The following is a 70,460-nucleotide window of genomic DNA, read 5'->3' as shown; positions in this document are numbered from 1 at the left end:
AAGTATTTTTTCACACACCACACAGTCAACCTGTGGAACTCCTTGCAGAGGATGTTGTGAAGGCCAAGACTAGAACAAGGTTCAAAAAACAACTAGACAAATTCATGAAGGATAGGTCCATCAGTGGGTATTAGCCAGGATGGGCAGGGATGGTGTCCCTAGCCTCTGTTTGCCAGAAGCTGGGAATGGGCGACAGGGGATGGATCACTTGATGATCACCTGTTGTGATGATTCCCTCTGGGGGATCTGGCATTGGCCACTGTCAGAAGAGAGGATACTGGGCTAAATGGACCCAGTATGGCCGTTCTTATGTCTCCCTGCTGGCCCCTGATAAAGGATCCTCCTCCCCCTTCCCCAGCTGCTCCCACTCCTCCTGCACCTAGCATGGGTGGCCCATTTACACCACACCCCAGGGCCATGTGGTGCCCTTGATGTCCTGTGGGGCTCCCATGCCTTGAGTGCCAGGGAAGAGGCCTGACCTCAGGGGACCTCACCCTTCTGGGGAGCAGCTGTGCCTGGACTGGGGATGCCCTGATGAGCTCCCCATATGGCTGGGGTCACCATGCCCCCCAGTACTCACCAGCTTGAGCCCTGAGTGGCAAGAGGACGGCTGCAGGGAGCAGGAGCAGCAGCAGCAGCATTGTCAGCAGTGGATCAGGGAAGGTGCATCTGATGCAGCCCCGGGGATCTTACAGCCACAGCTGGGGCTGGGGACAGGAAACCTCAGGGTCAGACTCAGCTGCTGGGTAGCTCTCTGGAGGCACTGCTGAGCAGGCAGGGGAAAGGGCCGGGCCTGGCTGAGTCACGTCCTCACCACAGCTGGGCAACATCTGGGGATGCTCAGCACCTGGAGCCCTGCAGCCTCTGGCAACAGGTACATCTGAGCACATGTGGACACATCTGGAACTGGGCTGGGGGAGGAGAGTTACCTGCTAATACTAGAGTCTCAGTCCCCTGCCCCTCCCCAGCTAGGTGCTGTGGTGGTGGAGGCTGTGGTTAACCCCGTCTCATCTCAGCTGCAGATGGGAACTCGGCCCTTTGATCTTTCTCAAGCGTCTCCCGCCGCTAGCGTCAGCTGGACCTGGCGGATGACTCAGATCAAAGACACCCCTGCATCGTGGGGTCTGTGACAGCAATGTTTCTGAGAAAGCCCTTGATGAGGCTGGGAGACTGATGTCTGTGATTCTCAACCACCCCCTGAATCAGCCAGTCCCCCGCCTGTAGCTGGATCAGAGCCAGCGCTAGAGGGGAGAGGCCCCGGGCCCCATCCCCCTCCCGCAAAGCCAGTGGGCCAGATCCCCAGCTGGAGTCAAGCGGACAGAGCTCTGCTGGAGTCAGTGGGGCCAGGGCTCCAGCTGGGGTCCATCGGACCTAGCAGTGCAATAACACGCAGTGTAACTGACAGCGCTTAGGGCTCCTGCTTCCCAGACAATGAGCAAACCTCACAGCATTTGTTCCACATTAGGAGGCAGACTCTGTTTAACAGCATTGCCCTGAAGAAAGAGAAGGAAACTCTGTGAAGGTGGAAAGGTGTTTATCTCGCTGCTGCAGAGATGTTCATGGAACCGGAGGAATAACAGCCAGACAGGACTGATCATTTCTTCTGCAGCACACTTTAGGAAAGCTGTGGATAAATTGGAGAGAGTCCAGAGGAGAGGAACAAAAATGATCAAAGGGTTAGAAAACCTGACCAGTGAGGGAAGGTTAAAAAGAACTGGGCATGTTTAGTCTTGAGAAAAGACACCAGAGCAGGACCCGATACCAGTCTGCAAATCTGGTAAGGGCTGTTCTAAAGAGGACGGGGATCCGTTGTTCTCCTTGTCCCCTAAAGGCAGAACAAGAAGCAATGGGCTTAATCTTCAGCAAGGGAGATTTAGGTTAGATATTGGGAAAGTCTTTCTAACTCTTGGGGTAGTTAAGCTCTGGACAGGCTCCCAAGGGAGATTGCAGAATCCCCATCATTGGAGGTTTTTAAGATCAAGTTGGACAAAGACTTGTCTGGGATGATGTAGGTTTGCTTTGTCCTGCCTCAGTGAAGGGGCTGGACTTCATGACTTCTCGAGGTCCCTTCCAGCCCTGTTTCTAAGCCCCACTGAACATGCTGGGGAGAAAGCCACTCCTGGGGCAAAGCACGGCCCACAGCTGGTGCTACGGTATGCACAGCTGGGGCCATGCACACCTGCCGCCAGGCCTTTCTAGACCCGAGCTCAGGAGCTCTGCAGCCCATGGGAGTCTCCCTCCCCCACGCTGGCTTGCTGCTGAATGTGGCTAAAACCTCCAGCCTGGGTTAGTCATCAGCTCCTTGGCTCACTGACAAGAGGGGAAGTGGGGGTGGGGGTGGAGATGCAGACGAGGGTTTCCAGAGAACGACTGAGCACAAGGGTGGGCACCTGGATTCCAGGCCTCAGCTGAGATGCTGCAGCATAAAAGCTTTTGTTCCCATGGTCTGATCTCTCTGAGCTGGCCAGCCCCCTGCCCTGGGGCAGATTGGAGCTGATGCTTCCTAGAGGGGAAAGCCCTGTGTCTCATCCCCAGACCCCTGAGCCAGCCGCCCAGTCTGGGGCCGGATCAGGGCCTGCACCAGCCAGAGGGGAAAGGCCCTGTGCCCCATTCCCCAGCCCCGCTGCCGGCAAAGGCAGGGGAATACAGAGCAGCTGGGTCCCTGTGACTTATTTTTCCCCCTTCCTGAGCTAGGGGCAGCTGGGACAGAAGCGTTTAACCCCTGAGCAGCTGGGGCTCCCCTGTCTGGGTGACAAGAGGAAGGGAGGGAATTAAAGACGCCTGAGGACGGTATTTCATGGAGCCGGTCTGGACCCCAGAGGACACCAGCCGGCAGGTGACAGTAACTGGGGAAGAGGGTGGCGGGCAGGGAGAGGAATGTCCGCCCCGACCTGAGATCCTCTTCAAGCCCCCAGACCACAGAGCTCAGCTGTTACACTCAGGAGCTCATGCTGGCAAGAGCAGATGGACAGATGGTCTCTGCAGTAGTGGGATCCTGCCCCGCTGCTGGACGCCCTCCTGCTGGCTGGCATTGGGGGCTAATTCTGCATTTTCAGAGGATACCTCGCCTGGCGTCCTGCATACAAGGATTATTACAATAGTTGGGTGTGTGGACACCGGGGTCCATTCTGTCACAGCGGGTCTGGGGATTGACAACGCTGGGTCATATCAGCCATGCTTTGAAGTCCCCCCAGAAGTGGCTGTTGTCTCCGCAGACCCATTCAACCAGCACTAATGCCATTGAGCTATCTTCTACCGGGTACCAGAGGAAGAGAGACATGAAGGCGATGGGGCCACAGTCAGCTGGGGTGTAGACACCATTGGGGTTAGTGCAGGGTTTTGGCCCCTGTGGTGCCTCCGTCCCCTAGGTCTGAAATGAGTCAGTCTTAGCCATGTTCACTGCCACACAGGTGAGATGCCAGGGCAGCGGAGACGCCCCATTGGACTCACAGACTGGCAAGATGCAGAGCACAGGTTTGCTCCAAGTCAGCTCCAGGCATGCCACGCTGCAGATGTGCACAACTCCAGGGGTGCACAGTTCCAGATGTGCAGAGCCACAAAGTTGAATGTTTCCAGCTGTGCATGTCTGTGCATGTCTCCAGGGGTGCAGAGTTCCAGAGGTGGATGACTCCAAATGTGCATAGCTCTACTGGTGCATGTTCCCAGAGGTGCACAGCTCCAGATGTACACCGCTCCCATGTGTACCACAACCAGCGGGCCCTGCCCCAGATTGGGAGGGCCCAGGAGCGCCCAGCACTGTGTGTGGGGAGGATATAGTCCAGAGCTGCTCCCTGAGCTCAGCTCTAGACAGGCCTGGCTGCAGGTGTCCATGGCCCCAGCTGTGCATTGCACCAGCTGGGCATCGTCCTCTAGTGGGCGGTGGCCAAAGAATGGCCACTTAACCAGGCCACTTGATTTTGTTGGCACCTGACTGAGGGGTGGATTTTCCTTTTGTCTCTGAGGAACTGGTTTGTGGCTGTTGTTCCCCAGAGTTGGAACATGTCTTAGGGCTTGGCTACGCTGGAGAGTTGCAGCGCTGGTGGTGGCTTTCCAGCGCTGCAACTCACTCACCGTCCACACTTGCAAGGCACATACAGCGCTGTATCTCCCTGGCTACAGCGCTGGCTGTACTCCACCTCGGCCTGGGGAATAACGACTGCAGCGCTGGAGTGCCAGTGTAAACAGTGATTAATCTTACTACGCTGTAACTGACCTCCAGAATTTTCCCATAATGCTTTTAAGTAAAGAACTCTCTTTGTTTTGTTATGATGCCTCTCTTTGTTTTGTTGTGAACTCTGGGCTCCCGGAGCTGCTTATCTAAAAAACAAACACAGCTCCTGTTTGCTGTGAATGAGGCAGGCAGGGGGATGAATGTCCACAGCTAGTGTTTGCTTGAGGAGAGAAACAGCACGGTGGGGGTGGGGGGAGGGGTGGAAGGGAGTCTGTCGGAGCAGCTGCTTATCTGGTCCGCAGGCTATTTGCATTTAAGAGTGAATGAGGGGTTGGGGAAGTGGTCAGAATTTGCAAGGCAGGGAGCATGAACGAGGAGGTGAGAGGAGCCGAGAGTTGCACTGATATCGCCTTGGGCAAACTTAAAAGAAAGGAAGGGATCGGAATTTGCAAGGCAGGGAGCTGTCAGCTCCAAAAATCCACTCTCTCTCTCTCTCTCCCCCACGCTCCCTGTCACACTCCACCCCATCCCCCTCTTTTGAAAAGCACGTTGCAGCCACTTGAACGCTGGGATAGCTGCCCATAATGCCCCACTCCCAACACCGCTGCAAATGTGGCCACACTGCAGCGCTGGTAGCTGTCAGTGTGGCCACACTCCAGCGCTTTCCCTACACAGCTGTACGAAGACAGTTGTAACTCCCAGCGCTGCACACCTGCAAGTGTAGACAAACCCTTAGTAACCCCATGCACAGGAATCTTATAACTTTTCATACAATGTAGTCACACATATATAACTAGGACCATAATGATCAGGAAATTATGAGTTTACAAATGATACCTCGCCAGGCATACTTTGTATGAAATGTATCATAGTCCTGTAAAAGGGGTGAACCTAGAGGTACAGATTGTCACAAGCCCTGACTGAGCCTGATTATCCACTGCTTGGGGAACCCCACAGTAACTGGGTCTGATCAGAAACTTGCACATCAAACAGCTTCCTTTTGGGAATTGTGGTTTAGTCAAAGTTGCTATTTTCACCATCCCTGCCAAGTTTTAACTCAAGACATAATATTTTCCTAATTTTTTCTAATTTTCCTCTAGTTCAATGAGGAGTGAATTCAGGGCACTCTCATGACCTGTGTTCTACAGGAGATCAGACAAGATGATCACAGGGGCCCCTTCTCACCTTCATATCTATAAAGAACATGTGAATCTCACCTTTCTTTGTTTTTTAAAGTGGAAAGTTTAGTTCTTGTGGTTGCAGAGCAGAGATGGAAACATTAACAATTACAAACCCCTGAAGTCAGGTCTAAAGTCCCCCATGTTCAGTATTTTTAACAATCTCTGGATTTTTGAGCCAGTCTGTGACTTTGGGGGGCCCGGCTCAGGACTTTTGACCATTCGATGCCAATGGACTCGTCCACTCCAGGTGTTGACCAGCAAATGATTTCAGATCACCTGCCTCTCGGACCCCGTCTGGGTCAGTTCCAGGCTGGTTCATCCCCACTTGTTCTTGGGCCAACACCGGCCTTCAGCTTCAATAGCTTTCTAGAGCTTCCCCCTACCTGGATGTGTGTAGAGCTTCCCCGATCCTCTCCCAACCTGCCTGTTAGGCCAAACAAGCCCAGCTCCCTCTATCCCCTCTTCCAGGGGCTTTACAGAGAGCAACTCAGTGAAGGGCTGGGCATCCGGACTCCAGGCCTAGCTGAGACACTGCAGCATAAACTGAGCTTCTGTTTCTGTCAAGGCTGATTCCCCACTCTGGCACGTCAAGTACAGAAGGTGGGGGCCCACAAGGATTCTAAAATTTAATACTGGCCACTCCAGGCTTCTATTAAACTCCCAAGGTTACGGCTTCTCTCTGACCTTGGATTGGTAGATGCTGCCACCACCCAAGTGCAGAACCCCTTTGAGAGCCCAGGAAGGTGCACTTGGGAATTCCTTCCTGTGGGGTACCCTCAAGCCCTTTCATTCCCCTCCCCATCCCTCCCCTTGGCAAAACCTTAATACACACAAGAATACCCAATTTGATAATTCCCCTAATTGCACCAAGGCAAGTTACAAAAGAAAATAAACATAAACCTATTTATTCCTTTCTAAAACTTACTACTTTGATAAGAGGCTGTTTTTTTTTTATTTTTTTACTCCGGCTGAAACTGAAACTGACTAAACAAAGGAAACTTTCCTCCTTCCTTTTGAAACATCTTGTTCTCCCATTGGTTCCTCTGGTCAGGTGTCAGCTAGGCTAGGTGAACTTCTTAACCCTTTACAGGTAAAAGAGTCATTAACCCTTAACTATCTGTTTATGATGCTCTCTGACACCACATTCTACAGGCCATTACCCTCTGATCCCACGGAGGGGTACCAAAAGAAACTGCAGCATCTGCTCAAGAAACTCCCTGAAGAAGCACAGGAACAAATCTACACAGACACACCGCTAGAGCCCTGACCAGGGGTATTCTATCTGATACCCAAGATCCATAAACCTGGGAATCCTGGACGCCTCATCATCTCAGGCATTGGCACCCTGATAGCAGGATTGTCTGAGTATGTGGACTCTCTCCTCAGGCCCTACGCTACCAGCACTCCCAGCTATCTTCAAGACACCACTGATTTCCAGAGGAAACTATAATCCATCGGTGATCTTCCAGAAAATACCATCCTAGCCACCATGGATGTAGAAGCCCTCTACACCAACATTCCACACAAAGATGGACTACAAGCCATCAGGAACAGTATCCCCGATAATGTCATGGCAAAACTGGTGGCTGAACTTTGTGACTTTGTCCTCACCCACAACAATTTAACATTTGGGAACTATGTATACCTTCAAGTCAGCAGCACTGCTGTGGTTACCCGTATGGCCCCACAGTATACCAACATTTTTATGGCTGACTTAGAACAATGTCTCCTCAGCTCTCGTCCCCTAGAGCCCTTACTCTACTTGCACTACATTGATGACATCTTCATCTGGACCCAGGGGAAGGAGGCTCTTCAGGAATTCCACCATGATTTCAACAATTTCCACCCCACCATCAACCTCAGCCTGGACCAGTCCACACAAGAGATCCACTTCCTGGATACTAGAGTGCAAATAAGTGATGGTCACATAAACACTGCCCTATACTGGAAACCTACTGACCGCTATACTTACCTACATGCCTCCAGCTTTCATCCAGACCACATCACATGATCCATTGTCTACAGCTAAGCCCTAAGATACAACTGCATTTGCTCCAATCCCTCAGACAGAGACAAACACCTACAGGATCTCTACCAAGCATTCTTAAAACTACAATACCCACCTGGGGAAGTGAAGAAACAGATTGACAGAGCCATAAGGGTATCCAGAAGTCACCTACTACAGGAGAGTCCCAACAAAGAAAGTAACAGAATGAAGCCCCCAACTAAAACCTCTCCAGCGCATCACCAAGGATCTACAACCTACAGGGCCACCCAGGGGGGGAGGAGGCAAGTGGGGCAATTTGCCCTGGACCCCACAGGGGCCCCCAAGAGAATTCTCCAGCCCCAGCCCCGCCTCTGCCTTTCCCCATTCCCCGGCACCTCAGTGCGCCGCGTACAGGAGTGGCCCTGGACAAAGCTAAAGCGGCGTGCCTTTGGGGGGGGGAGGGGGCTTGGCTCCACCTGGCTCAGAGCCACTTGGTAAGGGGGCGGGGCTGCGAGCTCTGGGGCCTGGGGCATGGCAGGGGCCGAGGGGTTTGGCTGAGGTGCAGGGAGTCCCAGGGCAAGTCAGGACACAGGGAGGGGGCAGAGGTTCTGGGGGACAGTCAGGGGACAGGGAACAGGAATTGGATCATGGGCATTCCAGGGGGTCTGTCAGGACTCAGCGGGGGGGATTGGGGTCGGGGCAGTCAGGGGACAGGGAATGGGGAGGTAGGTGAGGGGTGGGGGCCCAGGGTGGTGGTTAGGGAGGGGGTCTCAGGGAGGTGGTGAGCGGACAAGGAGCAGGATGGGTCGAGGATTCTGAGGGGGGCAGTCAGGGGGCAGGAAGTGGGTGGGGGTCGGATGGGGGCAGGGCCAGGCTGTTTAGGGAGGCACAGCCTTCCCTACGCTAAAGCTCATTCAGCAGTCTGAGGCTTGCAGACAGCTATTTAACACAAAGAGCCAAGCTGTTATCTTTCCTATGGGGGAGGGATCACATGAGAAGATCAATATCCTACACCACCTACCTCCTTCCCAACCCTACCAAGGGAAACCCCCCATCCCCTGCATTCCCTGAGGCTCCAGAGGGGTTAATTCAGTGGTTCTCAAATTTTTGTATTGTGACCCCTTTCACGTAGCAAATCTCTGAGTGTGATCCCCCCTTATAAATTAAAAACACTTTTTTATATATTTAACACTATTATAAATGCTGGAGGCAAAGTGGGATTTGAGGTGGAGGCTGACAGCTCACGACCCCCAGTAATAACCTTGTGACCCCCTGAGGGGTCCTGACCCCCAGTTTGAGAACTCCTGGGTTAATTTAATTTTAGCACCCCATGTCCATTCACATGCATGTGCTGTTTTGAGCGTTTCAGTTTTCACAACAAACTCAAATGCTCAGTTCATGGAGTATGTACATAAGTGTAGCGGGCCGGTGTGGCTCCCCTCCTCCCCGGAGAGGGTTGAGCCCCGGACCCAGGAAGAGGCGGGGGTTACAGAGTGGTGGGCCTGCCCCTCAAAGGGTCAGGCGGCGACCCGGAAGGATAAAAGCCAGCCCATCCAGATCAGTCAAGCCCCAGCCACCACAGGGAGCAGACCTGCCTGAGGGAGCTCCTGACGAGAAGGCCGCTGGAGCCCCGAGCCCTTGCCCGGACTGGCCGGAGATACCCCTGACTCGCTACTGGGAAGACCTGCCGGAGCTTCCCCACGCCACCTATGAAGAGGAGCCGCTAGGAACCTCCCCATCACCGTGCTGCTACCCCGAGGAACACCCGGAGCAGGATTGGCCGGACTTCCCCGAGGAGCTGCCCGATCTACCCCCCAGCCCGGGTTGTGAGGAACCCATGCAGTGGGACTTCCCGGGACCTGATGCCATGGACCAGGTAGGACCAGAGGGGGATAGTGGAAGTGGCCCGGGGGCAGCCGACCTCAGTCGGGCTGCTGACCAGACAGTGCCCATGTCAGTGTGTTGCGGTCAGGATCCCCACTGACCGTCAGCGGTGACGACCGCTGCCTAGGGCCACGGGCCGGGACACAGTGGAGTGGGTGGGCCTGTGCCCCCCCCGCCACCCCACTCACGGGTGGCAGTTGTTCCCCTCACGTTTACTGCTCAGCCTGCTGCAAGAGGCCTGAGCTTCTCCCTTAGACTGTTTATTGCTCAGCCTGCTGCAAGAGGCCTGAGCCCCCTTAGACTGTTTATTGCTCAGCCTGCTGCAAGAGGCCTGAGCTCCTTTAGACTGTTTATTGCTCAGCCTGCTGCAAGAGGCCTGAGCTTCTCCCTCACGTTTACTGCTCAGCCTGCTGCAAGAGGCCTGAGCTTCTCCCTCACGTTTACTGCTCAGCCTGCTGCAAGAGGCCTGAGCTTCTCCCTTAGACTGTTTATTGCTCAGCCCTGCTGCAAGAGGCCTGAGCCCCCTTAGACTGTTTATTGCTCAGCCTGCTGCAAGAGGCCTGAGCTTCTCCCTCACGTTTACTGCTCAGCACGGCTACAAGAAGCCTGAGCCTTCCTTAGACTGTTTATTGCTCAGCCCTGCCACCAGGGGCTTGAGCCCTCCTTCTACAGGTTACGGCCCCACCTTGTAGCCCAAGGCCGGTGTAGGGATATTAAAGAAGGTTTACATTATATGAGAAATGATTTATTGATTTATGGTTTTATTATTAACTAATACTTTATAACTTAAGGTTTATGTTAGAAGTAAGTTTGTAAGGATTTATTGTCAGAAATATCTATGTAAGGTTTATGTTAAAAGTAGATTTGTAAGGATTCATTGTTGTAAGGATTTATTGTTAGAAATAGCGATGTCTGTACAAGCCTGCTCAAGGAGATACTTTGTACAAAACTTTTTAAACGTCAATTAACTCCAAGCGCCTGTGTTCTAAAGTGAAACTTTGAAGTCGCTACTTTGCTTTGTAACTAGTTAATTGACGTCAATTGACTCTAAGTGCCTGTTTTCTAAGTGAAAGTTTGTAACTGCTACTTTGTTTTGAAAATGGTCGCTGTAAGCTGCTGACTGGGTAATTGACTCAGCACCTTGTTAACTCATTGCGCAAGCTGTCAATTGCCTCTGTAAGCTGCTAATTGGCCAATTGACTTTGTTAACTCAGCGCGCAAGCCGTCAATTACCCCTATGCCTCAGGCAAAACTATGTAACATACAAATAGAGACCCCCACCTCTGTTAAAGTCATTTTTTACCTCACTTTATGTTTTTAATTGTTAAAAGACAAGGAGTCTCACACCCCAAAAGGATAAAGAAACTGTAAAATAAATGTAGTTAAGATAAAAAGTATATGTGAATGAGTGTCTAGTTTAAATGTTGAATGAATGGTTAGGCAGGGCCGCCCAGAGTGGGGGGCAAGAGGGGCAATTTGCCCCAGGCCCCGAGCCCCACGGGGGCCCCCACCAGAGTTTTTCGGGGCCCCTGGAGCGGGGTCCCTCACTCGCTCCGGGGTGCCCGGCAAACTCTTGTGCGGCCGGGCGCAGGAGCTTCTGCCGCTCCCGGTCTTCACCGGTGGGGGATCCTTCCGCTCCGGGGCGGAAGGACCCCCCGCTGGCGAATTACCGCCAAAGACGGAGCGGGACCCGCCGCCGAAGTTCAGCTCGGTCTTCGGCGGTAATTTGGCGGTGGGGGGCCCTTCCGTTCCGGGACCTGCCGCCAAAGTGCCCCGAAGACCCGCGGCGGGGCCCCCCTCTGCCGAATTACCGCCGAAGACCGGGCTGCGCTTCGGCGGCGGGTCCCGCTTCGGCAGTAATTCGGCAGCGGGGGGCCCCCGCCGTGGGTCTTCGGGGCACTTTGGCGGCGGGTCCCGGAATGGAAGGGCCCCCCACCGCCGAAGACCCCGGGCCCCCGGAATCCTCTGGGCGGCCCTGTGGTTAGGGAGTTACCAAGCCTGAAAAAGTCAGTGTCGGCCGAAGAAGGTGTCAAGTGGAATCAACCAGATGACCCCCGGAGGGCAAACTGGAATCCACCCCGGCACCTCAAAGGAAACAAAGGACAGAATGGAACCAGCTATCTGCTGATTGATCTGGTAACAGCAGAATAAAGACCTAACATAGGGAAAAATCCCTATAAAACTGAACCCTGAGGAATAAGGACTTTGAGTCAATGGTTAGGCTGCCAGCCTCCAGGAGCATCAGGTGCACCTGACCCGGACTCGGCTCCACTCTTGTGTACAGGATACCTGGCCAGTATTCTGTCACAAGCAACTTTAAGCTGGTAACTATAATATCTACACAGAACTTGTATGAATGATTGTGTGAATGGAGATATATAAAGTAATCATAGGAATAAGTAGTCAAACAACGTTGTTTGCTGTTATCTTCTATTTTATTATAATATTTACAATAAATGTGGCATCTTTGCCTTATCCCTCTTAATAAGATCCTGCTGGTTTTTATTGTATTGGTACAACACCCGGACCCCGGGGACTCTGACTCTGTGGCCTAGCCTTAAAGGGACAGGACAGAGCCCCCGTGAGACCAGCGGGCCGGTGTGGGTCCCCTCCTCCCCTCAGAGGGTTGAGCCCCAGACCCACCTGTTACAATAAGCTATACTAAAGACAAACCCACAGTAACCGTCTCCAGTTTGTGAGGATCGCCGTGGAGCCAGTCTCTAGGAAACAGATAAATTCATGGAGGTTAAGTCCATTAATGGCTATTAGCCAGGATGGGTAAGAATGGTGTCCCTAGCCTCTGTTTGTCAGAGGGTGGAGATGGATGGCAGGAGAGAGATCACTTGATCATTACCTGTTAGGTTCACTCCCTCTGAGGCACTTGACATTGGCCACTGTCAGTAGACAGGATACTGGTCTGGATGGACTTTTGGCCTGACCCAGTATGGCTGTTCTTATGTTCTAAGCTAAATGAACCCAACGTTATAGAGACAGCTATGAGTCAAGGAAGCCAGCAGAGTATCAGAAACCTGGAAAAATCTCTGACTGAATGGGCTTAGGAGTCTGGTCACAAGCTGAGGTGGTTCAAAAGTTTTGGATTTTTTTTTAAGCAGAATTTTTTTTATTGTTTCTTTAAACAAACACAGCAAGCAGCAAATATTTGGCCACATACTTCTGAAACCTCAAACAATGTCCAGGTTTTGGCAGACTAATTTCAGCTTTTCAATTAAAAAAACCACAACACATTTTGAAAGAAAGCAGACATTGTCCGTGATTTTTTTCTGCTTTTTAAAAATGCCTAGTTTTCGATCCAAAAAAAGTTTTGATGGAAAATATTTGTCCAACCCTTTTAATGCACTTTAGTGCCTTTTAGCACTAGCTGATGCTGAGAACCAGTGATAACTTCTTTTCAAGTCACCTTTACAAGGTTTCTCAAAACTGGGTCTGTGCCAAGATGCGGAAGGTTTTAAAATGTTTATTTTCCCCAGGGCTTCCCTGGGGGAGAAGGGGAGGCAAGTGGGGCAATTTGCCCTGGGCCCCACAGGGGCCCCCATGAGAATATAGTATTCTATATTATTGCAACTTCTTTTTTTTTATGGAGGGGGCCCCTGAAATTGCTTTGCCCCAGGCCCCCTGAATCCTCTGGGCGGGCCTGTATTTAACTAGGACAATAATGAGCAGCAAATTATGCATTTTCAGATGATACCTCACAAGACGTGCTGTGTACAAAGATTACTACAATAGTTATATTCTGTTCTAGATAGATTAGATAGAGCAAGTGAGAGAGAGACAGACAAATGGGTATCTTTGGGGATGGATAGATACACACCTGCCTGTGTGTCTGTATGACAGTCAGATGGAGTATGTATGGGGATGGATCTCCAAGACATCTCACATGCTAGGGGCTGATATGTTTGTCATGGTGGCTGAGTGATACTGCCTATAGGAGTAGATGTGCCCTCTTCCCACAGCGGGTACCCCCACCTGCAGCTTCTTTGGGCAGCTCTGTGGTGATGCCAACCAGGCCCCAGCTAACCGAATGGTGGGAACCATTAATAATGGGATAGATAATGAGAGAAATATCATATAAGTCCATGGTACGCCCACATCTTGAATACTGTGTGCAGATGTGGTCGCCACATCTCAAAAAAGATATATTGGAATTGGAAAAGGGTCAGAAAAGGGCAACAAAAATGATTAGGGATATGGAATGGTTTCTGTATAAGGAGAGAAAAATAAGACTGGGACTTTTCAGATTCAAAAAGAGACAACTAAGGGGGGATACAATTGAGGTCTATAAAATCATGACTGGTGTGGAGAAAGTGAATAGGGAAGGGTTATTTACTCCTTCTCATAACACAAGAACTAGGGGCCACCAAATGAAAGGTTTAAAACAAACAAAAGGAAGTATTTCTTCACACAACACACAGTCAATCTGTGGAACTCCTTGCCAGAGGATGGTGTGAAGGCAAAGACTAGAACAGGGTTCAAAAAAGAACTAGATAAGTTCCTGGAGGATAGGTCCATCAATGGGTATTAGCAAGGATGGGCAGGGTGGTGTCCCTAGCCTCTCTTTGCCAGAAGCTGGGAATGGGTGACAGGGGATGGGTTACTTGATGATTACCTGTTCTGTTCATTCCCTCTGGGGCACCTGGCATTGGCCACTGTCAGAACACAGGATACTGGGCTAGATGGACTTTTGGTTTGACTCAGTATGGCCGTTCTTATGTCCCCCAGCTGGCCCCAGATAAAGGATCCTCCTCCCCACTTACCCAGCTGCCGCCACTCCTCCTCAGGAGACTTTACCCTTCTGGGGAATAGCTGTGCCTGGACTGGAGATGTCCTGATGAACTCCCTATGCGGCTGGGATCACCATTCCCCCCCACCTTGAGCCCTGAGTGGTAAGAGGACGGCTGCAGGGAGCAGGAGCAGCAGCAGCAGCATTGTCAGCAGTGTGGATCAGGGAAGGTGCATCTGATGCAGCCCCGGGGGTCTTACAGCCATAGCTGGGGTTGGGGACAGGAAACCTCAGGGTCAGACTCAGCTGCTGGGTGGCTCTCTGGAGGCACTGCTGAGCAGACAGGGGAAAGGGCCGGGACTGGCTCAGTCACATCCTCACCACAGCTGGGCAACATCTGGGGATGCTCAGCACCTGGAGCCCTGCAGCCTCTGGCAACAGCCACATATAGGCACATGTGAACACATCTGGAACTGGGCTGGGGGAGGAAAGTTACCTGCTAATACTAGAGTCTCAGCTGTCCCCCACCCCTCCCCCGCTAGGTGCTGTGGTGGTGGAGGCTGTGGTTAACCCCGTCTCATCTCAGCTGCAGATGGGAACTCGGCTTTTGATCTTTCTCAAGCACGTCCCACCACTAGTGTGAACAGAGCCGGGGGTGACTCAGATCAGAGACACCCCTGCATCGCAGGGTCTGTGACAGCAATGTTTCTGAGAAAGCCCTTGATGAGGCTGGGAGACTGATGTCTGTGATTCTCAACCACCCCCTGCCCTGAACCAGCCAGTCCCCTGCCTGTGGCTGGATCAGAGCAGCGCGCCCTAGAGGGGAGAGGCCCCAGGCCCCATCCCCCTCCCCGCAAGCCAGTGGGCCAGATCCCCAGCTGGAGTCAAGTGGCCGGAGCTCTGCTGGAGTCAGTGGGGCCAGGGCTCCAGCTGGGGTCCATCGGACCTAGCAGTGCAGTAACACGCAGTGTAACTGACAACGCTTAGGGCTCCTGCCTCCCAGACAGTGAGCAAACCTCACGGCATCTGTTCCACATTAGGAGGCAGACTCTGTTTAACAGCATTGCCCTGAAGAAAGAGAAGGAAATGCTGTGTTTAACGGTGAAAAGGTGTTTATCTCGCTGCTGCAGAGATGTTCGAAGAGCCAGAGAAGTAATGGCTAGATGTGACCGATGGATCATTTCATCTGCCCTCTACAGAAAGCTGTGGATAAATTGGAGAGAGTCCAGAGGAGAGCAACAAAAACGATCAAAGGGTTAGAAAACCTGACCTGTGAGGGAAGATTAAAAAGGCTGGGCAGGTTAATCTTGAGAAAAGATGACTTAGGTTGGACCTGATACCTGTCTGTAAATCTGTGAAGGGCTGTTCTGAAGTCAACAGTGACCAATTGTTGTGTCCCCTGCAGTCAGGCCAAGAAGTAATGAGCTTAATGTGCAGCAAGGGAGATTTAGGTTGGATATTAGGAAAGTCTTTCTAACTCTTGGGATAGTTAAGCTCTGGAACAGGCTCCCAAGGGAGGTTGCAGAATCCCCATCATTGGAGGTTTTTAAGAACAAGTTGGACAAACAGCTGTCAGAGATGATGTAGGTTTGCTTTGTCCTGCCTCAGTGCAGGGGCTGGACTTCATGACTTCTCGAGGGCCCTTCCGGCCCTGTTTCTAAGCCCCACTGAACATGCTGGGGATAAAGCCACTCCTGGGGCAAAGCACGGCCCACAGCTGGTGCTACGGTATGCACAGCTGGGGCCATGCACACCTGCTGCCAGGCCTTTCTAGAGCCGAGCTCAGGAGCTCTGCAGCCCATGGGAGTCTCCCTCCCCCGCGCTGGCTTGCTGCTGAATGTGGCTAAAACCTCCAGCCCACGTGAGTCATCAGCCCCTTGGCTCCCTGACAAGAGGGGAAGGGGTGGGGGCTGGAGATGCAGATGGGGGTTTACAGAGAGCGACTGAGCACAGGTTGTGGGCACACGGATTCCAGGTAGGGTGACCAGACAGCAAATCTGAAAAATCGGGACTGGGGTGGGAGGTAATAGGAACCTATATAAGAAGAAGACTTCAAAATCAGGACTGTCCCTATAAAATTGGTACATCTGGTCACCCTAATTCCAGGCCTCAGCTGAGATGCTGCCGCATAAACTGAGCTTTTGTTCCCATGGTCTGATCTCACTGAGCCAGCCAGCCCCCTGCCCTGGGGTGGATTGGAGCTGATGCTTCCTAGAGGGGAAAGCCCTATACCCCATCCCCAGACCCCTGAGCCAGCCACCCAGTCTGGGGCCGGATCAGGGCCTGCACCCACCAGAGGGGAAAGGCCCTGTGCCCCATTCCCCAGCCCCGCTGCCGGCAAAGGCAGGTGAATATGGAGCAGCTGAGTCCCTGTGACTTATTTTCCCCCCTGCCTGAGCTAGGGGCAGCTGGGATGGCAACGTTTAGCCTCTGAGCAGCTGGGGCTCCCCTGTCTGGGTGACAAGGCCCAGGAGGGAATTAAAGACGTCTGGGGATGATATTTCATGGAGTTGGTCTTGATCCCACAAGACACCAGCCGGCAGGTGACAGTAACAGGGGAAGAGAGCGGTGGGTGGGAAGAGGCACATCCACCTGGACCTGAGATCCTCTTCAAGCCCTCGGACCACAGAACTCAGCTGTTACACTGAGGAGCTTGTGCCAGTGAGAGCAGATGGATGGATGATCTCTCCAGCAGCTGGATGGCATAGGTGTGTCCCCGCTGCCCATACCGCAGGTGGGGGATCTGCCCCGCTGCTGGGTGCCCTCCTACTGGCTGCTGTTGGGGCAAATTCTGTGTTTTCAGAGGATACTGTGCCAGGCGTCCAGCGTATAAGGACACTGGGGTCCGTTCTGTCACAGCGGGTCTGGAGATGGACAATGCTGGGTCATATCAACCATGCTTTGAAGTCCCCGCAGATGTGGGTGTTGTCTCCTTGGACATATTCAACCAGCATTAAAGCCATTGAGCCAACTTCTACCAGGTACCAGAGGATGAAAGGCATGAAGGTGATGGGGCCAAAGTCAGCTGGGGTGTAAACACCATCAGGGTTAGTGCAGGGTTTTGGCCCCTGTGCTGCCTCCATCCTCTGAGATGAGTTATCCTTAGCCACATTCCCCCCTAGAAGGGTGAGATGCCAAGGCAGAGGAGATGCCCCATTGCACTCACGGACTGGCAAGATTCAGAGCATGGCTTGCTCCAAGTCAGCTCCAGGCATGCACGGCTCCAGATGTGCACAGCTCCAGGGGTGCATGGTTTGCATATAATGTAGCCATGCATATATAACTAGGACCATAATGATCAGCAAATTATGAGTTTACAAATGATACCTCGCCAGGCATACTTTGTATGAATCTTATAGTCCTGTAAAAAGGGGTGAACCCAGGGGTACAGATTGTCACAAGCCCTGACTGAGCCTGATTCTCCACTGCCTGGGGAACCCCACAGTAACTGGGTCTGATCAGAAATCTGCACATCAAACAGCTTCCTTTTGGGAACTGTGGTTTAGTCAAAGTTGCTATTTTCAATAAGCTAATGTCGATTTTGACAAGCTTTTTTATATTAAGTCAAAATGTTGCTTTGAAACCAAGCCCTCTGAGATGTCCGTGATAGCTTGTCACAAACAGTTTGAAATTTCTGACTCAGAGAAGCCCAGGCAAGTATGTTACCCCTGTGTCTGATCATCTCTTCAATATTTCAGCAAAGCGGGGGTAGGCGAGTGCTCTTTTTCTGAAAACACCAGCTCCTGAAGTCACACGATCAGGTGTAAATTTTTAGCACTGAGGGCAATTAACCACTGGGACAACTTAGCAAGGGTCCTGGTGGATTCTTCATCGACAAGTTTTAAATCAAGACTGAATATTTTCCTAATTTTTCCTAATTTTCCTCTATTTCAATGAGGAACTAGCACTCTCATGATCTATGTTATACAGAAGATCAGACAAGATGATCACAGGGGCCCCTTCACACCTTTGTATCAATAAATAATGTGTGAATTTCACCTTTTTTGTTTTTTAAAGAGGAAGGTTTAGTTCTTGTGGTTGCAGAGCAGAGGTGGAAACATTAACGATTACAAACCCCTGAAGTCAGGTCTCAAGTCCCCCATGTTCAGTATTTTTAACAATCTCTGGATTTTTGAGCCAGTCTGTGACTTTGGGGGGGCCCGGCTCAGGACTTTTGACCATTCGATGCCAATGGACTCGTCCACTCCAGGTGTCGACCAGCGAATTATTTCAGATCACCTGCCTCTCGGCTCCCGTCTGGGTCAGTTCCAGGCTGGTTCATCCCCACTTGTTCTTGGGCCAACACCGGCCTTCAGCTTCAATAGCTTTCTAGAGCTTCCCCCTACCTGGATGTGTGTAGAGCTTCCCAGATCCTCTCCCAACCTGCCTGTTAGGCCAAACAAGCCCAGCTCCCTCTGTCCCCTCTTCCAGGGGCTTTATGGAGAGCAACTCAGTGCAGGGCTGGGTATGCTGACTCCAGGCCTAGCTGAGACGCTGCAGCATAAACTGAGCTTTTGTTTCTGTCAAGGCTGATTCCCCACTCTGGCACTTCAAGTGCAGAAGGTGGGGGCCCACAAGGATTCTAAAATTTAATTCTGGCCACTCCAGGCTTGTATTAAACTCCCAAGGTTACAGCTTCTCTCTGACCTTGGATGGGTAGATGCTGCCTCCACCCAAGTTCAGAACCCCTTTGAGAGCCCAGGAAGGCGCACTTGGGAATTCCTTCCTGTGGGGTACCCTCAAGCCCTTTCACCCCCTGTCAGGGGAAGAGCTGAAGGGAAAAAAAAGAAAAAAAAAGAAAGGAACATGTGCACAAACCTCTTGAGACACAAAAATCCAATCCTGTTCTTAAAAAAGGTCAACGTTATTAATAAAAAAAACTCTACAAGTATTAAGCATCAAGAATAGCTTTCTTGAGCTCCAGCTTCAAGGTTACAAGCAAAACAAAAAGCACCTGGGGTTAGGACAGAGGAATTCACAAGCCATAAATAAATAAAAGAGATAAACCTAATCACATCTTCCTAGACATTTTCTGATCTACTTACATATCTGGGGTTTCAAATGAGTAGTTTCTAGGTATGATACTGATGGATTTTCATATCTGGCTCAAGCTTCTTACAACATAACTGCTCTGGTCCTTCTCTCCAGGAGAACAACCCCAGACAGATAAAAGGGGAGTCTTGTTTCAATTTTAAAAAGTTCTAGACTTCCCATTGGCTCTTTTGGCCAGGTGCCCACTCACTTCCTTTCACCTCTGCATTGCAGTGAGAGTTTTTAACCCTTTACAGGTAGAGCAATTAGAGAACAGCTACTAAGAGGGATTTTATAGCTACTGGCTGGCTGGGTGTCCATAAAAGGGAGCTTCTTCCTAGAGGGGAAAAGACCCGTTTCCCATTCCCAATACCTTGAGCCAGCCAGCCCCCCACCCTGAGGCAAGATCAGGACCTGTGCCCACCAGAGGGTAAAAAGCCCCATGCCCCATTCCCCAATCCCACTACAAGCAAAGGCAGGAGCATACAGAGCAGCTAGATCAGCCATTGATTTTTTAACCCTGCCTGGGACTTCAGCACTTAACTTTGGAGTGGCTGGGGCATGGCAAAGTCCCAGCTGTGCACTGCCCCATTGCTCCAGCTGTGCATCACCACAGCTGTGCATGATATCACCCTATCTGTAGACCATGTCTTGACCCTGGGAGGCCTTCTCCCCAGCATATTGAGTGGGGTATAGAATCATAGAAACATAGGGCTCGAAGGGACCTCATAGGAGGACCAAGTAACCCTAGACCAACCTTGACAGGTGTTTGTCCAACATGTTCTTAAAAACCTCCAACAATGGGGATTCCACAACCTCCTTTGGGAGCCTGTTCCAGAGCTTAACTACCCTGAGAGTTAGAAAGTTTCCCCTAATATCTCACCTAAATCTCCCTTGCTGCACATTAAGCCCATTGCTTCTTGGCCTGTCCTCAGTGGACATGGAGAACAATTGGTCACTGTTGTCTTTAGAACAGCCCTTCACAGATTTACAGTCTTGTATCACGTCCCCCTAAGTCGTCTTTTCTCAAGATTAACCTGCCCTGCTTTTTTAACCTTCCCTCACAGGTCAGGTTTTCTAACCCTTTGATCGTTTCTGTTGCTCTCCTCTGGACTCTCTCCAATTTATCCACAGCTTTCCTAAAGTGTGCTGTAGAGGAGGGCAGAAGAAATGATCCACCAGTCCCATCTGGCCATCATCTATATGAACATTTCTGCAGCAGCGCGATAAACACCTTTCCACCTTCACAGCGTTTCCTTCTCTTTCTTCAGGGCAATGCTGTTAAACAGAGTCTGCCTCCTAATGTGGAACAAATACTGTGAGGTTTGCTCACTGTCTGGGAGGCAGGAGCCCTAAGCGCTGTCAGTTACACTGCGTGTTATTGCACTGCTAGGTCGATGGGCCCCAGCTGGAGCCCTGGCCCCATTGACTCTAGCAGAGCTCTGGCCACTTGACTCCAGTTGGGGATCTGGCCCACTGGCTTGGGTGGAGGGGTGGGGAATGGGACCTGGGTCCTTTCCCTTCTAGGGGGAGCTGCCACTTAACCAGTTAATGGGCCACTTGGTTTTATTGGCACCTCTGAGGCGTCGACTAGCATTTTGTCCCTTGTTTGTGGCTGTTCCCCAGATTTGGGACATAAGAAGATAAGAACGGCCCTACTGGGTCAGACCAAAGGTCCATCTAGCCCAGTATCCTGTCTTCTGACAGTGGCCAATGCCAGGTGCCCCAGAGGGAATGAACTGATCATCAAAGGGACATGTCTTAGTAATCCCATACAGAGGAATCCTATAACTTTACATACAATGTGGCCATGCATATTTTACAAGGAGCATAATGATCAGCAAAGTATGAGTTTTCAAATGAAAGCTCACCAGGCATACTTTGTATTAATCTATCTTCGTCCTGTAAAAGGGGTGAACCCCGGGGTACAGACTGTCACAAGCCCTGACTGAGCCTGATTCTCCAATGCCTGGGGAATCCTACAGTAACCAGGTCTGATCAGAAACCTTCACATCAAACAACTTCCTTTTGGGAACTGTGGCTTATTTTCTATGAGTTAGTGTCGAATTTGACAAAGTTTTTCGATTTTAAGTCAAAATGTTGCTTTGAAACGTAGTCCTCTGAAACTTCCCCAAGAGCCTGTCACAAACAGTTTGACAAGGGTTGTGTTGAATTCTCCATCCCTGCCAAGTTTTAAATCAAGACTGGATATTTTCCTAAAAGCTCTGCTCTGGTTCAAGGCACTCTCATGACCTGTGTTATGCAGGAGATCAGACAAGATGATCACTTGCCTTGGAATCTATAAATACTATGAGAATCTCACCTTTCTTTCCTTTCCTTTTTTTTTTTTTTGAAAGAGAAAGGTTTAGGCCTTGTGGTTGCAGAGAAGAGGTTGAAAGATTAATGATTACAAACTCCTGAAGTCAGGTCAAAAGAACCCCATGTTTATAATTTTTAATAATCTCTGGATTTTTAAACCAGTCTGTGATTCTGACGTCAGGGTGGGAGGCTGGCTGGCTCAGGGAGTGGTAATGGGATACATGGGTCTTTTCCCCTAGAGGAAGTGTCAGCTCTGATCCACTCCAGGGCAGGGGGCTTGCCGGTTCAGCGAGATCACACTATGGGAAGAAAAGCTCGGTTTATGCTGCAGCATCTCAGCTGAGGCCTGGAATCCGTGCGCCCTGCCCTGTGCTCAGTCATTCTCCATAACCCCCACCCCGCCCCCTGTCTGCATCTCCAGCTGCCCCGCTCTTCTCCTCACCTCAGGGTGTCAAGGGGCTGATGTCTCACGTGGGCTGGAGGTGTTGGCCACACTCAGCAGCAAGCCAGTGTGGGGGTGGGAGAGTACCATGAGCTGCAGCGCTCGGCTCTAGACAGGCCTGGCTGACAGTGTGCATCGCCCAGCTGTGCATGCCATAGCTCCAGCTGTGCCTTGCCCCAGGCTGTGCATGGCATGGCACCAGCCAGTGTTTTCCTCAGGTATTGAAATTAAGGGGGGTGTTCGAATTTACAGGGGTGGGTGTCAGGGCCAATGAGGGGTGAGACCGTGAGGGTGAAGGTGGGCTCTGTGGCACCATAGTAAAAACAGAAAAATGTTTCATGACCATTTTATTAGATGTAACTCATGTTTTAAAATCATCACACAAATTAAAGTTGGCTACTCAAGCCTTCTATGAAGCACTACGTCTACATCCTTCTTGGTTTCTTGTTATAATTTTGCACAACTCTGTTAATGATCTTCTTGAATGCAATGCGTTCATCTTTGATGGCTTCTCCTGTGTCCGGTACTTCTGTTCCTTCAACTGATATGCTCATTAGTTCATTCACATGATCAGGTGGAAGGCGACTTCTTTCAAAACACAAAATTCTATTCACTGATGAAAAAGTCCCTCAACTGTAGCTGCTGTGACTGGGAGTAGCAAGAGATGAATTCCTACTTCTTTCACCCCAGGAAACAGAACGTAGAGATGAGGTCGAGCCACTAGTGATGATAAAAAAGAAATTGAAGTCAAATCTTCATTCATTCATCGTATGATATTCCACTCAGTGTTCAAATTCTCTATTCTGTCCTGAGCACATGACAGCCCCATTGCTGGTAGTGCCTCACTCCACTCAACTGTCGGTGTTTTATAAGACAGGGATCTGTAAAAGCAACGTAGAGGTTGAGTAGAATCTAGAAGTTGCTGTTATAGATTTTTAAGAATCAAGAGTGTGTACTTTTTCAGTTGTCTTAACAAACACTTCTTGTCCTCTTCACTTGAGGATTCAACATGAATGCCTTCATTAGTCAACTTCTGGACTGAAGTCTTTGCTTCTTCCAGTACTTTTTCAATTGAGAGCTCTCTGATTGATCCAAATGTAGCTTCTATTGCTGGACAAAGATCTACTACTGTTGTAGCAGATGCCTGGATGCATTGTTTAATGACCCAAGTGGTTTTAACAGTAGACTTACAAGAGAGAGAATGGCAATAGTCTTCTCTGAAGTAGTAGCAAAAGTAATCCACCAGCCTCACTACTTAGATTCATCCCATCTTGGTAGATACTTTCCAAAGCCAGTAATAGCCACTGGAGTAATTTTAACACAACAGCCAAGGATCACTCATGAGAAAGCCAGAGGGTTTTCCCAGGTTGGACTAATTTGAACTTCAGTCGCAGTGTATCTTCTATATTTTCCAAGATATTCAGTCTTTTTGGACTTTGCTGGAAAAAGAACATAATGAAGACATTAAATTTATAGCTTTTTAAATGTCTTTTGAAGAGTCTGCAGCTTGTACTAGCGCTAGTTGGAGTAGATGGCCTCTGCAGTGTGTATAGGAGAGACTAGGGTTGCACTTTTCTCTGGGCACAGCTTGTGCTCCACCATGTCTTCCAGAGACGTTTGCAGTTCCATCAAATGCACAAGCAGCCATCTGTTTGGGGGCCAATTGACAAGCATTTAACTCTTCTAAGATTGCAGCCGATGTGTCTTCTATAACTTGAACATCTAGAAATGCATCTTTACTGGCCTACCACTGACATCAAGATAACGTACACAGTGACATAATACTTGATGCCTATTTGCATCGGTGCATTCATCAGCCATGGATGCGATTTTTTTGAATGTGGTGAGACAGTTCTTCACTTTTTCAGCTGTTGAGTTTTTCACTGTTGCACCACATGCTTCTTGCCAGTCAGTTGAGTTTCTTGCAGAAAGATAGTGAGCATTTGCTGGTCTTGTTCGTAACCAGTGTTCAACTTCAGGATGAACAGGTGACAATGCACTTAACATTGGCCTCCAGTTTGTAGTGTGTCGTATCTCTTGCTTAAATAGAAAGTATGATGCCTCAGCCATGTTTGTTCACATGAAGTGTGTTGTGTCTCCAGCATTCTTAACAGCCTCATTAACACTCACCGGTGTTGTCCTTGGTCAGTGGAGACTCAGAGTTCATAGGTGCTTTCATATGAGTTCACCTCCAAGGTGTGGAGTAAGAAGACACCTTGCTCGTTCCTCCAGCTGCTCACTCCTCACTCTGGCCATGGCTGTTCGTTGTGCCACCGTTCACTCCATCGCTCTATTGCCAATGGCCCTGTGCCGTCACCTTCAGCTGCCACCTGCCACTGTGACCACTGCGAGATGGTCTCTTGAGGTTCCACCCAGCTCTCAGTGATTTCAGCTGAGCTCTCAGTGAGGGAACCTCGCTGCTAGTACAGGCTCGGCCGTCTCTTCCACAGAAACATTGTCCCACAGTGCTTAGACCTGCTTATCAGTGAGTTCAGCTGCAGTGGTCACTTAACAGAACAAAAGAATCTCTATGGAGCCTAATCAGCTCTGTCTTTAAACAGTGGAGAGGGGCAGGTCAAATAGTACTTGGGACTCAGGTAGACCATCAAGCAAAACACCTGTCCCCACCCTCTCTCAATGCCCTCAATCAGCACAGGCTAAGTACAGTTCTACTGCCCTTTACTCATACAATAAAAATAACAACATTTAATTCCCTGCCCCACTGCCCCCCATGCATTCAAGTGATTTGTAACCCAACCCCAGCCAAAGTGTATCACTTGGGCAGCACAGCTCTGTTTGCTGGATACCTAGGTAGATTAGGTGTGAATGTAAATACATTCTGGTCCTGAAGCCTTTCCCCCCAGCCCTCAGCTCATCACTAGCTGTCAGGGCGAGCTCATTTAGACTTTGCTTACAAATCATAATTTGAAATTATTAGGTTTATAGATTCATAGATTCATAGACTTAAGGTCAGAAGGGACCATTATGGTCATCTAGTCTGACCTGCTGCACAACGCAGGCCACAGAATCTCACCCACCCACTCCTGTAACAAACCCCTAACCTATGTCTGAGCTTTTGAAGTCCTCAGATCGTGGTTTAAAGATCTCAAGGTGCAGAGAATCCTCCAGCAAGTGACCCCTGCCCCACGCTGCAGAGGAAGGCAAAAAACCTCCAGGGCCTCTGCCAATCTGCCCTGGAGGAAAATTCCTTCCCGACCCCAAATATGGAGATCAGCTGAACCCTGGGCATGTGGGCAAGACTCACCAGCCAGCACCCAGGAAAGCATTCTCTGTTTTAACTCAGATCCCAACCCATCTAACATCCCATCACAGACCATTGGGCATATTTACCTGCTAATCAAAGATCAATTAATTGCCAAAATTAGGCTATCCCATCATACCACCCCCTCCATAACCAACATCACCAAAATGAATGCACTGACATTGTTATAAAAAACAACAACTGTATAAGGAAGCTAGTCTATGTTCATACTTTTCAAATCTATTATACATTTTCAGATACACATATTTTATCATACACTGTATATGCTTTTAAAGTGTGTATTAATGTTTCAATTTCAATTCACATGCCCAAACAATCACTAAATTGGCAACACTGCATGTAAATAGTTCACAAAATTGGGGGGGAGAGGAGGTGTTGGGGAAATTCAGGGGGGAAGTACACCCCCATGGGGGGTGTAGGGAAATCCATGGGGCCCCAGCTGTGCATCGCCATAGCTGTGTGTCGCTCCAGCTGTGCAGCATTCCAGCTGTGCATGTTGTCACCCCTGCTGTGGGCCAGGCCTCGCCCCATGGGCAGCCTTCTCCCCACATGCTGCAGGTGAGACACAAGCAGCCCCTATTCACCTGTCTCAGAAGTGTCTGAGGGTCCTGGCCAGACACCACATCCCCTCCCAGGCCTCTATGTGCTCCTCTGGGCTATCTGCGGGGCTCAGTCTCTCCATTTGCTACCACCAGGCAGGGTCTGTGCAGGCGGTGGCCCCGGCCCGGTTCCACTGGACCCAGCCTCACTGGCAGGCGCCAGACTGTCCCATGCAGACCCAAAGGCCGGACCTCACGTGCTTCTGAGCCAGCCGGGTGGGGGCCAAGCCCAGCTACTGACCCTTAGCTTTGGGGCTCCCACACACTCCTGGGGCCAGGCCTCCTGGGGACATGGGACGATGCCCTCCACCTGCCCAGCCTGTGAGATCAGGGCTGAGAGCTCGGCAAGCTCCTCCCGTCCCTCTTTGGGAGCTGCCTTCTCCAGCTTCCAGCAGGGGCCTCACCCCATGTGCCAGACAGAGAGATTCAGACTGGAGTGGGGCAGGGAAGGGAATGGCTGGTAGGACGCAGGGCAGAGAGCCCCCCCTGGAGGAGGGGACAAAGGGAGCTGGGCTTGTTCGGCCTAACACGTATCCTAGGAGGGGATCTGGAAGGCTCTAGACACATTGGGGTAGGGGGATGGGGAAGACTCCAGAAAGCTATTGAAGCTGAGGATGGCGTTGGCCCAAGAACAAGTGGGGATGGACTTGCCAGGAACTGACCCAGGCTGGAGCCGAGAGGCGGGTGGTCTGAAATCATTCGCTGTTTGACACTTGGGGTGGACGAGTCCATCGGCCTCAAATGGTCAAAAATCCTGAGCCAGGCCCCCCAAAGTCACAGACTGGCTCAAAAATCCAGAGATTGTTAAAAATACTGAACATGGGGGACTTTTGACCTGACTTCAGCGGTTTGTTATCGTTAATGTTTCCACCTCTGCTCTGCAACCACAAGAACTAAACCTTCCTCTTTAAAAAACAAAAAAGGTGAAATTCACACATTATTTATTGATACGAAGGTGTGAAGGGGCCCCATGATCATCTCCACTGATCTCCTGTATAACCCAGGTCATAAGAGTGCCCTGAATTCACTCCTGGTTGAACCAGAGCAGAGGTTTTAGGAAAATATCCGGTCGTAAGTTAAAACTTGGCAGGGACAGTGAATCCACCAGGACCCTTGGTAAGTTGTCCCAGTGGTAAATTACCCTCAGTGCTAAAAATTTACACCTGATCATGTGACTTCAGGAGCTGGTGTTTTCAGGGGAAAAAAAGTACCTACAAATATTCCTTTGCTGAAATATTGACGAGAGGGTCAGACACAGGGGTAAAATACCTGCCTGGGCATCTCGGCATCACAGAAATGTCAAACTGTCTGTGACAAGTTGTCAGGGGCTGGATTTCAAAGCAACATTTTGACTTCAAATCGAAACACTTTCTCAAAATCAACATTAGCACATTGAAAATTGTAGTTTAGTCAAAGTCACTGTTTCCAAAAGGAAGTTGTTCTATGTGAACCTTTCTGATTAGACCAGTTACTGTGGAGTCCCTGGACAGTTCTTGTCTGGGCTTGTGACAGTCTGTACCCCTATATTCACCCCTTTTACAGGTCTATGATACATTATGTACAAAGTGTGCCTTGTGAGGTATCATTTGAAAAAAAATAATAATTTGCTGATCATTATGGTCCTGGTAAAATAAGGGTGGCAATGTTGTATGTAAAGTTATAAGATTCACCTGTATGGTGTTATTAAGGCCTTGTGTACACAGTTTTGTCAACAAAAGGCAGCTTTTCCCGATGAAACAGTGGAGGTGTACACACTCTAATGCTACTTTTGCAGACAAAAATCTCCTGTTTTGGTGACAAAATAAAACCACCTTGACAAGAGATGTAGAGATTTTTGAGCCAAAGTTTTATCGACAAAGTGTCAGTGTAGACACCATGCTTGGTTTTGTCGCTGTAAATAGCCTCCAGGAGTTATTCAACAATGGCCATCCTCATAGGCGACGAGTTCTATGGGCCTGTGGTGCCTGGGCACCAGGAATATTCCTGGCCCGGGGCCCGGCTCCCCCTGTGCATCCCCCATGCAATTTAAAATGGCCTGGGGTGCCCACCTACCACCAGCAGTGCAGCGGAGGTGAGCAGCTTCTTGCATGCTCAGTCCACGTGGCTGCTGGCTCCTCCCTGTGGCCCTGGGCGGGGTGGGTCTGTGTCCCTTCCCAAGCACTCATGCAGCCAATAGGAAGCTGCGGGGGCAGTGCCTGGGGGTAGCGCATATGGAGGCCCCCCGGCCCATCCTGCCTAGGAGCCCTAGGTAAGCGCCGTATCCCCCTGCCCCCTCTCAGAGCCTGCACCCCCACCCCTTTCCCATGCACACCCTACCGCCCCCAAACTCACTCCCAGAGCCTGTACCCCCTCCCTCCGCACCCCCTCCTGTCCCCAAACTCCCTCCCAGAGCATGCATCCCCACCCCAGCCCAGAGCCTGCACCCCTCACTCCCTCCTGCACCCCCACCCTCTGCCCAGCCTGTAGCCTGCACCGAGCACCCAAACTCTGTCCCAGAGCCTGCACCACCTCCCTCCACACCTCCTCCCATCCCCAAACTCCCTCCCAGAGCCTGCACCCCCATCCCAGATCAGAGCCTACACCCCTCACCCCCTACCCCAGCCTGCACCCAGCACCCAAACTCCCTCCCAGAGCCTGCACCCCTCCTGCATCCCAATACCCTGCCCCAGCCCAGGGCCTGCACCCCAGACTTCCTCCCCCCACCCAAACTCCCTCCCAGAGCCTTAGGCAGGTGCGGGGTGGAGTTTGGGGGGCAGAGTTTGGGGAGGGTGGGTTCTGAGCATCACCAAAATTTCTATAAACCTGCTGCTCCTGCCCATCCTGACTGCTCAGGTCAGCAGTTCAGACTCTGCTGTCTTGCTGCCAGGTAAGCAAGCATCCACCCCCTTCCCTCTTTAAAGCCCCAGGCATTTTTGAAATTCCACTTCCTGTTTGCTCGGTGTAGAAAGCTCACATGACATTTTCCCAGCTGACCGTGGTGGCTCTATGTGGCAAATGCTCTCTCACTTGGACCACTGTGGAGCTGTTGGATTTGCTGAGTATATGGGAAGAGGAGGTTGTGCAGTCCCAGCTGTGCTCCAGCTGTAGGAACTTTGATACCTACGAGCAGATTTCTCATGGCTTGTGTGATACGGGCTACAAATGGGACATGGTGCAGTGCCAAGCGAAGATAAAGGAGCTGAGGCAGGCACAGCAGAAGGCAAGGGAGGCAAATTGTCACTCAGGTGCTGCACCAAAGACCTGTGACCATTCTTGGTGGTGATCCCACCTCCACTGCTAAGAGACTTGTGGATACTTTGGCGGGGCTGGAGGTGGCGGACAATGGACCTAACCCCAAGGACAAAGTCGTGGAGAAGGAGGTGGAGTTGGATGATAACATGGAGCCCCCGGCAGGGTCATCTGGTGTGGCAGTGAGTCAGAAACTGTTGTCCAGTCCAGAGCTGTCTAGTCAGTCCCAGCAGCCCCTCTCCAGCGAGCAAGAATCAGAAGAGGAGACCCCTGGTAAGTGATCTTTTTGAGTTGATCCTGCCCAGTTATATGACGTCCAGCTTTCCTTTCCTCTGTATAGTGTAGAAGGGATAGAAATGTACAAGACTAGCTGTGTTTACGTGTGCTCCAAATTACCCTGTGCAGCTAAGCAGTGTGAAAGCACAATGTGCTGATGCACACCAAGAGTTCATGGGAATCCTCCAGAGAGATTTCTAGGAAACTTTAATGCAGGTACTCAGCAATTCCCTGTGGAAGGTTCCTTGGCAGGGCTGCTTTGTGCCTTCCCCCAATGTAGGAAACTTTCCCTCACCTCTCGGCAATCAATTGTGCAGGGACCAAAGGGGAAAACAGGTGAGCAGCATAGGTCCTGGGTCTGAAGCCTCACGCATGCAGTAGATGCACCCTTGCAACCTTGCTCACCCTCAGTAGTGAGGTATTGGCTTCCATAACTCCCGCCTGTGGAAAATGATGGCAGAATTTACAATATTGTCTCTAGTTGCCTGCACTGACCCCCTTGAAACATCACCTATGCTCTGCCCCAGTTTGAATGCCCTGTTTAGGGAGTTCTCCGAGATGTGTGCTGTATTTTACTTTAATGATTCAATGTTGTTCATGTATGCTTCTGTGAATTGTTTCTTGTGTTTTGGCAGATGTGGCCTTCAGCGGAAACCCCTACACACTGGCAGAGCACCTCCGCCAGAGGAGGAAGAATAACAAGGAGGACATGTTCTGAGAGGTGCTTGAATCCTCTGAGGCAGAAAAAAAAGACAATGCAGGGAGTGGAGAGAAATGGAAAGGTGGGAGAAAAAGGAGTCAGGAGTGAGTTCAAATGACCCATGAGCAGATGATGAAAGTCATGGAGGAGCAAAGAGATGCTGAAGTCTATAATCACATAACAGTCGGAACAGATGCGTGCCTGTCCACTTTCCCCTTGCAGCTGATACAGAACTGCTTTCCCTGCCCTCCCCAAACTGCCCTCTTCCACACATTCCTTTTAACTTTCTGGAAAATGTCGGTATCCCATTCACTCCGCCTCTTCAGACAGCTTCCAAAATGATAGCTGGACTTAGGCGCACCTGTGATAGCCTCCAGTGCTCAGCACTGCTACCTCTGTTGCCACCAAGACTTTTGTGTGTGTTAATTGGTGTGTAATAAAAATAAACTCTCTGAAAGTTAATCAATCTTTATTTGTGTCCTACACATAAGATTGCAGCTGGTAGTAAAACATATACATGCAGTTTAATCATTTGCATACTGCTAATCCCACTCAGGAATCACCACAAGTGTTAGGAAAACAAAATTCAGATCAATGAAGCATGGCAGATTGCTGCTTAGAAATACACATTGCAGGTTCTCATTCTCAAAATGTTGCCTCAAAGCCTCCCAGATTCAAATTGTCCCCCATAATAGTCCTGGTATCTGGCTGCTCAAAATCAGCAGCCAGGTAATCTGCCTCAGCAATCTACCCTGGGCAAACTTTTCACCCTTAGTCTCACAAAGATTATGGAGAGTGCAGCAGGCAGCTTTGACCATTGGAATGTTTTCCTCATTTAACTCAACCTGCCATAAAGGCAGCGCCAGCGCACTTCCCAAACACACATTCAACAGTAATTCTGCACCTACTCAGCCTGTCGTTGAAGTGCTCCTTACTTCTATCCAGGTTCCCCATGTAAGGCTTCATGAGCCATGGGAGTAAGGGGTACACTGGGCCTCCAAGGATCACTGTGGGCATTTCAGTATCACCCACTGGAATCTTCTGGTCTAGAAAGAAAGTCCCTGCTTGCAGCTTTTTGTACAGGCCAATGTTCCTGAAGATGTGTGTCATGCACCTTCCTGGACCACCCCTCGTTGATGTCAGTAAAACGACCCGGGTGATCCAAAAGCCGCCTGTAATACCATAGAGAAGTACCCCTTTTTATTGATGTACTCCATCGCAAGATGGTCCAGGGCCAAAACTGAGGTATGTGTGCCATCTATTGCCCCGCCGCAGTTAGGGAATCCCATTTCTTCAAAGTCATCCACTACTTCACGCACACTGCCAAAAGTCACAGTCCTTCGTAGCAGGATGTGATTAATGGTCCCGCACACTTGCATTAATGCTGCCCCTATGGTCAACTTCCCAACTGCAAACTAATTAACGACTGAGTGGTAGTAGTCTGGAGTCACCAGCTTCCACATTGCGATCGCCACATGCTTCTCCACCAAGAGGACAGCTCTCATTTTGATGTCCTTGTGCCACAGGGTTGGGTTGAGCTCCGCACGCAGTTCCAAGAAGGCGACTTTCTGCATCCAAAAGTTCTACCGTCACTGCTCATCATCCCAGACCTGCATAACGATGTGATCCCACCACACAGAGCTTGTTTCCTAAGCTCAAAAATGAGTTCACCGTGTGCAGCTGCTCCATGAATGCCAAAAGTCATCTGATGTTGTTTCTTTCCATGGCACACAGCAGGTCAGGAAACTCTGATTCCTGTTCATATTGGGCACTCATGATATACTTCATGACCATCCACCATGTGTTAATGACAGTGACCACAAGAGTAGAGAGCAGTGTGGGATCCATCCATCCACAGATGGCAGGTGCATAGTAAACTGGGGCTGTTAAAAATGCCACAAAAAGCATCTGGAAAACCATGGAATGCTGGGACAGAAAATAATGCATCATGGAATGTTGAGCACACAACCAAGATGCACTGTGATCCACTCCACCTTCCTACAAATCCTACCTGCAGAAGATGGCCAGTAGCACAGTGGGATAGCTACCCACAGTGAACTGCTCTCACTGCTGATGCTAGAGAACCAAGTGTGGATGCGCTCTGCCGACAGAGGGAGCGTAATGTGAAGATGCAATAGCGATGTAATTTTAGTGCTTTTTCATTGACGACATGAGTTTTGTCGACAAAAGTCTGTAGTGTAGAAAAGGCCTAAGACATGTTCCAAGTCTGGGGAACAGCTACAAACCAGTTCCTCTGAGAAAAAAGGAAAGCCGACACCTCAGCCAAGTGCCATCAAAGTCAAGTGGACCATCACCTGGCCATTTTTGGGGGGAAAGAGGGTGTGTGGGGGAAAATCTACAACTTGACAAAGAAACAGCTTAGAGTTCCCATCCACACAGACTTTCTGTCTCCTGAATCTCAGCTGCAGATGATTCTCAAAGATGAGAATAAACCATAAGAAGGGAGAGCAGACACCCAGATTATCTCTCAATTTTTCTTTACCTACAGCATTGACAAAACCTGAAGAACAAAGAAAGTAGAATTGGACTGGGGATAGATCTTGACTGAAACAAATTCAGCCAGTAAGACAGCAGTAATGTGTGGTGAGAGAGACCTTTGCTTTGAATTCACTTAGCTTGTTAAGTTAGGCATTAATTGTGTTTTGCTTTTATTTTCTTGTAACCAATTCTGACTTTTATGCATCATCATAGAATCATAAGATTGGAAGGGACCTCAAGAGTTCATTTAGTCCAATCCCCTGCACTCATGGCAGGACTAAATATTATATAGACCATCCCTGATGGGTGTTTCTTTAACCTGCTCTTAAAAATCTCCAATAATGGAGTTGCCACAACCTCCCTAGGTAATTTATTCCAGTGCTTAACCACCCTGACTGTTAGGAAGTTTTCCCCTAATATCCAACCTACTCCTCCCTTGCTGTAGTTTAAGCCCATTGCTTCTTGTCCTATCCTCAGAGATTAATGAGAATCAATTATCACAGAATATCAGGGTTGGAAGGGACCTCAGGAGGTCATCCAGTCCCACCCTCTGCTCAAAGCAGGACCAATCTCCAGACAGATTTTTACCCCACTTCCCTAAGTGGCCCCCTCAAGGATTGAACTCATAACCCTAAGTTTAGCAAGCCAATGCTCAAACAACTGAGTTATCCCTCCCCAATTTTTCTGTCCCCTCCTTATAATAACCATTTATGTACTTGAAAACTGTTATGTTCCCCCACCATCAATCTTCTCCTCTCCAGACTAAACAAACCCAATTCTTTCAATTTTCCCTCATAGGTCATGTTTTATAGACCTTTAATCATTTTTGTTACTCTTCTCTGGACTTTCTCCAATTTGTCCACATCTTTCCTGAAATGTGGCAACCAGAACTGGACAGCATTTTCCAGTTGAGGCCTAATCAGCACAGAGTAGAGCAGAAGAATTACTTTTCGTGTCTTGCTTACAACACTCCTGCTAACACAACCCAGAATAACGTTTGCTTTTTTCCCCAAACAGTGTTACATTATTGATTCATATTTACCTTGTGATCCACTATGACTCCCAGATCCCTTTCTGCAGTACTCCTTCCTAGGCAGTCATTTCCCATTTTGTATGTGTGCAACTGATTGTTTTTTCCTAAGTGGAGTGGTTTGCATTTGTCCTTATTGAATTTCATCCTATTTACTTCAGACTATTTCTCCAGTTTGTCCAGATCATTTTGAATTTTAATGCTACCCTCCAAAGTACTTGCAACCCCTCCCAGATTGGTATTGTCCGCAAACTTTATAAGTGTACTCTTTAGGCAATTATCTATATCATTTATGAAGATATTGAACAGAACCAGATCCAGGACCGATCCCTGCGGGACCCTGCTCGATATGCCTTTCCAACTTGGCTGTGAACCACAGATAACTACTCTCTGGGAACAGTTTTCCAACCAGTTATGCACCCGCCTTATAGTAGTTCCATCTAGGTTGTATTTCCCTAGTTTGTTTATGAGAAGGCCACGCAAGGGAGTATCAAAAGCCTTACTAAAGTCAAGATATACCACATCTATCATTTCCCTCCATCCACAAGGCTTGTTACCCTGTGAAAAAAAGCTATCGGGTTGGTTTGACACAATTTGTACTTGACAAATCCATGTTGACTGTTATTTATCACCTTATTATCTTCTAGCTGTTTGCAAATTGCTTAACTATTTGCTCTATTATCTTTCCTGGTACAGAAGTTAAGCTGACTGGTCTGTAATTCCCTGGGTTGTCCTTATTTCCCTTTTTATAGATGGGCACTATATTTGCCCTTTTCCAGTCTTCTGGAATCTCTCTTGTCTTCCATGACTTTGCAGAGATAATTGCATATGGCTCAGATAACTCTTCAGTCAAATCCTTGAGTATTCTAGGGTGTGTTTCATCAGGCCCTGGTGACTTGAAGACATCTAACTTCTCTAAGTAATTTTTAACTTGTTCTTTCCCTAAAAATCTTTCCCCACTTACAATCTATGTTTTTATTGTAAATACATTTTGTTTTATTGTTTTAACTAAACCAGTGTATTTGTATTGAAGTATTTGGAGTAACAGGGTTTGTTCATATCATTTTCTATTACTAAAATGATGACTTGCTCTGAGCTTGTCCTGTTCAGTGGGTGCTGGGCAGTAGAAGACACACATTTCTGGGGGAAAGTCTGGGACTGGGAGTTTCCTGGTGTTTCCCTGCCGTGTAATTCATGGCTGGCTGGCTATAGCACTCACAGTATAGCTGGGCATGATTTACATGGTGTGTGTGGGCAGACCAGGAATAGTTGCTCTCACAGCAAAGCAGTTTAAAAGGCACCCCAGGCTGGAGAATTGAGCGGGGCAATGTCACAGGGCTCCGCTGAGCCAGGAGTTAGTTTGTGTCCTGAGGAATTACCCATATGCCCCCTGCTCAGATCTTTGTTCCTTGCTAACCCCTCCTTCCTACCCCCTCCTTTGTAACCCTGCAATGAATAAAACCCAAGGTACAAAAAAAGTGTCCCCTTGCTGGGAATTGACCGATGGCCACCCTCTGACTGAGGCCACAGCAAGACCCAGTCCCCTTCTCTACAACAGCCAGGTGAGAGGAGGAGGAGGAGGAGGAGAGCAGAGTGGCCAGAGAGCCGGGTCTGTGTTAGCCACACTCACCTCCACCCACGCTGATGGAGAGGGGGAGGGGTCCGTGCAAGCTCCCACCAGAGCTCAGCTCCGCTTCAGGTGTGCTGGCCCAAAAGGGGGGCAGCTCCCAGCTGTTCTGCAGCCCCAGCTGTGCACAGCTGCAGAGGGGACACCTTGCCTCACAGGGACCTTGTCCTCTGTATGTTGGTCGGAGGAGTTGTGGGAGGGGATTGGTTTGCAGACACCAGAACCACTTGCCATAGGTCCAGGACACCCAAGGGCCCCTGCTTGACACCAGCTCCCTACAGGAAGGTTCTGACACTGAGGTTTCCTACCCACCAGCCAGGTCTATAAATACCCCGGGGCTCTATCAGAAGCACCATCCCTGTCCCTTGACAGATGCTAAGGATGCTTCTGCTGCTCCTGCTCCCCCTGGCCATTCTCTGGCCCCCTGGGGCTACTGCTGGTGAGTCGGGGGTGGGGGGCATCAGCCTGCCGGGGAGCAGTTTGAACCCATCGAGCCAGGCCGGGCAGCTCAGTCACGCTGGAGGGGGCCCTTCCTAAGGGCAGGAGACTCAGATAAGGCACCAGCGGCTCCTCAGAGGCAGGGAAGTCTGGAGGCAGCTGGTCCAAGGAGAAATCCCCTGGGACAGAGACAGCGAGGGATGGTTTCCCCTTAGCCACAGGCCAGTGGGTCCCACCACTGCCTAGGGGCAGGGCCGGTGCAAAGATATTTTGCACCCCAGGCAAAACTTGAGCCCCCCCCCCCCCGCATATTGATTCATTGAGGGGCAAATCCCAATGAGACTTTACAGACCCCAGGGGCCAGCCTGCCCAGGGGCTGCTCCCCAGACCAGATTCCCCCCTCCCTGCTCCCTGAACTCCCTGGAGGGTGCTCAGCCCCCCGCGAACCCTCCCCACCCTACCCTGGCAGTCCCCACCCTGAGTCCACTCACTGGCTTTGCCGGGCTTGGGCTGCTGCAGCAGCTCGGCAGGGAGGAGCCGCCTTCCGGAGTCACCAGAGAGCCAGAGTGTCCCGCTTGCGGCAGCAGTGAGCCCCAGCCATGAAGGAGCCGGTGTGGCACAGGGGGGCAGTAGCCCTGCAAAGGCGGCTCCTGCCTCTCCTGTCCAGGCTTTGGCCTGGCGCCTCCCCCCGGGGGCTCCTGCAGGCTGCAGCAGATGCATGCGGGTGCCAGCCCCCAGGCACCCCCCAGCTCCCCCCTCACCACGCTCAGGCTCTGCAACTCCCAGGCATGTGAGCTGCCGCTGCCCCTCCTGGAGCAGGCTCAGGGCCACAGCCTGGGCAGGAGGGGCGGGAGGGGGCGGCTGCTGCCCCCCCTCCTGCTGCGCCGGCTCCTCCATGGCTGGGGCTCGCCACCCCCGCAAGCCGACGCTCTGGCTCTCCAGTGCCTCCGGAAGGCGGCTCCTCCCTGCCAAGCGAGGGCACCACTTTTTAGCGCCCTCAACCACTTGCCACCCCAGGCAACCGCCTAGTTCGCCTAGTGGTTGCACCGGCCCGGGCTGGGGGCTCTGGGGTTACAGAGGCTGCAGCTGGTATCACTGGAGGCAGCTAACCTTGCTCTCTGCTAGACCCCCAGACTCCCTTCAGTCTAACTCTCTTGGGAGGGGGGTGTCTGCCAGGGGAGACCATTGAGGGATGGGAAGCTCAGCCCCACACCAACCCCTGTGTGATCCTTCCAGAGACACAGGATGGATCGGACGGGGGGGTCCTGATCCCAGAGGACTTTGTGCCGCCAGCCGCCCACTCTGACTCTGGGTAAGTCCCTCCCCTGGAGCCCTGCGGGGGGCAGGGAAATATGTCCCGGGAAGGGAAAGGGGGTTCCCAGCCCAAAAACTTTTTCAGGACTGTAACAGGTTGGACTCACCCCCGCGGCACCTCCTGCTGGTGCTTCTGGGAATTAGCTCTGTTCCAGCCTTCAAAGCACCCTCTGCAGGCTGGTGATCCACCTGTCTTCAGGCCCCCCGTGTCCCTCCCTGGACCCCGTGCCCTTTTACATGGGGTGCTGCTCCCTAGCAGTAACCCCATTCTCTCTGGGTTTCCCCTCCTCAGGGAACCCTCACCCTCTATCCCCACCTTGCCTCAGTATTTGGCTACTGCCAGTCATTGTCTAGCCCCACACTCTGGGGCAGACTGCAGTATCAGCCTACTCATCACAGGCAAAGGGGTTTGGACCTGCTGCTTTGGCCTACCCCTGGGCTGCCCTCTGCAACCCTCAGTACCTGTTGGCCCTTCACTAGGCCACAGCCTGGGGCTTTCCAGGCCAGAGCTCCCCAGCCCTGCTCCACTCAGGTACTCTATGTCAGCTCCTAAGCAGCCAGACCCATCTCCCTCCATAACCAGAGAGAGACTGTCTCCTTGCTTCTAGCTTCCCTGGCCTTCTTATAAGGCCCTTGGCTCAGTTTGGGGCGTGGCCCCAGCGGCAGCCACTTTCCCAATCAGCCCAGCCTAGAGCAGCAGCTCTCAAGCCCTGCCAGGCTGCTTTTAAACCCCTCACAGCAGGAGCAGGGTCCACCCTGCTACAAGGACTTCCAACATTTCCCCCTTCTGCGTCAAGATGAAACCAAGTGTGTGGGGTAGAGACCCCCCCCATTACCTCAAGGGTTGAGCAGTCCTCTGGGAGGTGACAGACCTGTTTTAACCCTCCCCCCTTCTCTGTATGGGGAACAAGGACTGGAACACACAACTGGTATCTCCCTAGTGAGGGCCAGATCCACTGAGCTATAGGAGGAGGGGGATTCAGTCTCCCCTATTGAAGCTGCTCCACTGTGTACAAATAACTAGCTTCTCACAGGGCCACAGCGAGATCGAATGACTGCATCCCAGTGGTTAGCGCATCCGCCTGGGAGAGGGAGATCCAGGGTCCAGCCCCCTGCTCCAGTGACCCATGACCTTATCCACAGTGGGACAGCTTCAGCAGGAGAGATTCAGCGAGACCCCCACAGGCTGTCCCCTGGCTCCATGATTGGGTGGGGAGAGCCCAGCTCTGAATAACCAGGAACTAGGGGACAGATGTGGAGTCAGGTCCTTTAACGCCCGGCCGGAAGGCGTCAGATACCATGGGGATGGGCATGGTGCAGGAACAGACAAAAGTGCAATATGATGCCCAGAGGCAGAGAGCGGATTGGCATGGAGGGGAGGGAGGAGTGGGCAAGTGGGGCCGACACACTAATTCACACAGAGCGTCGTGCAGCTGAGTGTGCGCCCGCCTGAATCAGTGCAGAGCTCTGGGCCAGCTGCCGAGAATGGGGCAAGTAGGGGGCAGGTGGGGGGCAGGCAGCTGGGTGGGGAGAGGGTCTGGAATGGGGGCTGTGCTCCCCCCCCATGTCACCTCAATCAGCCTCTGCCCTTCAGCCACATTGTCCCCTTGCTCAGCGCCTGCAAGGCCAATCGACGGGACCGGAGCCGCCCACAGATCCAAGTGCGTCCGAAGAGTCACCATCAGGTCTGTACCAACGGGCTATGTGCCAAGGCCCAGGACCTGCTGCTGCAGGTAATGGGGGGTAGCGGGGAAGCTGCATTCACAGCAGATGGGAGCCAGAACCGGCCTCGACTCCACTGCAGTCACAGGTGACTCCGTATTGATCCCGGGGAGCTAGGAGCCGAATCTCAGCAAAAGAGTAAAAGGAAGTTTAGGCGAGATCTGCACGCTGGAGTCCCACGTTCTATCCCTAGCTCTGGGAGGGGAGTGGGGTCTAGTGGCTAGAGCAGGGGGGCTGGGAACCAGGACACCTGGATTCTGTCCCAGCTCTGGGTGAGCAGTGGTGTCTAGTGGTTAGAGCAGGGGGGCTTGGAGCCAGGCCATAATTGCCAAACAAGTCAAATTGACATTATGTGTAGACTGGGGTTGTGGCCAAGGCTCTCCACAGGGGTGTAGGGGACCTGGGTTTCATTCTCTGTCTCGTAGGATGGGATTTTCGATCCCTTACAAGAGCCTTGAGGTCAAACCCTGGTGGATTCCCATGGGACTCGAGCATTGCAGTGGGAGTTGAAAAGCTGAGGGTGAATCTCTGTGCCTCGGTTTCCCCATCTGTAACATGGGGATAAGAACCCTTTCTCGCTCTGCTTTGCCCATTTCAAGTGTAAGGGTTCCCCTCTGGATCTGTGCAGCGCCCCGCACAATGGGGCCCTGATCTCAGTGGGGGCAATGAGAGCAGCAGGGCTTTAGGGGTAGAATGGGCTGGCAGGGAGAGGGGTTCAGTCCCAGGAGGTTCCATGGTGGAGGCAGATCCCCACCCTGTGCTGTCTCCATCCATCTCCCCCCTCTCCGCACTGCAGGTCCATCCAGTGACAGACACAGCGATGGCCCTGAGGGAACCCCGCCCTGCGCTCCTGCTGCCCCACATCCTGCTGTCTGGTTCCTTGGGCCTGATTGGGGAACGTAACGAGTATGAGCAGTTCAAGAGGAAGCACGTTGATTTCCCTAAGACCAGTAACACCCAAAACGAGACCTATTGCAACTACATGATGAAGAAACGCAACATGACCAACAATACCTACTGCAAACCCTTCAACACCTTCATCCACGACACTGAACAAGCCATCAAAGCCATCTGCAAAAAGAAAGGGATACTCGACAAAGACAACATCTACAAGAGTAATACAGCCTTCAGTCTCACCGTATGTAAGCTGGACTCTCAAAATGTCCAGTCCGGTCCTGTCCAGTCCTGTACATATGAGGGAAAAGAAAAGACTTCCAAGATCCGCGTGGCTTGTAACAATAACCACCTGCCCGTGCACTTCGAAAACACGACACCAGCAGCACCCATGTCTCTAGAGAAGATCCAAACCCAAATGGGTCGCACCTCGACTGGGCTGCCCCGCACCCACATGGAGTGCAAGCAGGGAGCAGCTCTGAAACCTCAGCTGGGGCCAGAGAGCTGAGCACAAGGGGGGACAAACAACAGAATCAAACCTGTATGGCCCCCGCCAGCGCAAGCAACCTGCCCCAATGGGGAACCCCCCTGCTACCTGTAGCGCCCATTATACAGTATAGCCGCCCCTCACCCTCCCCCACCCTCTGCTGCCCCTAGTCCCCATTATACAGTATAGACACTCCCTCCCTGTGCCCACCCTGTGCTGCCTCTAGTGCCCATTATACAGTACAGCCGCCCCTTCCCCACCCCCACTCTCTGGTGCCCCCTAGTGCCCATTATACAGTATAGCCGCCCCTTCCCTACTCCCACCCTCTGCTGCCCCCTAGTGCCCATTATCCAGTATAGCTGCCTCTTCCCTGCCCCCACCCTCTGGTGCCCCCTAGTGCCCATTATACAGTATAGCTGCCTCTTCCCTGCCCCCACCCTCTGGTGCCCCCTAGTGCCCATTATACAGTATAGCTGCCTCTTCCCTGCCCCCACCCTCTGCTGCCCATTATGTAACACTGTGATCCTCATCTAAGAGCAGGGCCCTGAGATGCTAGGGAGATGCCATCAATAAATAATCAATCCAGCACTGTCTGGGTTGGTAAGGGAGTGTGGGATAAAGCTTGTACCAGGCTGAGCCCTGGATGCTGTTACTGGGCTGGATTATCTTGCTGCTTCCTGCAATAAAACGCATGATTGCAAATGCAGTATGGCTGGGTCTGCTTTTGTGCTGAACTTGATGCAGAGAAGACAGATTTTTTCTCTCTCTCTCTCTCTCCCAGCTGCTCCCTACCACGACCACTGCTGACGGGAGTATGGCTAGGAGGTGTTGGGAAATGATTTCCAAGTGCCTTCTCCACTCCTCAGAGATGCCCCGCTTTGATGTGACCCCCCATGTAGGGGACCCGGCTGGCTTAGTTTGGCAGCACCTGAGTCTGTCCCCTGTCCGGGGCGCTGCTTCTGATCTGGCCCCACATTTGGGGGACTAGGGAACAAGTATTTGTTAATGGGCTCTTCAATCCAGCAGAGGAAGGTCTAACACCACCCAGTGGCTGGAAGTTGAAGCTAGATAATTTCAAACTGGAAGTAAGGTGTAAACTTTTACCAGAGAGAGTAATTACCCATTGGCACCAGTTACCAAGGGTCCTGGTGGATTCTCTATCGCTGGTTATTTTTACATGGAGGCTGGAAGTTTTTCTGAAAGCTCTGCTCTAGAGTAAAGGGACCACATTTCCTGAAGTAAAAACGGGACAGTCCGGGATTCGCCTGAGCCTCCCGTGCAGGGCTCACTGGGGTCACCGCCTCTCACCCTCCCCCGCCACCCAGACCTGAGCAGCCCAGCCCCGTGCCTTGGTATCGATTAGTGGATAGATGCTGCAGGTATGGTAGATGTTGCCCTCTGGGGAAGGTATGCCAGCATTTCTGGAGCAGGCCCCGCTGCATTGTGAGCAATTCTTATGCCATAGTGCGAGGGCCGATGCCAGAGAATAGAAGGGTTTCAAAGTCCCTTAAAGTCCCTGGGCCATTCCCCAGATCCAGCCCCTTCTTCCAGCTGAACTCCACTCTGCTTTGGCAGGAGGAATCAGCGACAGGGGATCCAGGTGTTTTCTTGTGGAACTTCCTAATTTACACTGGACACTCAAGTCCTGGAGCAGAGGGGTCACAGCAGCAGGCAGGAAATTCCCCCAGGCCAGAAATCCCAGCTCTGCCCTAAGAACTGAGTCTGGTTAAACAGATTCAGGCAGACAGCAAACTCCCGGGGTGGGCGGGGGGGTAGGGGTGGTGAAAGTTTCTCCATTCCAGCTTTTTTCAGTGCATTGAAAAAAAAGTGTCAGCTCATTAAAATTGCAGGGGGGAAGAGCATGTCTGCATTTCCTCCAATAAATTCACTTTTAATCAGAAAATAGAAAGTTTCCAGCCTGACCCACTGAGCTGGGAGGAGGGCGGGGTAGGGTCAGTCTCCTCTGTTGACGCTGCTCCATTGTGTCTAAATAATTACACAGTAACAGAGCCAAAGTGAGAGCAAATGACTGTAGCTCAGAGGTTAGTGCACCCACCTGGGAGGGGGGACCCAGAGTCTAGTGCCTCCTGCTTTAGTGTCCATTTTCCTGTTTGAAGCTGTTTCACTGTGGGTAAGGAGAGATTCAGCGAGACCCATACAGGCTGGCTGGCTCCGTGTTTGCGGGGTAGGGGAGAAACTCTGCTCTGAATAACCGTCAACTTCTATCTCCCAAACACACACCATGGGAGAAACGTGGAGTCAGGTCCTTCAATGCCCGGCCGGAAGGCATCAGACACCACGGGGATGGGTGTGGTGCAGGAACAGGCGAGGTTGCGGTGTGATGCCCAGAGGCAGAGAGCAGAGGGAGGTCATCAAGGCAGGAGTGGGAGGAGTGGGCGAGGCCAGGCAGACACACTATTTTTGTACAGGCAATCGGCCGTGCACAGAGCATTCTGTACCTGAGCGTACGCCTGCCTGGATCAGCGCAGAGCTCCGGGCCGAGAATGGGACTGTGACAGGTTTCACTTGCATGAATGCTGTGGGGAAAGTAAATAGGGAAGTGTTATTTACTCCTTCTCATGACACAAGAACTAGGGGTCACCAAATGAAACTAGCAGGCAACAGGTATAAAACAAACAAGAGGAAGTATTTCTTCACTCAACGCACATTCAACCTGTGGAACTCATTACCAGTGGATGTTGTTAAGGTAAAAAGTATAACTGGGTTAAAAAATAATTAGATAAGTTCCTGGAGGATATGTCCATCAATGGCTATTAGCCAGCATGGGCAGGGATGGTGTCCGTAGCCTCTGTTTGCCAGAAGCTGGGAATGGGCGACAGGGGATGGATCACTTGATGATGACCTGTTCTATTCATTCCCTCAGAAGCATCTGGCACTGGCTGCTGTCAGCAACAGGATATTGCACTAGATGGACTTTTGGTCTGACCCAGTATGGCCCTTCTTATGTTCTGTTGTAAAAGTGGATACAATAGTCTCTGTCACAACTCTCATTTTGGAACAGTGGGGCTGGCATGGTTAAAGAGGAAAAATGTAATCTGAAAAAGCCTTTCCCTTGCAGACAGGCTCTAAAACAGAGAGCGGGCTGTGTGTTGTGTGTCCTTTTTCTCTAGTGCTGTGTTCCTATGGCTGAATAAACCCTGCTCCAGGAGGCTGTTTTGGGTCACTGAATTCCATTGGCTGCACGGAAGAACAGCAAGTGCTGAGACCAGGCTACAAATGGTTAATAGACCTGGGCCAGGTCTGAGAGTAGGAACATTGTGAAGTTGCCATGGTACCAGGCCTGGCACCTGACCTGCTGTGCTCACAGAGAGAGCAGGGGTGCTACTGACCCTGGAACTGTGATGCCAACTAACAACTTCAGGGCACCTTGATCTCCAAAGCCTCCCTGTGCTTCATCTGGCATCAGAACAGCAGATCTAGCTGTCAGGCACCATGGGGGCCCTGTTACGCAGAGCCAGCATGGCCTGAGGGGAGCGGGTGGAAGGGGCGCTGTAGCTCCCATAGCCAGTGTGACGATGTATCCCATAAGGCTTTATGGAAATATGCTTATGAATATATATGACATAACTGGAATATGTTCTGTGCTACATATGCCATGTAACATATCTCTGTAAAGGTTATGATCTACTGAATGTATTAATCCTATTTGTATGCATGTATAATTTTTGTATTCAAAGTTATGAATATTGGCCGTGTACTGGCTTGATTTCTAAACAACCTTAATAGAGCATTTGGTCAGTTCCTGAAGAAAAGAATTCGCAAAGTTAAGTGTCCAATCAGGAAGCACTTAAGGAACAGTGCATCTTGGAATGCTCCAATCCACATAAGAAGTCTTCCTGGGAACATTCAAGATACCATGTGGGCAATGGCTTCTGCCTGTAAAAACTGTGAGTCATGCATGGACATGTGACTTGCCCAGGTGACTCCAAAACTCCATCTTGCAGCTGGACTTTGCATAGGAGAGAGGAGGGGGTCTCCACCCACAAGAGAAAGTCTATTTAAGCCCATGGGAGACCTCTTTGTTTTGTCATTAGCTGGCTAAAGAGAAAGCATCTCCACTCCCAAAGATACCTGAAAGAAACTGGAACAAAGGACAGTGACTGCAAGGGGTGTGAGTGATTGCTGGACCTAGATTAAAAGGAGATTAGTCTGTAAAAGGGAGCGTTCTGGAACTGGTGAGGATTGTATCTGTATTCAGTTGGATTAGACATAGACTGGTGTGTTTTGTTTTATTTTACTTGGTAATTCACTTTGTTTTGTCTGTTACTACTTGGAACAACTTAAATCCTACTTTCTGTATTTAATAAAATCATTTTTTACTTATTAATTAACTCAGAGTATGTGTTAATACTTGGAGGGGGAAAACAGCTGTTCATATCTCTCTATCAGTGTTATAGAGGGCGAAAAATTTGTATGAGTTTAGCCTGTATAAGCTTTATACAGGGTAAAATGGATTTGTTTGGGTTTAGGCCCCCTTGGGAGTTGAGCATCTGAGTGTTAAAGACAAGAACACTTCTGTACATTGCTTTCAGTTAAGTCTGCAGCTTGGGGCAAGAAATTCAGACCCTGGGTCTATGTTGGAGCAGACGGGCGTGTCTGGCTCAGCAAGACAGGGTGCTGAGGTCCCGAGCTGGCTGGGAAAGCAGGGGCAGAAGTAGTCTTGGCACATCAGGTGGCAGCTCCCAAGCGGGGTTCTGTGATCTAACCCATCACAGTGGTGTAGTCGGCAGGATCTGTGAACAGCTGATTGCTTTGAGATACTGGTAGTGATTTTAAGTTGAGAACAAACAAAGTGGTTACTGATTTGTTGTTTTCTGTTTGCTTATTTCAGGTAAGGGAAGTAGGAACAGAAAAGGAAGCAAAATAAATAATATTGAAAATCAGAAGACGCTAGAACTATACAAGTTACAAATTGCCCAGAAAGGCTGAACACCGGGCACTGGGAAAGTCTCTCTTAACTAAGAAGCCGCTGAGCTGAGTGTATCTCAGTTTCAGTGAACTGCAGAGGGGTGTGGCCCCCCTCTGTGTCTGTGCTGAAGCTGACTGGAGTGTCTAACTTAGTAAGGGCTTGGCTACACTTACAAATTTGCAGCGCTGCAGCAGGGTGTGAAAACACACCCTCTGCAGCGCTGCAAATTGCGGCGCTACAAAGCGCCAGTGTAGTCAAAGCCCCAGCGCTGGGAGCCGCACTCCCAGCACTGTCCGTTATTCCCCACAGGGATGTGGAGTACGGACAGCGCTGGGAGAGCTCTCTCCCAGCGCTGGCGCTTTGACTACACTTAGCGCTTCAAAGCGCTGCCGCGGCAGCGCTTTGAAATGCAAGTGTAGCCAAAGCCTAAGACAGGAAGGGAGGGGTGCCTGTTCTGGCAGGAGGGGGTTTTCTGTGGTATCCCAGCTCATCAAGTGACAGTCTCAAGGGAAGACAATTGGAAAGTGATTTGCAATTTGCCCGGGAAAAGGCTGCCCACCAGCAAACCCTGGACTTAAAAGACAAAGCAATTAAGACCCAGAAGCAGGAACTGGCTGTAATGGAGTGGAAGAGGTGCACAGAGACATGTATCCCGGAGCTGGAAGTTGGTGGAAGAAGGTGACTGCTGCGGTGGGAACAAACCCCAAGAACTCTAGCTGGAAGCAAACCCTGTCTGAGTGAAGGGGAGGTGGGATTTTGCTGGCCAGTGAAAAGTCTTTCATAGCTGGTAGCTGTGAGCCTACAGCTGGATCAGGGTCTCTTTCCCTTTTGGGGGACACAGGAGTGTCTGCACCAGAGGGGAGCCCCAGAATGAATTTATACTGCCTCCACCATGGTCAGTGTCCAAGTCTCTTTATGCAAAAGGTCTCTTGTCAGGTATCATTACAAAGCTTATAATCTATTGAGTGTGGTCATCCTATTTGTATAAATGTACCACTCTTGTATCTGAAACTAGAAATATGAAATATAACTCTGAAGGCCTATTGTAATTATGCAAAGTGTGGGCCATTAATGGTGGTTTGGAATCTTGATGGCTCCCATCAACCAGGACAATTGTCTGCAGATGGCTCTGTTTTACCTGTAAGTCTTCCTGTATATGTGTGTGCTGGCAAGTGGGTAATGAAGTCTTGCAGTGACATGTGATCATCTTTAACCTGGTGTCTTTCCATGGAAAAGGAGGGGGCGGGAACCCAGAGGGACAAAGGATTCCCGCCTTATGCAACAGATATATAAATGGGTGGAACAGAACAAAGAGGAGAGGAGCCATCATGAGGAATCCCCTAGCTACCACCTGAGCTGGAACAAGGGCTGTACCAGGGGAAAGGATTGTGCCCAGACTAGGAAGGCATCCGGTCTGTGAAAGAAACGTACTGAAACATCTTTCAGGATGACGTATTATCTGTACTCAATTGTATTACTGTATTAGGCTTGTAAAAGCAGCAAAGAGTCTTGTGGCACCTTATAGACTAACAGATGTTTTGGAGCATGAGCTTTCGTGGGTGAATGCTTGCATCCGACGAAGTGGGCATTCACCCATGAAAGCTCATGCTTCAAAACATCTGTTAGTCTATAAGGTGCCAAAAGACTCTTAGCCTGGATCTGTAAAAGCAGCAAACATGGCTACCCCTCTGATACTTGTATTAGGCTTAAATTTCCATGTTTTACTTTATTTTGCTTGGTAACTCACTTTGTTCTGTCTGTTACTACTTAGAACCACTTTAATCCTACTTCCTGTATTTAATAAAATCACTTTTTACTTATTAATTAGCCCAAAGTAAGTGATTAATACCTGGGAAGTGGGGGGGGGGGGAACAGTTGTGCATATCTCTCTATCAGTGTTATAGAGGGTGAACAACTTATGAGTTTACCCTGCATAAGCTTTATACAGGGTAAAATGGATTTATTTGGATTAGACCCCACTGGGAGTTGGGCATCTGAGTGTTAAAGACAAGAACACTTCTGTCAGCTGCTTTCAGTCAAGTCTGCAGAGACTTTGGGGCAAGTATGTAAACTCCGAACAGGGGTGGGATTTGCAAACAATCTAGGGGATTTAGGTGCCCATTTCTCATGAACAGTAATTGTTCCAGTCCCATCAACAACACACACACACACACACACACACAGAGCTGGGCTTCTCCACTCCAGCATGGGGCAGCAGGGGGACACACCCTTTGGGGTTCCCATCACTGCACATAAAACGTTTGAACGCCGGCGTAACCTGTATAATCTCCCCAATGCAGTTCCCAGGGCTGGTCTCTAGGAGGCGACCTGCCTGTTTGGGACACAGAGGCAGTGCTTTGCCAGAGCCTGCAGCGCGATCCCGAGATGTCTCAGCAGCTACAGAAACACAGCAAGGCAGACAAGGGGGCGTTAACACCCGCTGGCGCAGGCGGAAGGGCAGAGCGTGTGATCCAGAAGATTACAAACATTTCTGGGTCCGTGCCCCTCATGGTCTAGCACAAAAAAAAGTCACAAAAGTCAAGGATGGCCAAACTGAGATTTTCGGAGACCATCACGTGTAAATATCCTGCTTCTAAAAATAGCCATTTCCTGGCTCAGGTGTGGGGGGCCCATAACATTCAACACCCCCCTAGAAATAGCAGACAAATAAGAGCCAAATAAACACCTGGTGTAAAGAGACAGCCACACCCACTGGGGAGCTGACCCAGTGACATTAATGGAGCAGCACTGATTGACACCAGCTGGGATCTGGCCCTTATTGTCTGTTATGGCCACTTGTCTGCCTTATAAATCAGCTCTAAATCTCTATCTGTGTGTGGATAATCTGTGTTGTTCCTTCAATGTCACGCCTCATTTATTGTAACCCGAAGGCTGTTCAGTGACTGGGATTAGATCTAATCCAACAGCACAGGGACCATGGCCCCACAGGTATGGGAACTATAATGTTCTGTGTTTGTTTCCCTTTTACATGATTGTCGCCCTCCACTTATGGGACGAATTGCATGGCAGGGGAAGGAGAACAAATATTGAAGGTATAAACCATTGGAAAAGCACTGAAGAGTTAGGGCCCCGGGGTTCTATTCTTGGCTGGGTGACCTAGGATCAGTCACTTCCTCTCTCTCTGCCTCAGTTTCCCCATCTGTAAAACGGTTATGATGATAGTTCCTTTATAAAGCTTTTTGTGATCCTCTGATGTGAAGTGCTAACGAAGAGCTGGGGATTGTTAATCTATTAATGTGACTAGCTTTGAAATAGTAAAAGAAAGTGCTTGAAAGGAAGAATCTTAATCAGTACCCTGGGTCAACAGAGAAATAAAGTCACTGAATGACTACAACAAACTAAGCCCACTAAGGAAAGGTTAAAGCATAACGTGTCCTGCACCATCGCCATCTCCTGGCTATTGGTGGAAGTAGCAGGGAAGCAGAGGGAGACTTGCCAATGGACTGAGAGTCCATTGGCAAGTCTCGAGTAGGGTAATCGGTGGGGTTCCCCCTCCACCGGCCCCTGCACACGGGGTGTAGATATGAGGCTGCCGTGTGGCCCCTCCCAGTTTACTGAGTCCATCTAATAAGCTGCAGAACTGGAAAAGTGCATCCGGGCCCTTAGCCCAGCCTCTCCCTCCCCAGGCCTTCCAAGTAGTGGGGAGGCTGAATAGCAGAGTGTGCGTGTCCCTTTGATTTGATTCGATCTGAGCGGTCCCTTGCTGAGTCTGCAGGCTTCCTAGGGAGACCTGGGGGGACCAGACTGAGCAATGCAGGGTGCAAGTTTCTCTTCCGTCAGCCCAAGTGTGCTGGCCTGAGAGAACCTCAGCAAATAACTTTTAAGAAATTTCTTCTGATGCGTTAAACTAGTGGCTTTCAAGGCAAACACTAGCAATAGCCTTGTGAGAGGCCCTCAGACACAGCGCAGCGTCACTGCTTGGGGAGCGGCCTGGCGCATAAGAACGGGGTTAGGGATAAATGACTGGTGACCAATGATTGTAATAAACGGAATGAGAAATTGTGGGGATCCGTTGCTCTGGGGTGTAACCGCTCAGTGTAAGTTGATTGCTGGCCATTGTCTGTGCCCATTTCATGCCTAGAATCTTTGGTGCCCACAAACTTGATCTTCAAATCTCTGGATCCTCACATGTTGTGACTCTTGATGAATGAATAAACCGTATGGATCGGATCAAAATCACTCCGTGTCCCAGCTTGAGCTGTGGTGAAAGGGCCCAGACTGACCCACCCTCGACACTATCCCGGCCAGGGCCGCCTCTTGCACCTCCAAACCCATCTCTTGAGGTCTCTACTGCACCAGGAGCCCTTTCCACATTCCCCCCACCCGCGACTCCTCCTTCTTCTCTCCTGTACCCTCACCACCTCCATCACCCTCTTCTGCCTTCCCTCGATCCCCCCTTTCTTTGGCACCATCCAACTGTCCTCCTGAGCCCCCAGGTGTGTTCCCAACTCCCCTGGGAGACAGGGAGGTGACTAGAGGGTGGGGGGAGCCCTGAGGGGCTGACAGGGGAGGGGGTTTCCTTGCTGAAGTTCAATTTAGGACAAACTGATGAGCGATTTCCCTGCAAATCTCCACAGTCCAATTTTTTTCTTTGTCCACTCGACCCGCCTTCTACAAAGTACATTTTACCCACTCCTGCTGTTATGGCAACGGGTCCTGGGGAGCACATGGGGTCCCAGTCCCACTGCAGGGCTCTCCATTGGGCTCCCACCTCCAGCTCTCAAGGCCCCAGCTCCCCTGAGTTAGGATGTTATAGGGGGCTTAGGAGGCTGCAAGGATTGGAAGGGGACGGCTGGTGCTTACAGGGGGGCTGGGCTAGAGGGGAAAGCAGGAGAGGGGAGCCGGCAGGCTCTGAGACGGTGGCTGGATTTGGGGCATAGCAGAGGACAGAGACAAAGAACTGGGGAGACTGAGAGTCCCCCGGACTGTGTGAGTATATGGCTGAGGAAGTCTGGATCTCAGCTCTAGGCTCCCCAATCTATTCCCCAGTCACCCCAGGAGAAATTATGCTGGCAGCGAGGCAGGCAGGGAAGTAGCCCCTGCTCCATAGGATTAGCAGTGAACTGGTCCCTGGTGGAGCACTCGGAGGAGGTGATTGGCTAGTTCAGCAGCTGACCCACTGGCCTGACATGCCATTCAGGGCTGGAAGCTCACTAGAACCTTGTGATTTTTAACGGTGAGGAGAGAGCCAGCTAATTCTTCTGCCCACCACCTCCCCAAACACACCCAGCTGGCTGCATGGGCAGGAAGTGATTTATTGCAAGAAACAGCAAGAGAATCCAGCCCAGTAACAGCACCCAGGGCTTAGTCTGAGATACACTTCTCCCAACATCAATCTCACCACCGCATGGGTAAGGGATGGGACGGAGCAGCTACACCATATAATGGGCACTAGGGGCAGCAGAGGGTGGGGGTGGGGAAGGGCGGCTATACTGTATAATGGGCACTAGGGGCAGCAGAGGGTGGGGGTGGGGAAGGGGCAGCTGTACTATATACTGGGCACTTGGGGCAGCTGTGGGTGGGGGTGGGGAAGGGGCGGCTATACTGTATAATGGGCACTAGGGGCCAGCAGAGGGGCGGGAAGGGGCGGCTATACTGTATAATAGGCAGTAGGGGGCAGCAGAGGGTGGAGGTGGGGAAGGGGCGGCTATACTGTATAATGGGCACTAGGGGACAGCAGAGGGTGGGGGCTGGGAAGAGGCGGCTATACTGTATAATAGGCAGTAGGGGGCAGCAGAGGGTGGGGGCAGGGAAGGGGAGGCTGTACTGTATAATAGGCACTAGGGGCAGCAAAGGGTGGGGGTGGGGTGACTACTCTGAGCAGCTGTGGAAGGCTCAATGGGGATTACAATGAATCGTGGGGCACTAGACATCCAGAAGGCTGTTTTTTTCCACGCTGTAGACTCAGTGGAAGCTGCGTTAGCCGAGTGCTCGCCATGGTCAGTCACTCTGATGTCAGGGTCCTCACCATGGACTCGGACGCCTGGCTTGAGCCCCCCCAGTTCCTGGATCTCATGCCGGTGCCTTGAGCCGAGGGTGGATCCAGGAAGGGTCAGGGACGGAGCCGGGGAGCCCCCAGCCATGGAAGTGTCCGTGGAGAGCGAAAGCAGCAGGACGCCCTGGCTCCCGCCCCAGGCCTGGCCGCCCGGCTCTAGAGGTTCCTGTCGTAGTGCACGGGCAGGCCCCCGACACACGCCACGCGGATCCGCCGGGTGCTGCTGCCCCCGCGGTAGTTGCAGGGCGGGCGGGTCGACCCCCCAGACAGCCGGCAGATGGTGATGCGGTAGCGGTTGTTGCTGTCGTACAGGTTGCGGGTGACGTGCCGGCCTCCCCTGCCGCAGATGTCTTGGAGCTGGCTGGCGGGAGCGTGGATGAAGGTGTTGGTGTGTTTGCAGGGGCGGGCCATGCCCCGGCGCTGCATCATCATGTTGCAGTACCTCCGGTCATCCCGGGCCCTGGTCTTGGGGTTGTCAACGTGCTGCCTCAAGAACTGCGGGTAGCTGGCTCCTTGGCCGAGCCGGGCCAGCCACCCAGCCAGCAGAACCAGTCCCAGCAGCAGCATGGGGTGGGGTCCCTTCGGCGCCATCGCTGCACCTGGCCAGGCGTCTACCTGCGGGGTGAGGGAGGGGACATAGGAAGGTGATACTGGAAGGGATAGCCGGGGTCTCTGTCACAGGCCACCCACTGTACCAATCCAAGTCCTAAGGGTACCAAGAGCCATCTCCAAGCTGATTAGGTCATTCGCCCCCGCCCCCCGGCTGTTCCCTAACCTCCCTCCTCTGCTGCTTAGAACCCATCTCATTTCCAGCCCAGTGGTGCTTCATGGCCAGTTTCTACCCATTTGATCTTGTGCCAGCATTGTCCTTTAGCTGCAATAGCTCCTCTCCCTGTCTGGTATCCCCCCCTCCACCCACGTACTCTAGTTTCCTCTCAGAAGATCGACTCTCTGCTCCCCTGACCATCCTAGCAGCCCTGTGCCTGCTCCAGTCTGAAGTCATCTCTCTTGAACAAGGGTGACCAGAATTGCTTGCAGGATTCCAGACAAGGTCTCACCAGGGCCGTGTAGAATGGCATTAATACTTCCCTACCTCTCCTGGAAATGCCTCACCGGATACGTCCTGGGATCGCATTTGCCTTGCTCGCAGCTGCATCACACTGGTGGCTCATAGTCCTGTTGTGATCAACCCCTGCACCCGGGTCTTTCTCCTCCTCTCTCATTTCCAATTGATGAGCCCCCAGCTTATGGCAGAAATTCTTGTTAGTCCCTACGTGACTGACCGTGCACTCTGTACCATTGAACTTCATCCCCTATCCGTCACTGCATTCCTCCGGGTCATCCAGGTCTTCCCGTAGGATATTCCAGTCTCCTCTTCACTGACTTTGTGTCATCAGCCAATTTCAGTAGCACACCCCTGCTTTTTGTGCCAATGAAAATATTAACTAAGACTGGTCCCAAGGCCAATCCTTGAGGAGCTCCTCCAACCCAATCATTCCCCTTTCAGCACAGCCCTTGTCATCTCCCCGGCAGCCTGTTCCTTACCCACCCTACAGTTTTGTACTAAGCCCCAACTTTGCTAGTTTAATTAATAATTTCTCAGGTGACACCATGTCAAATGCTTTACTGACGTCCAGACAGATTGGATCTGCCACTTTTCCCTGGTCTAGTGAATCAGTTTTCTTCTCAAAGAAAGACATCAGGTTAGTCTGGCCCGAGCTACATTTGGTAAACCCATGTTCCGTTACATCTCCTTTTCCTTTGAGTGCCGTGTCTTTAATGATTGTTTCCTTCAAAACTTGTTCTAAAGCCTTCCATACTCCTGAGGTCAGACTAATGGGCCGGGAGCTGCCTGGATCACTTTTCTCCCTTTCTTAAATATGGGTGGCACATTTACTGATCTCCAGTCATATGGCATCACCCCAGATTTGGTAGATTTATTAAAAATCCTTGCTACTGGACTTGCAGTCTCATGTGCCAGTGTTCTGGGATGGAGGTTACCCAGTTCCTCAAACCTGAGTGTATTAAACGCTATGAGTTTTGCTTCCACAGGATATACACTCATTCTCATCAACCATCCTGGCTGCGTCCCCATCATCATCCTTATTGAAAACTGAGACAAAGTATTCCTTTGGTTTGGGGCCATCCCTGGATTGTTCCTAACCTTGACATCCTCATCTTCATCCACCCTCCCTGCAAAGCAGTCCCATATCTTCTCTTCTCGTTCTCTTTTTATGGTTGTGGCTCAAGAACCGGCTACTTTTCATTGCAAGCGTAACTCATCCAGTCTTTTGGCGATTCTGTCTATCCCTGCACTTTCTGACCTCCAAGAGGAGTTTTCTTTACCAATCAATCCCTTCTTCCATTCCTTGCCGACTCTCTTCTTACTCCCAATGTCCTTCTTGAGCTGGCTAGTCATCCAGTTAGGGCTGGAGCTTTTCCCTACAAGTTTGTTCCCCTTGCTTGGGATGCAAATTACAGATACTTTTTGCACCTTTGAGATTCCAACTCTCCTCCACAATGAAGTTCCTGAGCTCTTCAGTCCAACTGACTTCGCTAACTAGCTCCCTGCATCTAGCAAAGTCTGCCCCTTTGCAATAGAAGCCCATAGTTGCCCATCTTTTATGATTATCCCTCCACTTAATTTAAATGGAACCAACTTGTGCTCACTTGACACACAATTATTTCCAGCTTTTCTATGATACCCTCACTACTTACCAGAACCAAGTCTAACCCAGCATCTCCTCTGCTTGGTTTGGTGGCTAGTTGATGAAGAAATCGGTCATCGATCCTGCCCAGGAATATGAGTCAATAACCATTATCAGTAGTAGATGTTCTGCAATCTATACCCCGCAAGTTCAAGTCTCCCAGAATGACACTGTTCTCTGTAGAATTTCTCTCTCTATTAATATTATAGATCTATCACTCCTTATCCAAATCCAGCCTGGGGTCTATATCTGCCCCCAACATCCCCCCAGTTAAACCTCTGTTACTGTCCTTCCCCAAAGTGATTTGGTCCCAAGCAGATTCTATTTTGCTATTGCTTCTTATTGGTCTACCTCACCAGTGTACAATGATACCTACCCCTTTACCTTTATTTCCCTTTCTCCTGACCTCACATCCCCTTACATACCAGCATTCCAGCTATTCCACTATGGTTCTGTTACCCCTAGAATATCCGGTCTCACTTCCTGCACCACTCGGTCTAGTGCTTCCCCCCAGGCACCTCCCCTTCACGTACAAATATTGCGTCTGTTTCTCTCTGCCCTCGCCCGGTGTTCTAGCTGGATTGGGCACTGTCTTCGGTTGCCTATGTTCCTGCCCTCTGGGGTTCTTTAATAGTGCCTCATCTGCCTGATTTTCCTCTCCCTGTGTAATAAAACTAGGAGACACATGTCTCCATTTCCTAGTTTAGAACTTGCTATCAATCAAGGTGAGAGCAGATGGAGACAATGTGAGCTGGGAACCTGCTTCCACCGTTCATGGTACCAAAGCTGCTCCAGTTCCCATTACTCCTCACACACCCCTGTGTCCCTCTTTGGCCCCATCCCCATCCCCAGTCCACCCCACATGGCTCCATCCCCATCTCCCTGTCGCTCTGACTTTCTCACCAACTCTGCTCTCCTGGTGCCTTTGCCCCCAGCTGGAGAGATGGACCCAGCCACCGACGGAGTGGAGAGTCCCCTGAATCTCCTGCTGCTCCAGACTCTGTTATATGGTCCCCAGCAGGGCAGGTGGAGGGCGGGCAGCTGACCGGGCAGCACCTGTGTCTACATGGCAGCGAGGAGCAATCAGGAGGGGCAGGAGGGGTGTTAATTCCCCGCCTTCACTGACTGGTCTCATTGTTCTGGCCCAGGAGCCAGAACGGGCTGCAAGGTCTCCAAGGTCTTGTGACCTGCCCCGAACACCTGGGTTCTCTCTGCGCAGCTTGGCAGCTCCAGGTGGGACTGGAGCCAGCTCGATGCATGCTGCCTGGTCCGGGACCAGAGGCTCAGGGTATATAGGCAGCAGGACTGGGTGAATTGCATGGAACAGGGAAGGCCTGGCTGGCTCAAAGGGGCCTTCGATGGGGAACATGAAAGCGACGGGGCTGGAGCGTTTATGGGGGCAGAGAGGGCTAGGCTGATGGCTGAGCACCTGATAGGCGCGGGGACATCCTGGACACTTGAAACCCAGCTCCTGAGGATGGGCCATCCAGCCTCCCCAGACAGGGAATGTTGGCAGTGCAGCTAATGTTAGCCCAGCTACAGTCAGCCTTGAAAGAGAGACCGTTGCCTAGCAGTGAGGGGAGTTCAATGCTGGCACAGCGTCCCTGGGGACACACCAGCTGGGGGAGTCTTTACCACACGGGACGATGTCTTTCAAACAGATCCAGCCGCTGGGAGAAATTCGCCAGGGGTCAGGGTGGGTGGTTGTGGGGTCCCTTCTGGCTTTTAAATCTGAGAACCTCAGTCTCTCTGTTCAGCCCTTTCTGTCATGGGCCATGGAGAGAACAGCACCTCTGCATTGCCTGCAACATCCTCATAACTCTCACACCGCTGCTGTAGGATCACGACTATCATCCAATATCAGGCTTCAGGGCTTCAGCTTGCAAGGGTCAGGAGAGCTTGGTGTGCTGGGGGGGAGGGGTAGCTCAGTGGTTTGAGCATTGGCCTGCTAAACCTAGGGTTGTGAGTTCAATTCTCAAAGAGGCCACTTAGGGATCTAGGGCAAAAATTGGTCCTGCTAGTGAAGGCAGGGGGCTGGACTCAATGACCTTTCAAGGTCCCTTCCAGTTCTAGGAGATTGGTATATCTCCAATTATTACCTTTTATTCTGGGGATCAGGCCACAGCTGGAGACATTGGATGGGGTGATCTAGAGACTCCTGGCTGACTGGTTGATCTTGACCACATGCACAGGGTCCAACCAATGGCCAGCTTTGGGCTAGGGAAGGAAACTCCCCCCTGGGGGGATGACATCTGGGCATGTCTCAGTTAATCAGTTCCCTACTGTGAGGGGTCCCCTTGATCTCTGCCTGGTTCACAACACTTCAGTCTCCCAAGGACTGTAATGTTTTGCTCTCAGTAAGGTCTTTAGCTTCAATGCAGGGGTACCTGGCCGACGTTTAACAGCCTGTGCTGTATGGGAGGTCAGGTGAGGTGATCTCATGGGCAATCCTGGATTTAAAGCCTGCAGAACTGGGAATCTCTGCCGGTCTAACTCCCAGTGTGGGCAATCGTGTTCCTGAATGAGTCTGGCTTCTCAGGCCCCGTCTGGGCTTGGACGAACAAGGAGGTGGTGGAAGCGCACAGGGGCTTGAAGCAAAACAGCACGATACTGGGTGTGAGCTACCAATTTGGTCTTTAGTTAGCCACGAGAAAACACAATTTTTTTTGTCTGTAATGTTGACAGATAATCTGAATGTTTCTTTGCAAGCAAATTTTCTGTATTTATTTAAATGTTCACAGTTGCGTTAAATTATGGATTTTATTTTTATCGAGTTCCATTTCCCCAGTTGCGGGAAATTAGGTGGGGTCAGGCAATCAGTTCGGGGGAGGGGGAGGTCAGACAATAATTGTTTAATGCCAGGAGTCACTGCAATTCAAAAGCTCAAATGTATCACTATTAAAACACAAATTGGCAGAATCACATGTGGAAATGTTCAGAGTAAATCGCCTTAAATCAAATGCCAACAAGGTCTCAAGGGGCATTTTTCTGACTTTTACCAGTCGGTACCTGTCGATTGTTGTCGATGGCTGGAAGTTGAAGCTAGATAAATTCAGCGTGGAACTCAGGGCTACATTTTTAGTGGGGAGGGTAATTAATCAATGGAACCATTTACCCAGGGCCATGGTGGATTCTCCATCACTGATGATTTTTAAATCAAGACAGGATGTTTTTCTCAAAGCTCTGCTGTAGGGATTATGGTGGGGCAGATCTCTGGCCTGGGCTATAGAGGCAGTCAGACTGGGAGATCACAATGGCTCCTTCCGACCTTGGGATCTACACCTGCCCCCAGCCTCTGTTCCATGCGAAAAGAGCCACTTTGCTCCTTGAGATGTTCTGTCTCCAGTCCGTAGGGGTGGGATTAGACGCCTCCCTCGAGAGATGGGTGTTTTAAATTACTGCCTTAGCCCACTCCGCCAGCTGCAGCAGGTTCTCAGGGATGCCTCCTGGTAGTCTCTCCTTCCCCAGCCCCCCTCCCCGGCACCTCCAGCTGCAGCACCGACCCCGGAGGAGTTTGCTACCGGGGGAGCCCAGCTCCCGCTCTCCATTTCCCAGTGGCTCCCTGAGACAGCAGGGGGGTGTAATGAGGGGATCAGCAGAAAGTCTGGCCGTGGTTATAAGGGGGATGGCAGGAGCTAAGTGGGGTGCTTGCAACCCCTCCCAGCTCCCAGTACCGGGCTTACAATGGTGCCAAGGGGTCTGTGGCACCGGGCCCACACTCAAAAGGGGCCCCAGTGCCTGGACCGTGGCCCCACCCTCCTGCTCCACCCCAAGGCCCCACTTCCACTCGGCTTCTTCCCCTGAGACCACACCCACTGCTTGCTCCTCTCTGCACTGGGGGCAGCAGCGGAACAGGGGCTCGGGGGGGGGGGGGGGCTGACCGTGCTGTGCAATGGGCCCAGGCTATATTGATTTGTCGTAGTGCACAAGGAGCCCCCCCACACAGGCGATGCTGATGCAATGGGTGCAGGTGCCCCCGTTGTAGTTGCAGGCCGCTCTTTCTGATCCCCCCTGCAGCTGGCAGGTGGTGAGGGTGAAGGAGGCTTTGCTGTCTCGCAGGTTCCCACTCACTGGGGTCCCCCCAGAACCGCAGATGCTGGTGATGCTGGTGGCGCTGACGTGGACGAAGGTGTTGGTGAACTTGCAGACTGGCAAGGTCATGCCCCAGCGCTACTGGTTGCAGTGGGTCCTGGCGTCCGAGGCGGCAGTCCTTGGGTAATCGACGTGCTGCCTCAGGAACTTCTCGTAGTGCCAGCCACGTGGCCAGCAAGACTAGTAGCAGTGTCGGGTGGGGTCCCCTCTGGGCCATGATACCTCTGCTGCTGGCTCGCCCTGCGGTGGGGAGGAAATGGACGGATGGACAAGGGGGAGGGGACCTGTTTGCACCATGGGACCTGCACCCACTCATCCCCTCCAGGCCCTCCACCCCACAGGGAGCTCCTTGCAAACTGCAGGCTAAGGCTGTCAGGCAGGCAGTTGCTTCATGACAGACTCCAAAACTTCATTGGTAGAGTGTTAAAGTTACCTGGAATTGCCTCAGCTTCAATGCCAAGTGTGCCTGAAACCACTAGTTAAAGAATTAAGTGGAGCACACCAGCTACCCCCAACAACCATCACTCAAAGAGGGCAGAGTTAAAGGTACATGGCTGGGCTGCATTTATTAGGTTCTTTCTTTTCTTTCTTTCCCCATATCTATCTATCTATCTATCTATCTATCTATCTATCTATCTATCTATCTATCTATCTATCTATCTATCTATCTATCTATCTATCTATCTATCTATCTATCTAAATACACCCCTCCCAGCAACCAGGGTGTGTGATATTGCCCTTCTCCATGAATTAAGGCAGTTCTCTCTTTTTGCCACGTGGATTCTGTTTGGTTAGTGGCCAGTGGAGGATAAGAGAAGAGGGATTCCCACATTAGACCAGCTTGAGGGTCCAGCTAGCTCGATATCTCCTCCCAACTTGTGGCCAGTACCACCTGCTTCAGGGTGGGGAAGACCTCTGCCCTCTCCTCTCTCTTCTCCCCCACCTCTCATAGACTTTACAGCCAGAAGGGACCATCATGATCACCTAGTGGGACCTGTGGAAGCCAGTAAATAATTAACAAGGTTTTGAAGAGATCTTAATGAATGTTAGTTAGCATGAGTTAGGTTAACTGTGACCCTGGTGACGTGAGGAAGCAAGATAATGTAAGACAGAGTGAATTGTGTGAAAGTTATTACGACCTTGCAATGTGCAGTCTTGCAGTCTTGTTTTTCTAGTGAGATAGCAGGAAAACTTATGTATAAACAAAATGTATTTGTTGTTTTTTACTGTCTGTATTATTGCTAGAAATTGTCTGTAAAAGGTATAAAGGCTTGCTGTGATTGTTTACCAGTTGAGAGACCTGTCCAGGACCCTGTGTCCTATGGCACTCTCTCCCTCCATGGTAATTACTGGAGAAATAATAAAGTATTTGATTTTGCTGCATCCAAACAAAAAGTGAGAACTGAGTTTTTCTTCGACAATTTGGGGGCTCGTCCGGGATGGCAACGCCCACGGACCCACAGACAACTACTACGGATCATTCCCCTTCGAACCCCATGGCGCCACATGAGAGGTATGAGACCTTTTGAAATCTCTATTGGGGTATCGGAGGAGGACTTTCCGTGAGGACGTCTGTCTCTCTGTTGGGCTCACGCCATCTGAACTTATTGACTGTGCAGCAGGATCAGATGCAAAGTGGTATTGGGGAGAGGCCCCAATAAGGTTAGTTTATTGCAGTACTGGGAACTGCTGAGTTGGCCAAGGAAATGCATAAGGTAATGCATAAGGTAATGCATAGGTAAATGCATTAGAATGCACCGGTGCTGAGGGGTTTTTACCGCCTCAAGAGGGGTTGTCATACCGCCTCATGGTATTGGTCCGGACCAGGTAAAGATGCATCATGGTTTAAAAAAAAAAAAAAAAAAGATAAAAAGGTTGAAAAAGGGTTAAAAAAAAGACAGAAAAAGAAAAAGGAAGAAAAAGAGGCCTTGGTGTGTGTGTGTGTACACCAGTGTGAGTGGCTGTTATCGGGCTAGCCCAGTTACTAGTGGATCTTTAGGAGATCCGACCCACGGTGGGCTGACTCAGCCTGGCATAGTCCGGCGAGGAAGCTGCCTGGGTCTAGGAGTGTGTGAACCCATCTTCCCTCCCCTTTCCTTGTGAGTCTCTCCTGTGTGAGTGGAAAATGGGTAAGGAACTGTCTAAATATTCCATCTTACCCCCTAAGGGTACCCCAGCATATTACATGTACGTACATTATGGTCCTAAAACCTGCAGGTATTTAAATGATTGGAATCTGTATACGCGTGAAAATTCATTTAAACAATGCCCATTAGAAGGTACCTTCAATCTAGATAAGATCATATATCTCAGTGGAGCTTTAATCACAAAGAAAAACCTCTGTTACAGTGTGAGCAATTTGTCTAGGAACGGGTTAATTTGAAATTCGGCTTAGCCCTGAGATAAGGGAGAAGTTGTTTTGTCTTCAAGGTCATGAATTAGTGCGGACTATGCTAAGTGCTAAGTAAAACTGCTTCAGCCCCAACTGGTTGTGGAAAATAAAAAAAAAGGGCAAACCAAAAAAAGCAGTATAAGTTACAAAACTGAGATTGCATTTGCAAAGCTTAACGGTTCAGTGAGATCCAACAGTTTTTGCAACCCTGAAGCCGGACAGGCAGCTGACCTGAACTGGAATCTCTGAAAGAGACGCAGGAGATTCCAGGGTGTAAAAGAACAGCCATCCCAAGAGTGGCAGCATGTTGGAAATGCTGGACAAGCTGTATACAGGATAATCTCCGTCCACCTATTTCCCTTCTCTGAACATTATACACAGACATGCCAGTCTGGATATGTGTAAGTATTAAAGTGGCTTAAGGCTTGGGGCATTCATATTTTTCCCGAGTGATGTGGGAGCATTCCCAACACTCTCCATTGTTGTTTTATTATTTTTAATGAAGCTTTAACATTTGGATATATGGTGTGATTTCTCTATCTACCCCCCCAGTCCTGCAATGTCAGTTTGATCGCCTGACATAAGGGATAATTGGTAACAGAAATTTGTCACAGTTTGGTGAGCAATAGAGAATTGGAAAGCACTGTAGAATTTACACCATCTATCTGTTTTACCCTTGTTAGTTTATGTTTGCTTTGTTTGGTACTGTTGGTGTTAGGTGTTAAGAATAGCATGATTATAGGTGAGCTTTAATAGAATAAGGAAACACTATTTGGTTTTGGTGCACTATTTAGCTTTGGCTCTGTTTTGTTTAACCGGTTACTGATGTTTTTCTGCTCTGTTCATTTGGGCGTTAGGTGTGTGTGAGCGGAACTGAACTTCTCGTTCGTAATTCCTCAGGGTGGAAGCCATGTGTGCGATGAAGCTCTGGGGTTGTCCTGAAATTTTACAGTCCCGCCCCCCCATAGCGGACAATATAATAGAAGTAGAAAAATTTGGCTTAGACTGTAATTTTCTTTGCTTTTTGTGTAATTTTCTTTTCTGTTTAAGTGTCAGCAGACAAATGGGTGGGTCTCTGGGTAGACCCCCAAAGGGGTTTGGATTATGTGTTAAGTGAATGGCCATGTAATTTTGCCCAGGTGGCAAGCCTTACTAGGAAGGACTCAGGTAGTCTTGTGAGTAGAAATGTTTTGGGGAAAAGACCAGAAGGGTGGGGCTAGTTGAGGAGCTCACCCTCCTAGCTAAGAACTGGTTGTGGAACAAGCTCGTGTCCATGGACGGGACGATTCAGTGAGGAAAAAAGGATCGGGCCCAGACAGGCGGGCAACAGACAGAGAGGTTTGGAAACTTTTGAGGGTGTAGTGGAAAGAAGGAGTAAGTGAATATAAGCATGAGGATTTCAAATACTCAGAAGGATATTTGGAATGGTGATTTAAGTTGATAAAAGTGGCTGTTGGAAGGGAAAAGCAAGTGATTTTTAAGAGAACAGTTTTTGGTGTCTATGAAATGTTTGTGAATGAATTCAGGCAAAGAACTTATTAGATTGCAATCATTTGGCTATGAACAATTTTGTTAAATCAGTTGAAGAATGTATACAGTGCTATGTAATGACATTTTATTAGGCCCTACAGGCACTATAAGTAGTGATGTTTTCTTTCAGTGTTTAAAAGCAGGAGTTAAAAGAAAAAAAAAAAAAAGCCAGAGAGCATCTGTGTTAATGCAAATTAACTAACTGATAAGGTAGAGGCCGCTGAACCAGGGCTGTCTAAGAAGCACATACGAGAAAATATGGGGTAATTCCTCTGTTTTGCCTAGAATCAACAAGAGTATTTGTATATTTTAAGTATTTAACTGCCCGAAGGGTGGACCTCTGTTTTTGTCTTTCAGATAATCAAAGAACATTAATGCCAGCTACACAGCATTCAACATACTATGATTTACTGGCAGTCACAATTATGTTGTGTATTCTATGTTCTGTTTTGTGGTGTTTTGCCAAAGAATTGTTGTGTTTAATATTTTCATGAGATGGTCTGATTTGACATCAAGCGAAAATGTTGCATTGCAATGCAGATACTTGTTTTGTTCAACTTAGAGTACAAAGTGTTTAGTTATATCAGAAAAGTGTGATATACTAAAGTCTAATACATTTTCTTTAGTAAGGGAAAGAAACTACATTGGCCAAATCTTTTAATTGAGAATTGTTGTTAAAATTTGCATACTGACAGTCTTTGGAAGCAAGGACATGAAAAGTTAACCCACTCCCCATATTGTACAAGGGATCCTTCTGGGTACCTCAGACTTTAGCCAGAGGGCTGGGGATGGTGGATAGCTATTGGACTAGAAGTTATATTAAGTGAACTTCTCAAAGTGGGTGTGCTTGTCCTGGCTTGTTCTTCCAAAGTTCTGTAATAAGGTTATTTTAGTGAAAGGGTATATGTGGCATACATTGAATGATAATACTTCTGTACTGTATAACAGTACTGTTTATGTGTTCATGCTATGAAAAAGGTGTATAATTGAAGAGTAAAAGTTTCCTTTGTAGGTTAAATGAAGAAAAAAAAAAAAAAAAAGCCAAGTAGAGAATGGCTAACATGCGCTGGCCCCAGTCAAGGACACCGCTTGGCTGCCTACCAAGGGAAGGGGAGGGGGAATGGTTGCTACAGTTACACGAGATTGGTGTGCAGCGGCCAGCCCACTCTCCTCCTTGGGGACCTTTTGTAAATATTCAGATTGATTTTATTTCGATGTCTACATGTTGTGGTTATGGATATGTATTTGTTTTAGTTGATGTATTTACCAATTGGGTTAAAGCTTTTCCCTGCAGGAAAGCAGGTGTCAGGACTGTTGTGACATTTTGCTTGAAGATTTTGTGCCACGTTTTGCCATCCCTGTGGGTATCAACAGTGATCGTGGAATTCATTTTTACTGGACCGATTGTGAAGGAGTTATGTGCAACTCACTGCCCTCACCACCCACAGTTGGGACAGTGGAACGCCAGAACGGGATTTTACAGAATAAACTGGCCCAGATTTGTGCTGAAACGAACTTAAGGTGGCCAGATGCCCTTCCTTTGGCACTAATGTGTATGAGAACCATTCCCAATCGAACGACTGGACTCAGCCCTCATGAAATTTGACAGGACACCCAATGCTGACTACCAACTGCACCCCACTGACCCCAGCTCAGATGGACATTCATTTGCTGGATAACATAATGCTTAAATATTGTCAGGCACTAATGAAATGTGTTAAGTCTTTTATACACAGGTGATGGAAGCACTACCAAAGGATCCTGTGCAACCTTGCCACTCGTTGGAACCAGGAGCCTGGGTCTACATAAAGATCCCTCAGCGAAAGACTGCCTTGGCTCCATGCTGGAAAGGCCCTTTCCCAGTCCTGCTGACTACCGACACCGCTGTGAAGTGCCACAAACTGACTGCTTGGACCCAGGATTCTCACTGCAAAAAAGACCCCTCCACATCAGAAGAATTTTCCTATTGATGATTAGCCTTTTCTTTCTTCTAGTTCTACTGTACTTCTGGACAGCAGGGAAAAAGCTCCCTTGACCACTGACAGACCAACTGTGCCTTTAGACTTTTCTAGAAAAGAGCACAGCTATTACAGGGTGATATGTGCTGGAAACCTCTCCCCTGTAGGATGCTAAACCTCGATTGTTTTGGGAAAGAAGAAGACACACTCACTCCACTGACATTGCCAAAGTCCAGGAATTCCTGACTGAAAAGGACACTGAGAACTGACCCTGGTGAAGAAACAAAGAATTACATACTGGCAGGAAGAACTTTGTGGGACCCATGCTTGGGACTGTGGTATTAATTGGATTTTGGGGTTTATTCTACAGGCTGCGCCCTGTGTTCTGGATAAATCCTTCAGTATGTATTGCCCTCCCTAATTGGATTTTACCTGACATTGCCCTTATCCAGTTTTTTACATACCCAGATTGCTCACAAGGGGCTACCATTAGATTAGCACAACAACAAGGCCTGGGTTATTTCCTCTGGACAAAAAGGGAATTGACCAGATCCCTGTGGGCTGGGTTATTTCATTTGGCCAATAGTGTAGTAGCCATTTGGACTATTCTTCCAGGCCAAAAAAACATGATAGGAAATTGGGGCAACTAGAAAAGGCCACTAGTCTTATTTTTGAAGCTCAGCTATCTTCAGTACAGGCTGGAGTTGCTGAGTTACATGTAATTTCCACCCTTAGTTCTATGACCCAGAAGTTACTGACAGAGATGGTATTGAATATCACTGAGGCTGGGAAGGCATTGCAGTGGGATCTAGACTAGACTTGGCCCACTGCCCTTACAGACGTCAGGAGTACCATCTGATCTGTGGTCATGAAGACATACTTGGACACTTTCTGGATGGAAGTGTGGACATTCACAGTGCTCCTTCCAAGCATATGGACCGGTTAGGGTGGGTGTCGGCTCCCACATACCGAATCCTGCTGGGTCCATGGGGAGGATGCCTGTGGGACTGTAATTGTTTACCGAGACATCTGGGGAAATTAGACCACCTGGTATCTCCAACTGATTTCTAGACAGTACCCCTGGAATGACACCTGACATTTTGGATAAGAATAGAGAGTCAATGGACATTTTGGCCGTTAGAACCACCACAGCTCAGTGTATCTATGAACTGACGCTAGGGGAAGTTATCACTGTTTATGACAATATTTGTTGAGAGGGTGGAGGTCAAGGAACTACCCTGACGGGACACCCACTTTTTCAAGCTAATGATAGCTGTGTGTGCGTTAATGACACCACTTTACAAGATATACATATTGATCTTACCACTGCTGCAGGCAATTATATCATTTACTGGCCTGCAGATAGAATGCAGATAGAATATTGTAAGTAGCTCTTAGATATTAGGTATATTTTGATTGGACTAGAATCGTGATTGATTAGTTTCAAAATTTGCTTTCATTGTTACCAAAGGTTCAAAGAATCTCTGAATTGCAAGGGCAAATTCCCATGCTTTAGAATATATATCAAGATGGAAGGAATGCCTATCATACAGCTTATAGAGTGTTTATTTTATGTACTAGGTATGATGTTTTGTGCTTTGTGTTCGCAATTGTACAACAGCCCCATTATATTATTCCTATAGGATTGTTATTATTTGTAGTGTTGTTAGTTAATTTAGGATTATATTGTTGTTGTTGTTGTTGTAAATAACGTAAGAATAGCAATACCTTTCATGTTCGTGCTGATCATGCATTGTCATTACATCCCATGAAAACCCTAAGATTGACATATTTGCTGTAGAATCTGATATCCATGGTTTGATGCAAATTGGGATTTGCAATGTTTGTTGTACTAGAAGTACAAAAGGGGGGAGTGTGGAAGCCAGTAAATAATTAACAAGGTTTTGAAGAGATCTTAATGAATGTTAGTTAGCATGAGTTAGGTTAACTGTGACCCTGGTGACGTGAGGAAGCAAGATAATGTAAGACAGAGTGAATTGTGTGAAAGTTATTACGACCTTGCAATGTGCAGTCTTGCAGTCTTGTTTTTCTAGTGAGATAGCAGGAAAACTTATGTATAAACAAAATGTATTTGTTGTTTTTTACTGTCTGTATTATTGCTAGAAATTGTCTGTAAAAGGTATAAAGGCTTGCTGTGATTGTTTTACCAGTTGAGAGACCTGTCCAGGACCCTGTGTCCTATGGCACTCTCTCCCTCCATGGTAATTACTGGAGAAATAATAAAGTATTTGATTTTGCTGCATCCAAACAAAAAGTGAGAACTGAGTTTTTCTTCGACAGACCTCCTGCACATTGCAGGCCACAAACCCTCACCCACACACCCCTGTGATAGATCCCGAACCTCTGAGTTACTGATGTCCTCAAATCATGGTTTTAAAACTTCAGGTTCCAGAGAAGCCCCCATTTAAACTAGTTGAAACCTTCAAGTGACCGATGCCCCAAACCCCTGTGGTTCTGACCTTGACACAGACTCTCCGACCTTCCCAGCTCCTGGCACCTTTGCCCGAGCCTGAGAAATGGACCCATTCGCCTGTGGAGCTGAGATTTCCCTGAGCCTGCAGCCACTCCAGGTGCTGTTATATGGCCCCACCCAAGTGGGTTTGGAGGGGCAGCACCTCCGGCTACGTGGTGGCATGGATCCCGAGGCAGACGGGAACAGCAGGAGGAACCAGCTGAGTTTCAAACAATCTCATTCTTCCCGGCTTGGTCTCCCTGCCCTGACCCATGAGCTGGAACCAGCTGGAACCTCTACAAGGTCCATGTGTGGATAGGGTTGTGGTCACAATGGACTCCCGGCTCCTCTGATCAACCCGAAACCTGGGTTCGTTCCATCCAGCCTGGCAGCGCCAGGTGCGATTGGAGCCAGCTCAGGCCTTGCTATGCAGGGAGAAATGATTTGAGTATAAAAATATTTATATTAAACAGGGAATTAATTAAGTTATCTGGCAGCTCTCAAGCCACTTCCTTAACAAATTCAGAAAGCCAGGAGCGACCTCTCCAAAGATTGTTGAGAAAACTCCAGACATTTACAGCCTGTCCAAGTATCATTTAAGTTTTAAATTTCTTTAAAAAAAAGCTGAAATACTTTTAAATGGAAAAGAGAAGTATTCAGATACATTGGAAACTGAGTTTCAACTCCTGGTAGAAATAACACGGTAGCTCAGGTGATGAAATGAATACAAGACAGAGTTACAACTTTCACTTGAAAGAAGTTCTGAAAATTTCCTGCTACAGAGACAAAAGCCATATAGCCGTGAAATTGGAGATGATGTACTGTTGCTAATACATTAGCAAGTTTAATAGATTCATAGATTCCCATGCCAGACGGGACCATTGTGATCATCTAGTCTGTGACAGGGTGTGCATGCCCCACACTAGGCAGGAGAGGGTTAATCCCACACTATGGGTGGACAAAGTTCCACCCCTCCGACCACGCTGGGCATGCTCCAACTTCTGTGCTAGTATAAAGGAGAGCAGCACAGCTCAGTCTGGGCAGACCGCCAAGGAGGAAGGATGCTTGGTAGAGGCTTCAGCCCAGGGGCCATTACAGCCCTTACGTGCAGGAGATGAAGATCCTGAGATCTAGACCGTAGACCTGTTGCCTGCAGATGATTGGTGGGTGTCAGAATCCCAGGGAGTAACCTGCACTGAGGAGCCCTGAGACCCTGACGCCATTTGGACTACAGCTACAGGAAGCATAGCAGGAAGTAGCCCAGGGAAGTGGAGTGAGTAATATCTCCTACCCATGGAAAGTCAGCCTCTTGCAGTTGAATTCCCCATTGACCCAGTGGTGGACCACTCTGCCACTATTAGGGCCCTGGGTCATGACCTGGTGGAGTCAGGTGGGCCCGGGTCCCCCTACCCTGGCTGCCACACCCACTTTGATGGAAGCCCCACAGATCTGGCCACTAGGCCACACGACCCTGCACACAAGGACCATTGTATTGACTCTAGCCACTAGGCCATGCTGCCCTGCACTCGAGGGCCACTGTATTGGCCCTCGAGATGTATCCCATCTTTAAAAAAGGGAAGAAGGAAGATCCAGGGAACTACAGGCCAGTCAGTCTCACCTCAGTCCCTGGAAAAATCATGGAACAGGTCCTCAAGGAATCAATCCTGAACCACTTAAAGGAGGGGAAAGTGATCAGGAACAGTCAGCATGGATTCACCAAGGGCAAGTCATGCCTGACTAACCTAATTGCCTTCTATGATGAGATAACCGGCTCTGTGGATGAGGGGAAAGCAGTGGATGTGCTATTTCTGGACTTTAGCAAAGCTTTTGATACAGTCTCCCACAGTATTCTTGCCAGCAAGTTAAAGAAGTATGGGCTGGATGAATGGACGGTAAGGTGGATAGAAAACTGGCTAGATGGTCGGGCTCAACGGGTAGTGATCAATGGTTCCATGTCTAGTTGGCAGCCGGTATCAAGTGGAGTGCCCCAAGGGTCGGTGCTGGGTCCGGTTTTATTCAATAACTTCATTAACGATCTGGAGGATGGTGTGGACTGCACCCTTAGCAAGTTTGCAGATGACACTAAACTGGGAGGAGTGGTTGATATGCTGGAGGGTAGGTATAGGATACAGAGGGACCTAGACAAATTAGAGGATTGGGCCAAAAGAAATCTGATGAGGTTCAACAAGGACAAGTGCAGAGTCCTGCACTTAGGACGGAAGAATCCCATGCACTGTTACAGACTAGGGACCGAATGGCTAGGCAGCAGTTCTGCAGAAAAGGACCTATGGGTTATGGTGGACGAAAAGCTGAATATGAGTCAACAGTGTGCCCTTGTTGCCAAGAAGGCTAATGGCATTTTGGGTTGTATAAGTAGGGGCATTTCCAGCAGATCGAGGGATGTGATCATTCCCCTCTACTCAGCACTGGTGAGGCCTCATTTGGAGTACTGTGTCCAGTTTTGGGCCCCACACTACAAGAAGGATGTGGATAAATTGGAGAGAGTCCAGCGGAGGGCAACAAAAATGATTAGGGGGCTGGAGCACATGACTTATGAGGAGAGGCTGAGGGAACTGGGATTGTTTAGTCTGCAGAAGAGAAGAATGAGGGGGGATTTGATAGCTGTTTTCAACTACCTGAAAGTGGGTTCCAAAGAGGATGGATCTAGACTGTTCTCAGTGGTAGAAGATGACAGAACAAGGAGTAATGGTCTCAAGTTGCAGAGGGGGAGGTTTAGGTTGGACATTAGGAAAAACTTTTTCACTAGTAGGGTGGTGAAGAACTGGAATGCGTTACCTAGGGAGGTAGTGGAATCTCCTTCCTTAGAGGTTTTTAAGGTCAGGCTTGACAAAGCCCTGGCTGGGATGTTTCAGTTGGGTTTGGTCCTGCTTTGAGCAGGGGGTTGGACTAGATGACCTCCTGAGGTCCCTTCCAACCCTGAGATTCTATGATTCTATGATTGACTCCAGCCACTAGACCACGCTGCCCTGCACTCGGGGGCCACTATATTGTCTCTGGCCACTGGGCCACACTGTTGTGAGGCCCAGGATAGTCTGGTAGACTGTTACCATGGTGTCACCGCACCCACGATACACCCCACAGGGAGTCGGGGTGTGCCTACACAGTCACATAGTCTGACCTCTTGTAGAACATAGGCCAGAGAACTTCCCCAAATAATTCACAGAGCAGATCTTATACAAAAACATCCAGGCTTGATTTAATAATTGTCAGTGATGGAGAATCCACCACGTCCCTTGGTGAAGTGTTCCAATGATTAAATACGCTCCCTTTGCCCCTGCATCACCATCTCAGAACTGCCCCTGGGGATTCACGGGTCTGTAAGGGAAACACTCAAATTTGGCCCCTGGATTCCCAGCCCTGAAGAGAGTGGAACCGAAATCCACGCTCCCAGCTGCTGTAAAGTCTCTTCGAATCCCCGCTCCTCAGCCCCTCCTCCCCAATAGCAACACCAGCCCAGACACCGGCCGAGTTCTCCCCTGGCTCAACCTCCCTGGCTCATGGTCCAGTTTTTTATCCCAGGTGGAAGGATCTGGGTGCAGCGGGGTATGGGAGCACCACGTCTAGGACTGGGGGAGAGAGCCCAGCTCCCTGAGTCAATGCGTCCCCCAAGGGCTTGCTCTCTGCTGATTCCTGAGTAGACCGAACGGATCCCGCTGTTCTTGGCACAGGCAATATTTCCCCACATGCTAGGAGATGATAGCAAACAGCTGGCCCTGTAGCTTGGAGCCTAGATTGCTAAACAGAGGGTTGTGGGTTGAAATCTCACCGCAGGATTTTCCCAAGGCATTTCATGCTGAGTGCTCTTGTTACACTTCCTGACTTTCCCCAGGACACACCCACAAACACAGACCACAGCCCTTTCTAGCAAAGCGCTTTATTGGAGGAAGCAGCAAGAGACTGCGACTCAGGAAAAGAGATTCCAGGATTCAGCTCGATACATCTCCTCTGATTATTTATTAACTGTACCGGGTTAGTGCCTAGGAGACCCAGCCACTGACCTTGGCCCAGGTGCTGAACAAACACAGAACAAAAAAGATGCGCCCGCCCCCAAACAACGGATACGATTTGACTGATAGTGCCACTTAGAGACCTCAACTGAAATGGAGGCATGTTTGCGTTCTAGCTACTGTACAGACACGAAATGAGAGCCAATCCGTGCCGCAAGGCGCTTCCATGCTAAAGAGACTCGATGGACAGCGTATGGGGAAACCGAGGCACGGAAACTTCAAGTGATTTCTGCAGGGTCACAGAACTGGGTCAGAGGAAGAATAAAAAATAGGACTCAGGTATCCTGAGTTCCAGGCCTGTCCTTGAGCCACTGTACCAGCAGCATGTAAAGGATGGGGAAGGGGCGGCTATGCTGTATAATGGGCACTGGGGGCAGAGGGCGGGGTGGGGAAGGGGCGGCTATACTGTATAATGGGCACGAGGGGGCAGCCGAGGGTGTGGCCGGGAAGGGGCGGCTATACTGTATAATGGGCACTAGGGGG

The 70,460-nt window shown here is 50.0% G+C and overlaps 3 protein-coding genes and 1 pseudogene across 4 annotated transcripts in view; 1 reads left to right on the top strand and 3 right to left on the bottom strand.

Annotated features, from left to right (window-relative positions):
• Positions 1-645, bottom strand: part of LOC120380763 (mast cell protease 1A-like) — a 10,013-nt gene extending 9,368 nt beyond the window's left edge. Inside the window, exon 1 of the mRNA XM_039498703.1 lies at positions 581-645. Coding sequence (XP_039354637.1) covers positions 581-641 — 61 coding nt within the window. The 5' untranslated portion in view covers positions 642-645. The remainder of the gene's footprint in view (positions 1-580) is intronic.
• A 34,719-nt stretch (positions 646-35,364) lies between these two features.
• LOC120381184 (brain ribonuclease-like) lies at positions 35,365-40,019 on the top strand. 2 transcript variants are annotated; one of them, XM_039499331.1, is made up of 4 exons: positions 35,365-35,434; positions 36,670-36,745; positions 38,363-38,432; positions 39,266-40,019. In XM_039499331.1, exons 1-4 carry the CDS (start codon positions 35,368-35,370, stop codon positions 39,869-39,871), a joined length of 819 nt encoding a protein of 272 aa, XP_039355265.1. In that variant the 5' UTR covers positions 35,365-35,367; the 3' UTR covers positions 39,872-40,019. The 2 variants fall into 2 exon arrangements, with proteins under 2 accessions (XP_039355265.1, XP_039355264.1); XM_039499330.1 differs by having other exon boundaries at positions 38,342-38,432.
• Positions 40,020-50,952: 10,933 nt separating this feature from the next.
• Positions 50,953-51,940, bottom strand: LOC120381188 (ribonuclease-like). The gene is made up of 2 exons (XM_039499336.1): positions 51,890-51,940; positions 50,953-51,411 (listed from the first exon to the last, which is right to left on the bottom strand). The coding sequence occupies exons 1-2, from the start codon at positions 51,929-51,931 to the stop codon at positions 50,953-50,955; spliced, it is 501 nt and encodes a 166-aa protein (XP_039355270.1). The 5' UTR covers positions 51,932-51,940.
• A 5,467-nt stretch (positions 51,941-57,407) lies between these two features.
• LOC120381195 lies at positions 57,408-57,813 on the bottom strand (annotated as a pseudogene).
• Positions 57,814-70,460: the final 12,647 nt, after the last annotated feature.

This window comes from Mauremys reevesii, linkage group 13, assembly GCF_016161935.1.
Source record: "Mauremys reevesii isolate NIE-2019 linkage group 13, ASM1616193v1, whole genome shotgun sequence".
Classification (NCBI taxonomy): domain Eukaryota; kingdom Metazoa; phylum Chordata; order Testudines; family Geoemydidae; genus Mauremys; species Mauremys reevesii.
Note: the sequence above shows the minus strand (reverse complement) of the source record. Positions and strands in the feature narration are given on the sequence as shown.

Coding starts and splice junctions, on each gene's coding strand:
- LOC120381184 (XM_039499330.1), top strand. CDS start 35,368: ATGCTAAGGATGCTTCTGCTGCTCCTGCTCCCCCTGGCCATTCTCTGG. Junction 35,435..36,669: donor GCCCCCTGGGGCTACTGCTG/GTGAGTCGGGGG, acceptor TGATCCTTCCAG/AGACACAGGATGGATCGGAC. Junction 38,433..39,265: donor GTCCGAAGAGTCACCATCAG/GTCTGTACCAAC, acceptor TCCGCACTGCAG/GTCCATCCAGTGACAGACAC.
- LOC120381188 (XM_039499336.1), bottom strand. CDS start 51,931: ATGCGATCCCAGGACGTATCCGGTGAGGCATTTCCAGGAGAG. Junction 51,412..51,889: donor GTGAGGCATTTCCAGGAGAG/GTAGGGAAGTAT, acceptor CTCACCCCGCAG/GTAGACGCCTGGCCAGGTGC.